A 68309-nucleotide genomic window follows, 5' to 3' on the forward strand; every position below is an offset into this window, starting at 1 on the left:
CTCATCCCATATTTGAAGCAGAAACTTGCAGAACTGGCCCAGGAGCAGGACGTGCAGTGGGGAATTGGGAAGCTCCAACCCAGACAGGTCCTTTCTGAGCTGACACTGCACCTACAAGGGCTTGCACCACGACAGGGGCACTGTCCCGGTTTTCCTTTGAGGAACACTTGTCCCGGTCCCATCATTTCCCAAAGAACTTTCCATGGAGGGTGGGAGAGCACTGGAACAGCTGCTTAGAGAGTCTTGGAGTCTCCCTGTCCTGGCTGATCGGGATGTGCCCTTTGGGATAGATCCCCGATTCCGCCTATCCCTCAGGGTGTGCCTGTTGGGATAGATCCCCAATTCCGCCTATCCCTCAGGATGTGCCCTTTGGGATGGATCCGGTCCCTCAGGATGTGCCCTTTGGGATGGATCCCGTCCCTCAGACCGTGCCCGGTGGGATTGATCCCCGATCCCGATCCCTCCCCTCAGGATGCGGGAGCTGGGATCGATCCCCGATCCCTCCTCCCCTCAGGATGCGGTGGCTGGGACCGATCCGCGATCCCTCCCCTCAGGATGCGGTTGGTGGGACCGATCCCCGATCACTCCTCCCCTCAGGATGCAGTTGTTGGGATCGATCCCGGATCCCGTCCCTCAGGATGCGGTTGGTGGGACCGATCCCTGATCCCTCCTCCCCTCAGGATGCGGTTGCTGGGATCGATCCCCGATTCCGTCCCTCAGGAAGCGGTTGCTGGGACCGATTCCGGATCCCTCCTCCCCTCAGGCCGTGCCCATTGGGCGGATCCCGCCCCGCCCCTCCCGGTCACTCCGCGGCTCCTCCCGCGCGCTCTCTCGGTGCGGCGCAGTCTCGCGAGAGCGGCGGCCGAAGATGGCGGCGCGGAGCCGAGGCCCGTGAGGCGCGGGCGGAGCTGCGGCCGCTCCGGGGGCTCCGGGCGGGACCGGCCCCGCGGGCTCCGAGCGCTGCGGGCGCTCCCGCCGGCCATGACCGGCGAGAAGCTCCGCTCGCTGCGCAGGGACCACAAGCCCAGCAAGGAGGACGGGGACCTGCTGGCGGCCGGCGAGGACGAGGCGGCCGCGGCGCCCGGGGGCGCCTTCACGGGCGGGAAGGGCGGGCGGGCCGGGGGGCACCGCGGGCCCGGCGCTCACCGGCACCGCCCGCCGGCCCGGGCCGCCCCCGCCGGGCCCGAGCGCGGCCCCTTCCCCGTGCACGAGTGCGTGTTCAAGGGGGACGTGCGGCGGCTCTCGGCGCTCATCCGCACGCAGGGCATCGCCCAGAAGGACAGTCACGGTGAGCGGGACGCACCGGGGAACCGGGGCTCGGGCCGCGTCCCGGCGGGGCGGGAGATGCGGATGCTGGACCGGGAAATAGGGAATTCGTTGGGAGTTTTGCAAGGGAGTTTCATAAGGGTGTGTGAATACCCTGTAGGAAGGGTTGTGGACAAGGGATGGAGTGGCTGGCCAAGGGGGATGGCTTCCACTGACAGGAGGCAGGGATGGATGGGATACTGGGAAGGGATTGTTCCCTGGCAGGGTGGGCAGGCCCTGGCACAGCGTGCCCAGAGCAGCTGTGGCTGCCCCTGGATCCCTGGCAGTGCCCAAGGCCAGGCTGGACAGGGCTTGGAGCATCCTGGGATGGTGGAAGATGTCTCTGGCATGGCAGGGATGAGCTTTAAGGTCCATTCCAACCCAAACCATTCCGTAATTCCATGACTTTCGTAATATGAATGAGCACTGTGAGCTCCAGTACCAGCCCTGTCCTGGCAGAGCTGCCTCTGAGCAGGTGTTGCTCTGTGTCCAAGACCCCGCTGCATTTAAAAGATTCATTCTTTTTTAGAATGTCTAAGCTGTCACCTGTTTGCTTTGGGGGATGCTGAGTTGTTCCTTTGGCTGTTGGCAGAGCAGTTTTTGATATTTCCCCAGGCTACAAAATCAATCCTTTTTTCCCTTTTCTTTTTAAATGCTGTGGCTCTGGGTTTTGAGAGAGTTGTTCTCAGCTGCTCCTCTGCAAATGCTCCGTCCACAGCAGTGTCAGTGACAGAGATGGAATCTGATCCTTGTGCTGCTCTGAAATTTGTAAATATTGAATGTCTTGCCAGGACATTTCAAAACGTTTTAATTTGGAGGATATTTTATACTGTTAACAAATAAATCAGCCTGGGGGATCCGCCTGACCTTCATGGTTGGTTCTAATCTTTATTTCAATAGCCGTTTCAAGAGTAACATGATCCATTTCTGCTGGAGAACTCCCAGTTCCACGTGTGTGGTGTCTGAGAAGTTGTGATAAAGAGCAGGCTTGTGTTGTGTTTCTGATAAGGAGATGGGCTCTGCTTCATTGTGGTGTGTAAATTCAAAGGGAGCACGAAGGTGAAGGATCTCTGGGGCTGGCACAGGGGCAGGAGGGATGGAGTTGGGAATTCCAGCTGTGTCTGTGGTGGCACTGGAAGGCAGCTGAGGGCTGCAGGGTAGCACCGGGCTCAGCTCCCAGCCAGGATGGGCAGGAGTGTTCCCTGCAGCTGGCACGGCGCTTTCCCAAGGGCAGAGCTCCAAATCCAGCTACAGATCTGTTTATCCTGCCACCTTCATTCCAGCAAATCCTGCTAGAATGAAAGCAGCAGACTTGGGGAGGAATTTTCCCACTCTCTCTATTCCTGCTGCTGCTTCTCCCTGTTCCTCCTCCAGTTCCCCTTCAAGCAGCTCAGCAGCAGCAGCTCCAAATCTTTCCTTGAAGGCACTTCCTGATCCCTCTTTGCTTGCTGTCACCCTCAGTGTGTATCTCACACATTGATTCCATCCTTTTTTGATCCGTATATAAATCTCTAATTAAGATCTCCCTGCTTTCCCAGCTCTGTGCAGAGTTGGGACACTTTGGGGATCTCTGACTCATCATCTTCCTCCAAGTTTTTACTTGAACTATTCAAAAAAAAAAATCCACAACAAACCTCTTGATGGTTTGACATTCCAGAGGCCTGAGTAACATTTCCCTGTTATTGTTTTCTTCCTGCCTGTTTCCATCTGTCACTTGTTTACACACACTGGAACTGGGAATTATTTGGGGGACACTCCAGCTGATGATTTGCTCAGAAATAAGCCAGAGGAATCCTGGGATGTGCTAAGGATTGGACAGAGGGGAGAGAGAATTTATTGTTAATAATCCAGTTCTGTTTTAGTGTTGGTTCAGTGCAGGAAAGCCAAATCCTGTGGAATGGGAGACTCCTGCTGTTCTGCTAAAAGCAATTGAGTGTTAATTGAGTGCCTCCCCAGCTTCCTAAATTAACCTCCAAATCACTGCCCAGAGGAAGGCCGGTGTCATTATTCCCAAACAATGAGTTTCCTGGGAGAAGCCTGTAGCTACACCTAGTAGATGACTTCTAGCTTTATTATAACGTGCATTTAAGAGCTTAAATCCTGAACAGACAAATCCTCTTGCTGGAAAACAGCCCTGTGGGTGGGCAGGTACCTCAGCAGAGGTGAAAGGCCACACGTGTGTGGGGACAGGTGCTGTGTTTGAGGTGTGCTTTGGGGCCAGCAGGCTTTGTTTGCCCACCTGGATGGGCACAGGCAGGATTCCAGGAGCTGCTGGCGCACTGATTTCTTGGGAAAGGGGGCTGTGGCTGTGCTGGGCACTGCTGAGGCCTCACCTCAAACCCTGGGGTCAGTTCTGTGGCCTTCATTCCAAAAAAGACCCTGAGGGGCTGGAGCATGTCCAGGGCAGGAAACAGAGCTGGGCAGGGGCTGCAGAATCCCTGAGGAGCTGGGCAGGGGCTGCAGAATCCCTGAGGAGCCGGGCAGGGGCTGCAGAATCCCTGAGGAGCTGGGCAGGGGCTGCAGAATCCCTGAGGGAGCTGGGAAGGGGCTGCAGAATCCCTGAGGAGCTGGAAGGGGCTGCAGAATCCCTGAGGGAGCTGGAAGGGGCTGCAGAATCCCTGAGGGAGCTGGAAGGGGCTGCAGAATCCCTGAGGGAGCTGGGCAGGGGCTGCAGAATCCCTGAGGAGCTGGGAAGGGGCTGCAGAATCCCTGAGGAGCTGGGCAGGGGCTGCAGAATCCCTGAGGAGCTGGGCAGGGGCTGCAGAATCCCTGAGGAGCTGGGCAGGGGCTCAGCCTGGAGCAAAGGAGGCTCAGGGGCCCTTTGGCTCTGCACAGCTCCTGCCAGGAGGGGTTTGGGATCTGCTCCCAGGAACAGGGACAGGAGCAGAGGGAATGACCCCAAGTTCTGTCATGGGAGAACTGGGCTGGACACCAGCAGGAATTCCCTATGGAAAGGGGGATCCATGGAAAGGCACTGGAAGTGCCCAGGGAGGTTTGCAGTGCCCATCCCTGGAGGTGCCCAAGGAAGGGCTGGATGTGGCACTCAGTGCTGGTGACAAGGTGGGAATTGGGCACAGCTTGATGATCCTGCAGGGCTTTTCCACCCTCACCATTCCTTTTCTCACATGATTTTGACCATGTTTCCCCTTGGGTCAGGTAATTTGCATTTCCTGGGCGCTCAGTGTGGCTCCCTCTCAGGCTGCTCCTCAGGAAGGTTATTCCCATGCCCTGGCAGAGCCTGGCAGCATCCAGCACTCCCAGTGCTGTGCTCCCAGATGTTGGAGCAGCTATTAATAGCAGCAGGAGCTGAGCTGGGTTAGTGTATAATGAGCTGGGCTGTGGCTGCCTGGGGTGCTGCCAGTGCCCTGCAAGGATGAGAGGAGATGCAGGACACCTTGAACAGCCCTGCCAGCCCTGCTGGGCAGGCAGGACAGAGCTCCCATCTCCATCCCAATTCCCCTGATGCTGCAGGGTGCTGGCATTCCCGTGGCAGCCCCTCCAGATGTGCAGCACACCCTCTGCACAGAGCAGCTTCTTCTGCTGACAAAATGGGACTTAGAGAACAGCTCTCAACCGAGTGTGTGTGTTAGAATTGCACAAAAAATTTGTTTTCCAGCATTTTTTTTCTCTTGACTGCTCTAAGAAGATGTTTAAATGTACAAAATGCAGTTAAATGGAAGAACTTTACATCCTTAAGCTGCCTAAATAAACGGTGTCATGAGCCTGGTAGCAGCATTAATCCAGGAAAAACAGCTCTGGGTGCCTCACAGTGAATATTTAACAACACAAATACCACCTGTGTCACGAGCATCGCCAGGAAAATGGGGACAGGTTTGAGAGGCTGCTGATATCTCCAAAGCTTTCTTTGGAAACAGCCAAAAGGCAGCTTTGTAGTGAAGGTGCTGTTCCTTCTCAATATGCCCAGTACTGTAGTTGTAAAAAATGAGTACTCAGTCTTTGAAATATTAATAAAACAGGCTGTTAAATTTTTAATCAGTATCATATCTGTGAGTAGCTTTTAACCCAGATATGTCAGGCTGGGAAGGGATCAGACCCTTCAGCCTGTGGGGAGCACAGGGGTTGTGTCTTTCTCAAAGACACCTCTGGACCTCTTTGCCTGGAGTGAGTTTCAAGATATCATTAAAAACCCTCTCTTGGCCCATGAAATGTGTCTCAATCTATTTATTTTGACAATCACAATCCAAGCAGATGTCACTCCTCTGGTGGGTGTTGGTGTGTTCCTGGGTTAGAGCAGGAGCTGCAGTTTCCTAAGGAAGGGGTTGCAATGCATTCTGCTGACTTTCATCTCATCTCTTTTATTTCTGTGCTTTCTTTTAGGAAACACTCCTTTACATCTTGCTGTGATGTTGGGACATAAAGGTGGGTAAAACCATTTGTTTTGTTACATTTTCAGTGATCCTGAAGATTTGGGGGCAAGAGGAAAACAGGGGTTTTTCCCTTTCCTGAGTGTGATCTTGTGTTTCAAGCTAGTGAGGTTTTCTGGGAAGAAGATGCCACATGGATTTGGAGAAGAAGAGTGGGAAAGGAAATCTGAGCTTTATTCCCAGTATCCCACCTAGCCCTGCCCTCTGGCAGTGTGAGCCATTCCCCTTTCCTGTCTCCTCTTGTCCCCAGCCCCTCTCAGCTCTCCTGGAGCCCCTTCAGGCCCTGGAAAGGCTCTGAGCTCTCTCTGGATCCTTCTCCCCTGCAGATGAGCACCCCCAGCTCTCCCAGCCTGTTTATTGAACTGGAAATGGAATCTGGCTGGAGATTCCAAGCTGGTTTGCCTGCTCCCTGCAGAGGGATGTTGTTGTCCTGGGCACAGTTTAAGGAGCCATAAAAATCCCTTGGCTGGGTTAGTCAGGGCCTTTGTTTATCCCACAGGAGACAGTTTGTTCAGCAGGGAGGGATCTCTTCCTCCCCAGCCACTCAGCCTGCCCTGACTCACAGCTGCTGCATCTGGAATGACCAGTGCAGTTTCCTGTGGCACCTGTGGTAGGAAAATAACCCAGGAAGTCCTGTGCTGCTGATGAGACAGCTGGGCCCTGCTGCATCACCTCCAGACGGCTCAGGGTGGCTTTGGTGACACGTGCTGAGGTTTCCTCGTGCTTGGAAACTGCAGAACCATTTCCAAGGAGCACATGGGGGCACTGAAACCCTCCTTGCTTCCTTCAGTTTTCCACCATCATGTCCACCTGTGGGTGGGGAATGCAGCTGTTGGTTCCACACCTGCTCTGAGGCTTTCCTGGAGCAGAGGTGCCTGTTTGCCCTCCTTAAATCCAGATTCCCCAGGATGCTGTGGCACACAGGGATGTGTTGGTGCCTCTGCCTCCCCTGTACCTGATGGGAGTTGCCCCAAATCCGTGTCCCCATGATCCATTCACCCCTTGGAGAGGGATGAAGGCCCTGAGGTCTCTCTCTGCTTTGTGTGTGCAGCAGAGAGAGCTGATGTCATGCATTAAATATAAATATCCTTGTTCCATGGTGGTGTGTGTATCTGACATGCAGAAATATTATAAAAAGCAAACTCCACGTAGCAGGAGGGACAAGTCTCTTCAGTGTTACATAATTGGTGGCTGATCACCAATTATTTTTAGTGATAATATTGAACAGGGAAGTGCTGGAAGTCCTTGCATAAATGGCTTTGTTTGTTAGAGTGAGTCAGAACCCAGATATGTGTTTTGATAATCTGTGTAATACCTCTGATATGAATTGCTTTGGTAGAGTTTTATCCTGATGCTCCTGCTGCATCCTTTACTGTAAATAACTGTGGATATTTTGTTCCAGAATGTGCCCACCTGCTTTTAGCCCATAATGCTCCAGTAAAGGTGAAAAACGCTCAGGGATGGAGCCCTCTGGCCGAAGCCATCAGCTATGGAGACAGACAGATGAGTAAGCACCTCTTCATTCATCCCAGTTTGCCAGTTAATCCCAAACTGGGGCTCATTCAGAACAGGAAAGCAGAGCTCTCAAGCTGGGTTATTTTCCCACAGCCCTCTTTCAGCTCTCTGAAGGGTTTCTCTTAATCAGCTGAACATTTTATATCTGAACACGATCAGGCACATCCATTTCCTTGATAAGAAATTGCACTGGGTTACATAAGCGAGCTGTTAACTCTGCTCAGACTGAGGGCATTGGGAGAGCTCTGCACGAGCTTATTCTGGGTTTGCAATGGCAGGGACAGGATCCAGATGGGTCTGGCCTGGGTGGGATCATCTCCTTGGCCTGCTCCCTGTGCTCACACATTTGTTTGGGTATCATTTGCCAGTGGGATGTGGCTTTTAGGCTGCATCTCAAGAGGCCAGTGGGAAAATATAGTTTATATATTATGTATTATTCAAATATTGTTTATTCACCTCAGACATGGAGTAGCAAAAGGAAATTATTCTGCTGCTACTCACTGGTGGATATTAATAGTATTTGGTATTACCATGTGTGGTGGTGCATCCTATAGCAGAAAACTCACTATATGTTACACATATAAATGTATTATTAATATATTAATGCACTGGTTTATAATCTACCAACAGCATTCTCTTGTCAGCTCCTCACTATTGATTTTCTCAGTGGAGTAGATGTTACTCAGTATATTTATATCCACATATTTACTAATACCTGTGTACAAACCCTCTTGACATGATTCTATAGTTAATTTTACAAACAATTATTGAGGCTTTCCTTCCTGGGGTGATCTGAGCAGGTTAATGTGCAGTTCCTGGAGCTGGGATTAATTCCTCGGGTCTGATGAAATGTTCCATTGCATTGTTGGGTTTAAGACCTCAAGTAAGACACTCACCTGTAATTATCAACCAACCAGAGTTCATGGATGAATTCCTGTGTAGTTTCAGCACTCCTGAGGAAGCTCAAGCAGCAGTCCAGGGAAAGTGTTGAAGAGAAGCGACCTCGGTTATTAAAAGCCCTGAAAGAGGTGAGTTGTGCTGCCAAAACCAGATGGGTGGAAAGCAGCGACTTGTGCTCTGAGTATGGACACTCTGGGAAACTGCCAGCAAGTTTTTTCCATGTTTTTACCAATCTTCTGCTCTTAAAAGCAATCTTGGCTCTGTTTTAAGGAGTCACAGAATTATATTTATTTTAAGGTAATACTTCCTTTCAACTTCTAGAAATTCAAATATAAGGTTTGTGTAAGGCAGACCTGCTCATCATCATTGCAGTCTCAGAGTTAAAGAATCTCTATTTCATTAGATTTTTAAGGCTTTCTTAAACCTTATGTCAGTGAATAATTTCCTGGTGTGTTCAGTCCCCAAACCCCCTTGCCCAGTGCTGGAGGAGATTTTTGTTTCATTCTCCATCAGCAGCCAGTTCCCCTTGGGCACAGTGAAATGTTGCTCAGTTTGGGGACAGCAGTTTGTAGAAGCCCAGTGATTTCTCAGAAGTTCAGAACTTGTCCCTGTGGAGGCTGAGCTGTGTTGGATCCCCGAGCCCCTCGTGCTGGGGTGGCTCTGGCTCACACGTGCTCTCACCTGGTGACTTCAGCACATTTCCACCAGGCCACTGGCAATTGGTCTTTGCAACACTCCTGCCTGAAACTTGACTCATTAATTATTGTATAATTAATTCTAATTCCGTGGGATTGGATGGGATCAATCAAAGCAAGCAGAGAGCTCCATAGATGCTTTTTAAATTGTTTCCAATAAATCTTTTGCAATCCAGGGCTTGATAGTTGACCTAGTATTAAGAAATGATTAAAAATGTGAGTTCAGATGAGTTCCATCATTTTGTCATTATTGATTCTGCTGCAGCTAAAGCTTCAGTGATGTTTAAGTTCAGTACAAATTCAAGTACAACATTAGAGAAAGTTTTCTTTGCCAAACACAACTTCTGCCTGTCTTCCAGCAAATTTTACAGTCATTTAGCCTGGAAAGCTTGTTAACACATTCTTCTTTTCTTCTCAGCTAGGTGACTTCTATCTAGAGCTTCACTGGGATTTTCAAAGTTGGGGTGAGTGCTCCCATGTCCCTTCCCAGGGAGATAATGCAATCAGCCTGCAGCACACTGGGTCTGTGCTCTGTGCTGGAGCAGCCACAGTGCTTGGGATCTCAGTGCTGAGGAGAGGACACACAACCTTTTCCAGATTTTGTTTTGCTTATTCACTTCTGGAGCTGAATTCTCTCCAGTGACTCACTAAGGAGGGGAAGGAGCTCTTTGCTGTAAGAACCCAGGTGGGATGGGGATGATCCTTAAGGTGCTCCCCAATCCAAACCAGTCTGGGCTTCCATGATTTTATGTGTTTTGTTAATTTAATAATTCATATTAATACCTTGGATCATTTTTATGCTTGTGACTGTTCTGCTTTAATTGGAACCAGGCATTCTTTCCCTTGGTGCATTACATAAACTGTTAAATCCCAGAATTCAAACTGTGAACAGCCACAGTTGTTAGGATTTATAAATGGTTTACCTGTGATGGAAATACAAATTCTGTCTGATATTGGAAGCAGGGTGTGCAATTACAATTACAAAAAAAATCAGTTTTATCAAATAGAAATACCCCTGATGTTGTGTTTGATTGAGATGTTGGAAAATGCTGTATTTTCATTAAAACACATCCAGAATCAGACTGATGGAATAGTTTTAATGGGAATACTTTGCAGAGGGATCTCAGTGTTCTGATTGCCTTTTCTCTCCCTCCTTTAGTGCCTTTACTTTCCCGAATTCTGCCTTCTGATGCATGTAAAATACACAAACAAGGTATAAATATCAGGTGAGTGCTGCTTTTGTACCCAAATACTTCAGTGCCAGGGAAAAGCTGGATCCCAGTGAGCCTGGGCTCATCCATGGCACAGCACTGAGCCTTGCCATTTCAGGCTCTCTGATTATCTCTTTTGAGCTGAATATTACTTAAATATAGAGCAAGAGCAGTTCAGCTGGATAAGGCTTTATCTACCAGATGTGCCAGTGAAAAACAGGGATTGGGTATTTATAACACAATTGCAAAGAAATTCCAGTATTTCATGGAGAAGTGTTGCTGCTCCAGTCTGGAGTTTAAAAATAAAACCAGCCAAAAAGTGATATAATTTCTCTTTAAGGTGTTTAATGTGACAAATTCACAAACTCAGTAGGGGATTTCAGGAGCCTCTCCAAGCTCAACTCTTTTTAGTTCAGAACCAAATGTATTTTCTGGCATTTTCTTTAGGGCCCAAAATTTAAAACAAAGAGGCAAGAATATGATCCTGGAGATTCAATCTGTAGAAATTTTTGTTGTATTAAAGGGGCAGCTTGGGTCTGTTTGTTTGAGTCCGGGACTGTTGCTTTCCTTCTCATTTCTGAATGCTGTGCCTGTATGAGGCCTGAACTGAGGGGAAATAGATAAATACAGGTTTTTCCTTGAAATCAGAGGCAAATCTATGAGGAGTTTTAATCCCTCACCACTTAGAATTGAAGTTACTCAGCTGAGGTTCTTTAACCACCTCTTTATGAGAAATAAATGCTCTGCAATAGTGGACATGAATTACTACAGCGATCCATGGCCTCAGCTCCATCTTCTTCCAGTTACTCAGGTCTGCAGGAGCATTTCCTTGCTGTTGGTGAGGGATTAAAACAGAAATAGCAATGAAAATAAATCAAATTTTAAAAAATGAGTTTGTTTCTGAGTCCTCTTCACGTTTTGGGTGATGTCCCAGTGTTGTTATTCAAGTCAGGACCCTGCTGAGGAGTTGTTTCTCAGTGTGTAGCACTGAATAGAATCTCTCCCCCTCCCCTCCTCATGCTGGCAGTGTTAAATACAATTTTCTGAAGAAAACTTTACCTTTATAGCTATTTTTTGCTGATTTCTGCATCGAGGCCTCGCTTATGAAATCCTGTGAAAACTCAGCCCTTCATGTGTTTGTTTGCCATTAAAGAAATGCACTTTCCTGCTTGGAAGCTGAATTTCCTCCTGCATTTGTGGATAATTTCTGTGACATTTGGGGTTGTTTTCACAGGCTGGACACAACTCTGATAGACTTTACTGACATGAAGTGCCAACGAGGGGATTTAAGCTTCATTTTTAACGGTGACGCCGCACCCTCCGAATCTTTTGTAGTTTTAGACAATGAGCAAAAAGTTTACCAGCGAATACACCACGAGGTAAAGCTCTGGGAAGGGGGTGGGACTCATCCCAGGCTCTTTTGGGAATGTGTCAAACAGAATTTGCCTCAGAAACACCCAAAGAGCTGCAAAGCAAAGAATTTTTACCTCAGTTCTTCCAGCTTGAGCTGTGAAGGTGAAATTGAATTTTGTGAGGGAAGCCAGCTTTGAATCCAGATTTCTGGTTGAGGAGAAGCTGGAATGGGAATGGACTGTGGTTTAAATTGTGATGTGCTGCTTTTCATCTTTCCACTGGGCTCAACTGAGGTGTCCTCAGGTGGGTTTTCAGAGCTGTTCCCACTGCTTTGCATCCTTTTAGTCACTCCATGGCCAGTTCAGCTGATAACAGCGTGAGGGTCTGACTCACCGGACCCCCTGTAATTAGTCAAGTCTTTAATTACAGCTTTATCCCCCAATCACTTAAGCAGATGGATTATTGCCTGTGGAAAGGGTGTGGCTGCTGAGCTGCTGCATAAATCCCATTGGGATGCTTTATTCACATTAATATTCAAGATTAAACTATTTGGAAACCATTTGGCCAGAGGTTTTATAAAACCGCTTGAAAATGCAGGAAATGCTGCTTCTGGGAAAAGATCCAAAGGACAGGGCTTATGCATTTGTGTTTATTGGTGTATCTTTAGAGGAAGCAATCCTTGTTTGCTGAGTGTTTTGGAATTTTTCTTCCAGGAATCTGAGATGGAGACAGAAGAGGAGGTTGACATTTTGATGAGCAGTGATATTTACTCTGCCACCTTATCCACCAAATCCATCACGTTCACACGGGCCCAGACTGGCTGGCTCTTCAGGGAGGACAAAACTGTGAGTGAGGGGGGCTCAGAGGTGCTGCTGGGCAGGAGGGAGGAGGGAAAGGCACTGCAGGAAGCACTGGGGCAGATTCCTGGAGAAATTCCAGCTGCCCTGGATCCCTGGCAGTGCCCAGGCCAGGCTGGACAGGGCTTGGAGCAGCCTGGGATGGTGGAAGCTGTCCCTGCCATGGCAGGGAGCTGGAATGGGGTGAGCTTTGAGGTCCTTTGTGGCACAGACCAATCCAGGATTCTGAAAGGACAAGGTGTGCAGGACAAAGGAAAAATCCCCATCCCTGTATCCCCAATTATCACAAGTTCATTCCATGTGGAATCTCTCTGCTGGACTGCCTTCAGCAGGAAAAACAAGGAAGAAGGATTCTGTAGCTGTTGGGCAGGGGGAGGACAGGTTGTGCTTGTGCTGGGAATGGTTTGGTTCCAGCAGGCTCTGATCTCTGCAGGTTGGCTCCAGGGAGGGCAGGAAGGGTTCTCTGTGCTCCTGCTGGACAAGGGCAGCCATGGGAGTGCTCTGCAAAGGGATTTCACTCAAACTCTTCAGCAATCTCTGTCTTAAGGCTTCCCTGCATAAGGAGTACCTGTTCCTGCTGGATTTTTGGGATTGCCCACTGCCAGCCCATGTGGGGGCTGGAGGAATTCCAGCTCAATCCCCAGGTTCCCTTACTGCCATTATTTGATACGCAAAAATCAAAATGTTTGTATTTTATCTTCTGTGAGTCATTAATGTCCAAATTCCTTTCGTGCAGGAAAGAGTAGGAAACTTCCTGGCAGATTTCTACTTGGTGAATGGACTGGTGTTGGAATCCAGGAAAAGAAGGGAACATCTCAGTGAGGAGGACATCCTTCGGAATAAAGCGATCATGGAGAGCCTGAGCAAAGGGGGAAACCTCATGGAGCAGAATTTTGAGGTACAGTTGATTAACTTTGAGGTGTAGTTGATTAACTTTGAGGTGTAGTTGATTAACTTTGCCCAGGATGTGGGAGAATAATCTTGAACACCGCTCCTCGTGGTGCAAAATACATAGATAATGTTTTTATTTTCTTTTGATTGGCATAATCTAAAAATCACAAACATGACCCACAAGTGTAATTTTGGTGATGCATTAATGAATTAGCCTGATTAGTGCACACAGGGAGGGATTTCTGTGGTTACATTGGGTATTCAGCCTTAATTTGTCTCTTAGAAGAGATGAGGGGTTTGGCTGTGGCAAATCAACTGCGGATTCTTTTAGACCCAATGCTGATTGTTGGGAATGAAAGGGAAGCCAGAAAGGCAATCGTGCTCCTTTGAGCTTCATTAAAATGGGAGGAAGCCTGTGATTAGCACCAGGAAATCAAGAGCTCTTCAGAAAGAGCCAGGCTTCAGCTGGGAGCACACACAGAGCTTTTAAAGTGATTAATTTATTTCTGTGTGAGCTGGAGCTGCTGCCTTGGCACTCAGAGCCGCGCATTAACTCGTGATGGGGGAGCAGCACGGGCCAGTCCTGCAGGAGGTGCCCGAGGGGGCTGGGGGCTGGCAGAGCAGGGGCTGGCAGAGCAGGGGCTGGCAGAGCAGGGGCTGGGAGCAGGGGCTGGCAGAGCAGGGGCTGGCAGAGCAGGGGCTGGCAGAGCAGGGGCTGGGAGCAGGGGCTGGCAGAGCAGGGGCTGGCAGAGCAGGGGCTGGCAGAGCAGGGGCTGGGAGCAGGGGCTGGGAGCAGGGGCTGGGAGCAGGGGCTGGCAGAGCAGGGGCTGGGAGAGCAGGGGCTGGCAGAGCAGGGGCTGGCAGAGCAGGGGCTGGGAGCAGGGGCTGGAGCAGGGGCTGGAGCAGGGGCTGGCAGAGCAGGGACTGGGAGCAGGGGCTGGCAGAGCAGGGGCTGGCAGAGCAGGGGCTGGCAGAGCAGGGGCTGGGAGCAGGGGCTGGGAGCAGGGGCTGGGAGAGCAGGGGCTGGGAGAGCAGGGGCTGGCAGAGCAGGGCCTGGCAGAGCAGGGGCTGGGAGCAGGGGCTGGCAGAGCAGGGGCTGGCAGAGCAGGGGCTGGCAGAGCAGGGGCTGGGCAGGGGCTGGCAGAGCAGGGACTGGGAGCAGGGGCTGGGAGCAGGGGCTGGGAGCAGGGGCTGGCAGAGCAGGGGCTGGGAGCAGGGCCTGGCAGAGCAGGGGCTGGGAGCAGGGGCTGGGAGCAGGGGCTGGCAGAGCAGGGGCTGGGAGCAGGGGCTGGGAGCAGGGGCTGGGAGCAGGGGCTGGCAGAGCAGGGGCTGGGAGCAGGGGCTGGGAGCAGGGGCTGGCAGAGCAGGGGCTGGGAGCAGGGGCTGGCAGAGCAGGGGCTGGGAGCAGGGGCTGGCAGAGCAGGGGCTGGGAGCAGGGGCTGGCAGAGCAGGGGCTGGCAGAGCAGGGGCTGGGAGCAGGGGCTGGCAGAGCAGGGGCTGGGAGCAGGGGCTGGCAGAGCAGGGGCTGGGAGCAGGGGCTGGCAGAGCAGGGGCTGGGAGCAGGGGCTGGCAGAGCAGGGGCTGGGAGCAGGGGCTGGCAGAGCAGGGGCTGGCAGAGCAGGGGCTGGGAGCAGGGGCTGGGAGCAGGGGCTGGCAGAGCAGGGGCTGGCAGAGCAGGGGCTGGCAGAGCAGGGCAGGCTGTGGCTTGCTGTGGTGTGTTCTTAAGTTCGTTAGTTTGCTCCCCCCATTTTCTGTATTACTTCCTGCTGCTACCCTGCCAGTTAGGTTGCTATGGAAATGAAACTGCTCCTCCCTTGGTTTCTCTTATAAAGTGAAAGTTGTTTCCTCCTTGGGGTCAGTCAATCACTCTTTTTCTCCTCCCAGGTTTCGAGAATTTTCTTTTCTCTGGGAGGTATGGTTGGCTGTAGCCCCGGAGCCCCTCCTATGATTTATAACAGTTGGTTACTTTGGTATATCAGTTATGCTTCGTACCTCCAAATATGTATTTCTATTGATTAGCTGGGTTTCCCTGCCTTCTTCCCCCCTTTTCCCTTAAAACCCTCTCCCACCCCCTGTTCGGGGCCATTTGCTGGGTGTTTCCCCTCCTTGTTGGTTCTTCTGTAATAAACCAACAGTTTACCCCCAGCAAGTGGTCGCCTCCTAATTCGTCTCTCACCGCGCTGCTCCGAGCTATCCCCCAGCTCAGCCCAAGGCCAGGACACCGAGGGGGGCTGGCTTTGGATGTGCAGGGGTGCTGCCCTTCGCCCCTCACCAGCCAGCCGGATCCAGGGCCGTGGGCGCCCCCGTGCAGTGGCTGTGTTTGGGGCTGGGGCAGCCCCAGGTGGGCACGGCAGCGGGCAGGGCTCTGAGCTGTGCTTGTCCCGCAGCCCGTGCGCCGGCAGTCGCTGACGCCGCCGTCCCCCAACACCATCTCCTGGGAGGAGTACATCTCTGCAGAGAGTGGCAAGTGAGTGCTGCTGGGCCTGCCAGGCCTTCAGGGACCCCCTGCGTCCCTGGCAGGGGCTGGGGGTCTCTGGGGGTTTTGGGTTCTCCACTTGGTGGGTGCTGCTTGTGGCGCTGGGTTTGGTGTCTCAGTGTTTGTTCTCCAGAGGGCTGGGGAGGGATCCTGGTGTGTGGGAGCAGTGTCAGTGCCTCAGCTACAGGCAGGGAATCCTGGGATGCTCTGGGCTGGAAGGGACCTTAAAGCCCATCCAGTTCCACCCCCTGCCATGGGCATTTCTGGGTAGTGGTTAATAAACACTTCCTGTAGGGTTTGTTAACACTGTGTTTATGAGGAATTATTTTACTGGGGTAGTTTTCCTGGTTTTGTCTTGTCTCCTTAAATCTAATTTAAGAGGATTTTTATCTTTATTCTGCACAGCTTTACAATAAAGCAAACCCTTTGGAAGTAGGGATTCCTCCCTGATGTTTTCCAACCCAAGTGTGTTTTCCTTCCTCTAAAGCCAGGATTGCCCTGGGAAGCACTGACTTTGTCTCTCCCTCACAGAGCTCCTCACCTGGGCAGGGAGCTGGTCTGCAAGGAGAGCAAGAAAACCTTCAAAGCCACGATAGCAATGAGCCAAGAATTCCCCTTAGGAATCGAATCGTGAGTGGCCACGGGAGTGACTCCTGTTGGGAATGTTTTAGTGTGCTCATGAGCTGCAGATCCCCAGGAGTGGGAGTGGGAGTGCAGTCAGGCTGTTGTCCCTTAAACTGGGAATTTGGGAGCTGCTGGGGCTGGGGAAGAGCCAAGCCCTTACCTGGCTTGATAAGAGCAGAGTTTTGGGCAGGGGTATCAGGGTTATCTGTGGTGTCTGATCCCACAGAATTCTGAAATGGTTTTCCCCATAATAAATTTTAGCACAAAGTTGTGTCCCCTAACCCAGTACAAAGCCAGGTCAGTTCCACATGTCCATGGAGAAGGGGGGTGGTACCTCATCCCTCATCTCCTGTGGGAAATGAGGATAAGGAACTGCAATCCTGGTGTTGGTTTGTTGTAATTCTGGGCGTGGGCTGACCCTGACGCCCTGGGATGGAGAAGGGGATGCTGCCATTGTCACCCTGTTGTCCCCTGGGCCCTTTGGGTGACGTTTTCCTGTCCACAGGGACAGGCTGTGTGTGGCAGGAGGATCTGTCACGGGCTCTGCTCTCCTTTGCAGGTTGTTGAATGTCTTAGAAGTCATTGCACCCTTCAAGCACTTTAACAAACTTAGAGAATTTGTTCAAATGAAGCTTCCACCAGGCTTTCCTGTCAAATTAGGTAAGAGCACACAGCAGCTCCTGGGGCTTTATTTATCCAGAATTTTAGGTTGAAAAAACCCTCTCAGTCCAACCATTCCCCAGCTCTGCCAAAGCCACCATTGCCCCATGTCCCCCAGTGCCACATCTACACAGCTTTGAGATCCCTCCAGGCGTGGGGATGCTGGAAAACCCTTTCCAAGAGAAATTTCCAGGTCTAAACATGTGCATTTATTCGTGCAATATGTTCAGAAGGTGTTTTGTGGAGTTTTGGGGAGGAGCCCTCACCTAGGGATGTGTTACTGAGAGCTCAGGAGCACAGGAGTGCTGGGGCCTTGCTCCAAGGGCAGTGGGATGTGCTGGATTATTCCTGCACTGGGGGAGGATCTCAGGTGTGGAGTATTTTGTAACATTCCTCTGTTTGCTTTTCTTCAGCGATTACTGGGGATAGATTGATTTTAAGTGAAAAATTGTAAAGATGGAAATGTCTGAGGGCAGCTTGTTCAGGGGATAGGTGATCCCAGAAGCAGCAGGCCCTTTGCTAAGGATGCAGGGCTCTGGAATTGCAGGGAGCTGTGTGGGCAGGCAGGCTGTGCTCTGCCTCTGCCGTGTTTGCACAGGGTTCCAGAGCACTTTGGGAATGAGCTCAGATTGCAGCTGGTGCTCCCATTCCCACGGCAGGGACACCTCCCCCTGTAACCCAGCCTGGCAGGGTGGGGATGGTGCCACTCTGCTGTCCCTTAAATGAGCCTTGCTTGGTCGTATCCTATGCAAGCTGTTCCAGCTCCAGAGCTCAGTCCCCAAGGGCACTGGGTGCCAGAAGCCAGCTCGCTCTCAGACCAAGGCCGCGGGTCAGCCCCCAGCAAGCAGGGAATATTCAGCTCTCAGTGATCAGGCAGCTCTTGTGATTTCAGCTTTGCTTGCTGGGTAGCTTTTCCCTTGGCCTAAGGCTCCAGCAGACGGCAGAGAGAGGAGAAGCAGAAGACGCTGGCTGTTCCACGAGTATGGCTTTATTGTAGGGTCCGTGAAGGGTCTCAGCTCTTCTTCTTCCGAGTTAGTAGGGGTACAGTGTGCTACTGTTATACCCTTGGCCTGGATCCAATCCTGACCAATGGCAAAGGTGTCAGAGTGACCATAAGTGACCAATGGTAGGGTTTAACACAATATTGCCTTCCATGGCTATAGGGATAAGGTACAAGGCGGATGTCTCTGGAGACAGGAAACTTCTTTGCTGCTGTGTCAGCATTCTATTCTCCAAGGGGCCCTGGCTAAACCTGAGGGGTTTACTACAGTCCCTGAGCGTGCCCTGTCCCCGCAGACATCCCGGTGTTCCCCACCATCACGGCCACTGTGACGTTCCAGGAGTTCCGCTACGACGAGTTCGATGACTCCATCTTCACCATTCCCGACGACTACAAGGAGGATCCCAGCCGCTTCCCGGACCTCTAGGGGGGCTGGGAGCTCCTGGGAGCGCCAGCCCGGCGTGCCAGGGCCAGGGCAGGGCCGTGGGGCACAGCAAGGGCTGAGCTGGTGGGCACGCAGCCGAGGGAAGGAGCTGGCGCTGCACTGTGGGCACGCAGCCCCTCCAGCTGCCGCCTCCCGGGGCCTCCTGCTGCCACCCCCCCTGGCACAGCCGCTCCTGGCTCGGAGCTGCCGCCCCAGCTGGGAGCAGCTGCTGCTTTTTAAATTTTTTACACTTGTGGTGACCCGCGAGGGAGGCACTGCTGGACCTTGGCACCGAGCTGGGGCTGGGGCTGGGGCTGGGTGAGGCAACCCCCCGTCCCTCCCCTGCTCCCTGAGCTCCCAGCTCAGGCACGGGATGTTGGAATGTGGGAAGGTATCCTGGAGGAATGCCTTGGCTGTAGATGAATGAACCAAATGGGCACCACTGACACTTGGATCTCCTGCGGCACCCGGGCAGAGCCAGCTGTGCTGAGCAGGGAGCGAGGCCCCTGGGCAGCGCCGGCCCAGCCTGGTGCTGTCCCTGCCCCTTCCCTCCCTTCCTTCCCTCCCTGGGCTGCCTGGCCAGCAATGCCACTCGTTGGTTATCCTGTATTTGAGGCCGAGCACCGCCAGGCCAGGGTGTGGGCACTGGGGCAGCCCAGGCACTGCCCCTCCCTGCAGGAGCAGCTCCCCCTGCCCTCGGGGCCAGCCTGGTGCTGCTCCCACACTCATTCCCTGCCTTTGGTGTTCCAATCACAGAGAATCCCAGACTGGTGTGGGGTGGGGGGGCCTTAAAGCTCACCTTGTGCAGCCCCCCCTTCATGGATGGTTCAGTACTCCAGCTCCTTGAGCTTATTCCCACTCCCAGTTGTCTCCTCATCTAACAATAATCCACCTTTTTGGGGTTTGTTAGGCAAGATTTGTGCAGAAGGCTGATGGTGCTATTTGTTTGTATGAAGAAATTTAGATTCAAGTGCTGTGGTGTCATTGTACAAAAATGTAAATATTTTCCAAATTATATTCTTTGTGCACTGTAGGTAAAACTTTTTCTGGAATTCCATAGAGTTAAGGATCAAAGTTTATAATGAAGAGGATCATTGATGCTCAGTGGAGGGAACAGCTGTGCTGAGCACAAGGGACAAGGAAGGGGCTCAGCACAGGGCAAGGTGTCAGGCACACCTGAGAGCAGGGAATTCCAAACTGCTGGAATCTCTGATCCATCCCAAAGAGGCTGCTCTGGGCAGGGACAGAGAGCAGGCCCAGGGGAGCACTGTCAGCAAAGTGCAGGAGGGTGGGCTTGGTCCTTTGCCAGCTCCTCGGTGGGCCTGGGGGACAGGGGAGCGCTGGGACAGGACAGGGGAGCACTGGGACAGGACAGGGAGCGCTGGGACAGAACAGGGGAGCGCTGGGACAGGGGAGCGCTGGGACAGGACAGGGCAGCTCTGTTGTCAATTCAACCTCAAATCCAAAATGAAACTTTAGGGAAAACAAGCAAAGGGAAAGGGCTCCTGCAGTGCCGTGTCAGGGCAGGTGTGGAGCATCCTCTGGGAATGATGGAACTTGCTCTCCCAAGTCATGATGAATTCCTGACGTGTTTCACACCTCTGGGATGAACTGACACCGTGTGTGCTGCTCCTGGGAGCCAGCTGGGATCCTCTGGGACACACTGGGGGTGTGTGTGGGGCTGAGCTGGGGCTTGGATCGGTGCCTGTGGGGCAGCACAGGGCTCTTCCCCTGCAGGGCTCCCTTTGGGGTGTTCTGTGCAGCTGCAGGACCTGTGCCAGTGCCTTACAGGGCACCCCTGCCTTGGGAATTGCAGTGTGAGAGGTTCCTCCCGAGGTGAATGTCAGAGCTCCCTTTGCTCAGTGGTACAGGGACATCCACAGCTTTGTGTCCTTTGCGTTTTTGCTCATCCCAAATCCATCCCTGGCTCCGTGGCAGTGTTGCTGGGGCTGTGGGGCCTGGGCAGTGCAGCCACTGCTGGATCCCAGGGGGGATCCTGGCCTTGGAACTGGAAAACAAAAGGGTTTGGGTGCCTCCTGTGGGACTGAGGCTGCTGTGGCTCTGTCCCCTCTGGACAGCCCTGGTGTGTGCCCAAAGCCCAGGGCAGGCCCTGCAAGAGTTTCCTGTGGTTCCTGTGGCCTCTGGCTGCAGACCTGGGGGATTTTCAGCCCCAGGACACGGCTGCTCCCTGGGACACTGCCAGGGCTGCAGGAAGGGCTGCAGGAAGCTGCTCCCAAGGCTTGTTCTGCCTTGGAGTGTGGGCACAGCTTTGGGCTGGCCTTGTGCTGGGTTATCCCAGGAACTGCAGCTGCTCCTGCTCTCCCTGTGGCGCTGAGGGATGGCAATTCCTGCATTGTCCCCAGCTCCAGGGCTGCCCCTGGGCTCCCAGAGCTGCTCTCAGTGCTTGTCCCTCCTCCTGGGCTGTGTGTCCTGGCTGAACATTCCTGGTGAGGAGTTCTCACATGCAGGGACACCTGGGCATTCCCGATGGATGCACTGCAGGAATTCTCAGTCAGAGGGACCCGAGGGGCTGCCCATGTTCAGATCCATGTTTATACCCATGTTTTCTCCACTGAAGCCTGTTTTGTCACTGGGTGGTGTTGCATGGACACAGGGAATGTTTGTGGGCCCGGATATGTGTCCAGGGTGTTCCCAGCCCCAGCCTGGGGCTCAGGGTCCCTCCCCTGTCCCGTGGCTCTGGGAAATTGCTGTTCCAAGCAGCATGGATCCAGCAGAGCCTCACCTGGGCTTTTCCCCTTTCCTGGAGGCCAGGCCAGGTGTTCAGGAGGGTTTGGTCCCTGGGAGTGAGCACAGATCCATGGATGTGTCTGTGCAGCAGCTCCAGCTCGTCCCTGTGGCCTGGCAGTGTCGGGGGCCCAGGAGCAGCCCTGGACGCCCCAGGGCAGGAGGAGACGGGAGCTGGCCCTGGTGGGAATCCCGTCCTGCTGCTCCTGCCCAGGCTGGGGCTCCCCTCCCACCACTTCTGTTTTTCCTGAGGATTTTTGTGGCTCTTAAAAGACAACCAGGAATTTTGCTCAGCCCAGTTCCGAGCTCGCTGCGGAAGGATCCCGCGGGTTGTTCCTGAACCAAACTGTTCCTCTGGTCTTCCAAGCTCCTGCTCTGTCCCGTGGCAAAGGGAACACCCTGGATTTCCTCTCCGGAGCTCCCAGCACAGCAATTCCTGTTCCTGCCTCGAGTCCGTTCGTCCCTCCCGGGTGTGTTTGTGCTGGAATCCCCCGGTTCCGTTGGTGTTCCCACAGCCCTCTGTTATTTTCTGTCTCTGCTCCTGAGTTGTAATTCCCGCCAGGAGAACTGCGTTATTTAATCCGGATTAACCAATTCCTGTAATGCTGCAGTTTCACTTTTCTGTTCCTGACAGTTTGTAACTCCCATGGAAAACGAGTCACCTCTCTTGGTTTTGCTGTCGTCCGCTCCCTGGTTTTCCCTTCCCTTCACTCATAGTCACTTTGGGTTGTATCATTGTTAGAATAAAGACCAAACGATGCTGTTGGATTTGGAAGCTGCTCCACCTGTGCAATCCAGGCTTCCCTCTCCTGTCCCGCGGGGGCGGCACCGGAGGGGAGGGAACGAGCTCCTGCTGCTGCGTTCTGCAAGGGCATTTTCTTGGTCATTTTTTAAATAAAATCCTGCATTTTCATTACAGCCTCCTCTCGGCCCTCTCTGAATGCCAGGTTTCATGGGGAAAGGATGCAGGAGCAGAGGGAGCGGGGAAAAGGAGCCTGAAATTCCCTGAACTCTGTTGGGTCCTTGCAGAGGTTTCAGCTCCTCCATCCAGGCACGGATGGATCACAGCTGGACAGTTCTGGGGGAAAGGAGAGCAAAGCCTGGATGGCCATGGAGGCTTTGGCATTGCAGGAGGGTGGGGAGTTTGAGGAGATTTTTGGTTTGGTATTTTGGCTTTGAGGGATAATAAAAGCCTCATTTGGGGTTTTGGGTTCTTCTGGGTTTTTTTTGGGAGGGAAGGGGGGGTTTGGAGGGATAGCTTTGGGGCTTGAAGGTTTTTAACTCAGCCTTGCTCTCCTGCCCCCAGCATCAGCCCCTGAGCTGGGAGGGATCAGGGCCTCCCTCTGCAGGCACAGAGCTGCTGATGGAAAATCTCCTGTGTCCAAAGGGGCAGGAAAACTCCTGAAAGTTCAAGAGTTTCCATAACTGCAGTGGCTGCAGCCTTGAGGTTGCTCCAAGTGCTCCCTGCCAGGCAGGGTCTCCCCAGAGCTTCCCTTGCTTTTCATCCCCCAGCACTCCCACAAACCTCCACATTCCCATTTTAACCCATTTGCCCCCGGAAAAGTAAAATAATTCCTTCTTCACTGTAACAGAGATGGAAAAGTCCCCCGCCGTAAGGAGCAGGTTAAGTTTGGTGCACTCAGAGGTAGAAATAAAACCCAGGAGTTTTCTAGGAAGAGGAGGTGAAGTTTCAGGGTTTTATTATCAAAGTTTTGTAAAACATTTTCCGAAACTGTACATCGACATGGCACAGACTGTCGGCTACTTTTGTCTCTTTACCTGCACAAAAGTAAAAGCTCTGGAGCTGCTGGAACTAAGGAACAGCTTTGGGTAACTACTCTGCAAATACCATGGGATCACCGAGTGCGGGAGGGAGGGAACGGCCGGGACAGGAACACAAATTTATCCGTTTGTACAACTTGAGATCAAGTAAAAAGTACATTATCAATGGACTTGCTTTAAAAACAGACCAAGGTCATTTTAAAATGCACTCCCTGCTGCAGCGGGTGAGCTCCTGAGCCCCAGCCCTGGGCGAGGCTGCTCCCCCAACCCTCCCTCACTGGGCACGGCCAGGATTCCCCTTCCCGAGGGCTGAACGGACACAGTGGAGACAGAGCCCTGGGCAAAGCCAACCAAAACCCACCGGAAAGCAAACCCAACCAAGCCCAGCACGTGGCTTAAAACCACAACTAAAGCCAAGAGCACCAAGAGCTGGTGCGATCCAAGGCCGACCCCTCGGTGGCTGCAGGACAGGAGGGCTGTGCCACTCCCAGGGCATTCCCAGGGGACAGGGGCTGTGCCACACTCCCAGGGCATTCCCAGGGGACAGGGGCTGTGCCACTCCCAGGGCATTCCCATGGGACAGGGGCTGTGCCACACTCCCAGGGCATTCCCAAAGGACAGGAGGGCTGTGCCACACTCCCAGGGCATTCCCACGGGACAGGGGCTGTGCCACACTCCCAGGGCATTCCCACAGGACAGGGGCTGTGCCACAGTCCCAGGGCATTCCCAGGGGACAGGGGCTGTGCCAGTCCCAGGGCATTCCCACAGGACAGGGGCTGTGCCACTCCCAGGGCATTCCCACGGGACAGGGGCTGTGCCACACTCCCAGGGCATTCCCAGGGGACAGGGGCTGTGCCACTCCCAGGGCATTCCCATGGGACAGGGGCTGTGCCACACTCCCAGGGCATTCCCACGGGACAGGGGCTGTGCCACACTCCCCACGCCCCTGGGATGCTGCCACACTGCTGGCTCAGCCCGGGACACTCCGGAGGGAGGGAGGGAGGGAGGGAAGCAGGGAGGGAGGCCCAGCCCCTGCTGTGGGAGGGACGTGCGGGCTGGCCCGGCCCCAGCTGGGCCCCCGAGCAGGGGATCCCTGTCTCAAGCTTTGGGTGTGAGTTAGTATCGGGATGGACAGACCATGGAGAGCTCGGAGCTGGATACATCTAGGTTGAGGATTAACAAGTACAGCATAAAGGATCACACTGAGGGGCTGTGGGCGGCTCAGTCGCTCATGTCCATGTCCTCCTCGTGGTGGTCGTCCCCGTTCACCTTGGATTCCCTGCCCGGGTCCCCGCTGCCCTTCTCGGCCGCGGGCTCCTTCCCTTTGGGGGAGGGAGCGTCCGCCACCTTCTTCTCCTCCTTCTTCTCCTTCTCGCTGTCGTAGCCCTGTTCCTCCTCGTCGTAGTCCCTTGTGACCTGCTTTGCCAGGGAAAGGGACACGTTAGCACTTCCCAGTGGGCCGGGGCAGGGGGGATGTGGGGCAGGGCTGGCAGCAGCCCCAGGGCGTTTTGGAACATACTTTCACATCCTTGTCGCTCTCGGATTTCCGGTCTCGATCCTTCTCCTTGTCTTTGCTCTTCTTTTTCTTGCTCGTTGACCGCTCCCTCTCGTCTCTGCTCCTCTCCTTGTCTTTGTCCTTCTTCTTTTCCTTTTTATGCCTATGAGGATCAGCAGGAAGAGGATCAGGCCCATCCCCATCACCCCATTCCATGGCTGGAACCGTGTCCAGAGCGTTACCCACAGCAAACCCAAAGGAAAATGGCAGAGGGCAAGGGAACAGGCTGTGCTTCCAGGAAATACCCAAATCCCAAATTCTTAGCTCTGGCTCAAGGCCAACAGCACAAAGCCAAGGCTGAGCAATGCTGTGGCAAACAGAACCATGGGATCTCTGAGCTGAAGGGCCCCACAGGGATCATGGAGTGCAAATCCTGGGCACCAAGAACAGCAGAGGAGCACCCTGAGCTCCCCATCCTGGGACAGGGTCACAGAACACCCAGGCCACCCAAAACCAGCTGATTCCTGGTGCAGAGCCAAAGGGGCTGGGAATGGTGGCACATCCACTCCTACCACCCCTGGAACCCCTGACCCTTGGGGCTCCCAGCCAAGCCCAGAGCAGCTCCGCACAAGCAGCAAAGATTCCCCCACACAGAATCCCTGGGGGTCACAATGTGGGCATTCCCACCCAGACACCATTGTTCCCAGCCAGGTGCTCCCCTGACCTTCTGGGCGACGGCGACCGGGACATTTTCCGTTTGGGAGACCGGGGCTTCTTCGGGGAGCGCGTCCCGCTCCGGCTGCGCCGGCGCCGCCGCTCCCTGCAGGGACACACAGGAGAGGAGCTTTGCAAATCTCTGCTGACTTTTTACACCTGCAAATGCATCTCTAACTTCAACCCTAGCCCTGTTCACAGGGTAGGCTGGATTAAGAACTAAAGAGTCGTTAAAGCTGCAAGCTAAATTTGGATTTTTTTTTTAAATGAAACATTTTTGCCTGGATTTATTCCCTAAATGAGGAAGAGCTTGGCAGTGACCCTGGAGCATCAAACTCTGACACAGAGCAAGGAAAACTGTTCTAAGCCCAAAGAATTTACCTCAGACACTGCAGGAAAATGCAAGTATCAACAGACACAGGTGGCAGAGGTGCTGTTGTGCCTGTACCAGACACATCCTCATTGGAAGCACGATCCAATGGGATCCAGGCACAGTTTGGAGTGGAAGGGGCCTCAAAGCCCAGCTCCTTCCATGGGCAGGGAACCTTCCACACACCAGCTGCTCTATCACAACAACACTTTTTTCTATTTAATACTGAAGTGCATCAAAATCCTGCTGGGAACAGAGAGCACAGAAAAATCCCATTTCTGTACCTGCTTGTGCTTCTGGATCTTCTGGTTGTGCTGTAGCTTTTGGGGGGAGTTTTAGAACGTTTCTTTTCTTTCTCTTCCTTCTTTTTATCCCTTTTAGTAGAAAAGAAAGTTAAGTTAAAGTCACTTTCAAACAGCACTTCCTAATGAGCTGTCCAGGGAAAGGGATGGAGGGGCAGGGGTGGCTCCCCAGGTGCTCCAGCCCCTCCCTGTCCTCTCTGAGCTGTGGGGACCCATCCCCGTGGGGACACAGCCCCGTGGGGACACAGCCCCGTGGGGACCCAGCCCCGTGGGGACACAGCCCCGTGGGGACACAGCCCTGTGGGGACCCAGCCCCGTGGGGACCCAGCCCTGTGGGGACACAGCCCCGTGGGGACACAGCCCCGTGGGGACACAGCCCCGTGGGGACCCAGCCCTGTGGGGACACAGCCCCGTGGGGACACAGCCCCGTGGGGACCCAGCCCCGTGGGGACACAGCCCCGTGGGGACACAGCCCTGTGGGGACCCAGCCCTGTGGGGACCCAGCCCTGTGGGGACACAGCCCCGTGGGGACACAGCCCCGTGGGGACACAGCCCCGTGGGGACACAGCCCCGTGGGGACACAGCAGTGGCAGCACAGGGCACGGTCCCTGCCCTGCTCAGGACTGGACTCCCTGGAGTCATCACCTGGTTTTGGATGTGCTCCGAGACCTCCTGCTCCTCTCTCTGGAATGAGATCTCCTTCTCCTCGGGCTTTTGGATCGCCTCCTGCTTCTGGATTTGGAATGGGACCTTCTCCTTGACCTGCTCCTGGAGCGTCTGCCAGGGACAAGCACCATGGAGTCACAGGGAGGAGATGCTGGGGCTGCTCCCAGCCCGGAACCCCCAAACCCAACCCAGCCCTGCCAGGAGCTGTTGGAGATTTTTCAGGGATGGCCTAGAAGGCAGCTGTGAGGAGCAGGTTCTCACAGCCTGCTTCTGTGAACAGCAGAGGTTCTCAGGTTATTTTTAATTACAGGTAAAAGTGACAAACATGAAGGCCTTGAGAGCCTTGCACATCAGAGTTCTCAGGCAGCTTTCTCATAACAAGTGGATGTTCTATCTTTGGCTGTTTTGGGAAAGCAAGAATAATTTTGAGAACCCAAATCTTGGTATTGGAAACATAAGGAGGGGTTGGTGTGTTATCTCTGACCTGTTGTGAGCTCAGATTTTGCAATGTGCATGAAGTGAATGAACACTGTTATAAAAGGTGCCTGATTGATCAATAAAGTGGAGTCGATGCTGATCAATGCAAGGTGGGTCTCTCCCTCCAACTTCAATAAGGAGCCTGCGCACTGAAATGGCCATGAAGCTCTGGAGCCCCAAATCAAACCCAAGGCTCTTCCCAAGGATGATTTCTGCAGGAATTGCTCCAGCTGTGTTGCTCAGGAATTGCTCAGTCACCTGTGTCTGGATGAGGAAGGTGTCCTCCTCCTCCTCGAGCGCGACCTCGACCTCGAATGTCTTCGCTTTTCATCTTTTTTGTCTGAAAAAGGAAAAGTACAATAAAAACCAATGTTTTATTTTAATATTCAAAAAGATTTTCTAAAGGAAAGGACCCTGAGCTTCATGTAATTGATATAAATCAACCTGATCTTGTCATTTGAAGTGAAGGCTCATCTATAATTTTCTTCACAAGACAAAAAGAACCAACAGAGGATGGGCATATGTTTGTGACACAAAATAACAGTTTTATGCAAAACTGGAGAAGCCAAAATTCAGAAAAAAATCTTAAGTCAGTGAAAAGCTGATGGCTGTAGGGCAATGGAAAATCCTGTGAAAATCCCAGAATCTGCCATTTCCTGAGGGGCTGAAGAACCTGACAAATGATTGTTTTAAATATCCCACAAAAAAGCCTCAAGCTAAGCAAGAGCAGGAGCTCTGTTCTTTCCTAGAAATCATCAGGAGGCTGCAGGACTGATGAATATTCTGTATGAATATTCTGTATTTTCAGTGGTCAAGTTTCTGCCTCTCAGATTTGGTGGCTCTGACAATTATGAGAGCTGCTTGTCCTATAATCAAACCTGCTGAAAGAAGCTCCAAAAAAGAAAATTATTTACAAACCTCCCAGATTAGGAATGAAGATTAAGGAAAGCATCCCTGAGAAACATCAGCAGGGTGCCAAGTGGTGAGGCCAGGAAATGCACATTCCCTTGGAATTTGAGGCAGCAGCAAGGGAAGCCTGGTTGTTTTACAGCCTTCAAACCAGTGAATTTTGGGAAATCAATGGATTAACTCCAAGGTGTTCCTGCAGGAAATGGAGCATCCACTGCAGGATGATTAAAAACCTCCTAAAGGAATTCCCCCAGAGCACAGGCTCGAAGGCAGAGCCCTGCAGAGCTCCAGTTTTGCTCAGAGCAGTGCCCAGGCCCGTTGCAGGCGCAGTTACCTGGCTCTATAGCAGCAGAGATTAAGGACTGTGCTTCTCGGACTCTCTTCATGGCCTCTTCTATTTCCTTACTGGAGGTATCTGATTTCAGACTGGGGGACACGAGACCTGCAGCCACGTGGTTCAGCCTGGCCAACAGAGAATTCCACAACTCAGCACTCAGCAACCCAAGGGATACAGCTCTGCAGAGCCCTGGAGTGGCTTTGGTTTGGAGGGACATCAATCTGATCCCACCCCCTGCCATGGGCACGGAACCTGCCCTAGCCCAGGCTGCTCCAAGGCCCTTCAGGCTCCAGCAGGCACTGAACCCATGGATATCCCCATGGATATCCCCATGGATATCCCCATGGAATCCCCCAGCAGTGCAGTACAAGGGTTTGGGAACACTGGTGCTTACTTTGGATCCACTGTGCTCATCAGTTTTAGGAGCTGATCTGCTGCAAGAGACTGTGAGGGAAAAACAAGGTTAGAACCAGGCTGGGAGATGGGAGAGCTCCAGAGAACTTTCCCTGGAATGTCCTCTGGAGTTCTCCCAGCTGGAAAAGCAGAGCAGAACAGCCCCAGCAAAGAGGAAAGGCTCCGCTGGGTGCTGTGCTGGGAGGGGTGAACAGCCCACGCTGGGGATTCATTTTCCACAGCAGCCAAAGCCAGCCCTGCCCGGGCAGGAGCAGGGATAAACCACAAATGGGTAAAACCACAAATGGGTAAAACCTCAAATGGATAAAAATACCAATGGATAAAAATACACTGCTGGCGTGTGCCTGTCCTTATGCACCAGTAACCTTTTGTGCACAGGGTTTTCTGTCACTGCAAGAGAACAGAGCCCTCTCTAAGCTGTCTGTCCAATGAAGACCTCAAGGCCAACTTATAAACATTTAAATAGTCCATGAAAAAAATGTATTTTACAGCTCTTAGGATAATCCAGGTATCATGATCAGTCACTGCCTGCACCAACGGGGTATTAAGAAAAAAGTTTAATTCTCACTCATTTTTTTATAATGAACCCCAACTTTCACTTTGAAATGTTTGTTACAATCTGATGGTTTAATGTACAAAAATCCTCCATCACCCCAAATTTACATTTTTCTAATTTGCCTTTAATTTTTTTTTATTTGTGATTTAATTTTCACCATCATTTACTTGTTCTTCCACATGGGAATACATAAAAAATTTAAGTGATGGCAGTAGCAATGCATTAAATTATTGCTGCTTCTTGTGGCTGTAAAAGAGTATTTTATTCTTACTTCTTCAATATTTTATCTATATAGATATGACCAACAGATTTATATTGATGTATTTTTTATTGATATAAATATCTAGTATAAATTCTAGTACTTAGTACTTAAAAGCCTGTTTTGTTCAGCTGTAACAACCTGATGAAGTTTCCTCACATTTTTGACACCTACAAAATTAAAAAACCAAACTACTTTTTACTTGAAGAACACGGCAGGTTCGTGGCCTGATGATGACACATATTTGAAATATTTCACTGCTATTCCCAAATTATTCCTTGGCCCCTTCCAGCATTTACTTTGCTATTCAAGCAGGTATTTTTCATTCCAACCCCTGGCGTTCCCAGGCAGTGGCTGTGAGGTGGCACAAATAAAAGCCACTCTCAGAGCAGGAAAGGGGGCAATAAAGGATCTCTGGAATGAGGACGTACCTGGGAGTTCAGGTTGGCTCCAGGAAGCCCAAGAGCAGCAAGGGCAGGGTCGAGAGCAGGAGCTCCTAGAGCAGCTAAAGGGACAGCACCAATCTGTGGCAGAGACAGCAGTTAGGGCACAGCAGTGACAAAACTCACTCAGGGACATCACTGGGCAGGGAAATAAAGGGGAAGGAGCAAAGCATTCCAGCAAACTGAAGGGATAGTTGAAAATGAAGTTATTTTTCAGTGCTAAAATGGAAATTCATTCCAAGTTTTTGAGGCTATTGCCCCATTTCTAATTCATTTTAGGGTTGACATGGCCATGGTTTATGTTGAAAAGCAATTGAACAAGACTGCATCCCTGCAAATGTCTCCAATTTGGTGAAAAGGCTACTGGGAGAGCAGAAGGCTCCCTAAAGCAGCTGATTTTGGGCCATTTCAAATGAGATGATTGAGACAGACACCCAAAGCCAACACATAGTGCCAAGATGGCTGCACTGTGCAGCACAGTCCCCTGAAATGATGTGCTGAACACATCCCACCAGAGGGGCTGGGGGCAGAGCCACAGCTGCAGTTCAGGTGGCTCAGCATCCATTTCCAGGATTCACATGCACACTTTTTACAGTGAATGAAATCTCTGGGTTGTATTTGGTTCTCCCAGCCCCTTCCCTGGGTTCCAAAGGTTAAATTCAGGCTCTTCCCTCCTGAGCAGCTCCGTGGCCAGGGGCTCCTTCAGCTAAGCAGGAGCTGGGGAGGGTTTGAGAGGTGCAGAATTAATGAGGCTTCATTGTGATTAATTTGCCTCCTGCACTTTGATTCTGTGCCCTGTTAAGAGCTGAGCTGTGACTCCAGCTTCTCCCACAATGTGCAATTCTCACTGTTCATCTTCCACATGAATTCCTGTGGGTTCACACAAGCAGGCTCCAATTTTCCCCTCAGCTGGAGGATTAATGAAGGGAATCTCACAGTGTGGCAGCTCCTTGGACTTGAGGAATTTACAATCTGTGAGATCTCTACTGCTTGTCACATCTGTAAAGTACAGCGGGTGAGAGGGGTGGGAGGCACAAACAGGGCCCTGAGGAACCAGGAAAGAGGAAATAAGGATATTCCATCTAACAGCTTGTCACTGTCATGCCCCAATGCAGCAGGGTCGATTGGAATGAACACATCAGCCCTGAAAGAAAGAGCAGGAGGGAAGGGGAATGCAGCAGCAGACACCCAGGGTCCCCAGCCTACCTGAGAGAGAGGGTTGGGAGTGGGCAGCAGGCCACCCCCGGGCAGCAGCCCTGCCACGGCATTAGCTGGTGCCAGGAGAGACAAAGCCTTAGTCTCATCAGGAATGACTCCTGCAGGGAAACAGCCTGGCATTAGAGGGCAGCCCAGCCCAGAGGCACCAAATACACAAATACACCCAGCAAAGTCTCCCTGATACACCACCTGAGTTTGTTGAAAGTACTTATGTTGGCTAAAATACAAAGCTTGATGGCTATTAATATTTAGCATTAACTTTTTTTGTCAGAATGCAACTTCAATGGGTGACAATTTGACTGTTCCTTTTTCTCTACAAAAGGTTAAGTTTCTAGAGCAAAAAAATAGCACAATACACACTACTTTGTTGTTAACACTGCCAAGGTTTCATCACCTGTACTCGATTTTTAAGTCATGAACCAAACGTAAGCAAGCACAGTCGGTTCTCCAGGGGTGAGAGTGCTCTCAACTTTCAAAAGCTGTTTTATGAACAACGACTCGTGTCGGCTGCTTCACTACAAAGCACACAGAAAAATCAAGATACACAAGACAAAAAAAGTTGGATTTAGGGGTTAATAATATGGTACAGTTCACTATGTTTTCTTTTTACACCTACCATACAAATTTTGGCAAACTTAAAGAGAAGGGATGGGTGTTTTTGGGTAGGGCTTTTGCTGCCGTGTCCCATGGAATGCGGTCCCTGCGGCTCTCCGGGAAGGCTGGGGCTGTGGCTGTGGCTGGGACACACACAGGGATGCTGGCACATTCCTTACCTGTGCAGTAAAAGGCTTTTGCTCCAACATGTGCCAGCCTAGAGCACCAGCAGTGCTGTGGCACAGGGGACTCCTGCAGCCAGCTAAGCCCAGGGGTTACTGCACTGCCTGCTCTGCACAGAGTGCTCAGGGCCCTACTAGCAAACACGTGTGCAGGGAGTTTTACTCTATCCAACAGCAAAAGCCCTATACAGATGGATTAATTTGTTAATGTGCCCAAGCCCCCAAAATGAGAGTTCAATAAAACAATTTTACTATATAGTTGCAAATACCAGTAGTGTTTCTGTAATACATATTAAGAAACTGCATCTCATCATAAAACATACAATATGTACAGGGCACTTAAGAGAAACTGGATAAGCTGCAGAAGAAAACTGTTGGGTGGTATTTTCAGCAGGGCCTGGTATATAGTTCAGGCTGAACCAGGGAAAAGAACTGTAAAACACAACAACAAAAAAGAAAAACCACTGTTAAATAAAGGTAATGGTTCCTCCCACCTATACTGAGAAGTGCCGATAATCTACACAAATGTACAATACACAGCACTGATATCTGGCTCGTGGCACTGAGCTGGCAGCACTTTAGATACCCAAAGTTATGGAGGGACAGGGAAAAAGGTCATGGAGGCAAAGGGCAGGAATGCATAAATATATCAACATACCTACAGAGAGATTACGGGGTCATTTGGCATGCAAAATTATGTCTCAAGAGGATATTTATCAATTACAGCTAAACATTTCAAATTAGTGCAACTACAACATTTCTGGCATCTAAATACAAATCCTCAGACTTAGCTCGAGACACCTCACAGAAGATCTGCATCCATTAAAAAAATTCATGCATCTGATCCTCTAATTGTTTCTTTAAAAAGTATTTAAATAAACTACAATTTAAAAAAAGCAATGAGGCCCCTCACCAGTTAATTTTCATGCTTCAAGAGCTTTTTTTACTGCTGCTTTGTTAGAACCATGAAATACTGCATGAATGTGTAGAAATGAAAGAAAAAGAAACAGACAAAAGAAACAAACATTAACCAAAGAACCTAAACACCCCCCCCAGCCATCTTTAACCTTAAGAGTTCCTTCCAAATCCAGGAATTAGCCCAGAGAAAATGACAAATACTAAACCTTACCGTAGCCTTTGTGTATAGCTCTATAACACAAAGCAACAGCCAACACCAAAGTGTCTGTGTGAGCTAAAACTTGGGACAGGGGGGGAATTATTGCGCTAAACAGATAATAAACATTTGCTTTAGTGACAGGCAATAATCACACAGGTTCATTAGCACAGCAGACATCAGAGAGAGCAGGGCCCCACTCAGCACAGGCCTGGCTTTAAGCACATCAGCAGTGGCACTGTGGGCTGGGGAAATGCTGCTCCTGCTTCAGCTGGGACCCTGGCAGCTCAGTTTTGGGGCAAAACTGGATTCCAGCACAAGGATGGGATTATCAAGCCAGGGCAATGCTTTATTGGCTGAACATCTCCCTTGTGATGTGCCATTCAATTCTGAACTGTCAGACACACAAGGTACAGCCCAGGAGTGACTCCTTGACAGGCCCAGGAAAATATTCTACTTTAATAATTGCATTTTCTGCAGCCCAGCTGCTGGGCAGGTGTCTCTGTGTGCCAGGTTTATCCACAGTGGACAAAGTGGGACTGACAAAGAGAAAGGTGGGTTTATCCTTGTAGGAAGAGTTAAACACTGGCATTACTGCCATGGGCCTTGGAGAATATTCCAGCAGAACCCCTCGGGCCTGGTGCTGTGTTTAACACCCACACAGGGACAAGCAGCTCTCAGCTCTGCAGCAGGAGCAGTAACTCCACTGCAGAAGGGGCTCTGAGCCCCCAGCAGCAGCAGGGCTCGGTCAGAGGCTGCACATTCCTACACTCCAGCAATTAGGCTGCACATCTGTAAAGTTTAAGTTTCGTATCTTTTAAGCTTAAAGAATACAAAGATAAGATAAGACAGCTCCCCAGGCCTCAAGAGATAGCTCCAGTATGACAGATTAAGATTACAGGTGTGACCCCAGGCCATGTACCCAACTTAGCGGTGTAGTATGACTTAATCTGCAAGATTTTATTCAATTCAACCTTTCCCAGAAGTAAATCAAGAAATGCACAAGTACAATGGAAATCAGTTACTTCTAAAGCAAGTCTAGAAGAGTTTAATAAGACTTCTGTAAGAAGAGGTGTCTTCTCAGCACTTTGCTTTTAAGGTAAGTTCCAAAAACCCTGCTCATTGCCTTTCAAATTACTGTAACACCCTAAAATGTAAAAATAAAAAGAAGAAGAGAAAATGTAGTTAACAAGTGGTTACACCAGGAAAACACTTGGGGACTTGAGTGCTTGCTGGCCTTTAGTTAATGGCTAGAATCCCCTGTAGCTGCAGAGGACCCACTGTTTTTCAGTCATCTGGAAGGGCTTTGCATTTGCCTTCTCCACTACAAAAATCACACACACAAATAACAGAGAGAAGAGTTTATTATTTAGTGAAATTCTATTAAATATATCAAGGATGAACAAGAAAACTTGGAATTAAAAACTAGGACCAGTGCCCATGTGGCACCTCTTGGAAGTTGTCACTTTTGAATTAAACCATAATTATTCAAACCCTTGGTATACTGGACTCCACAAGGAGAGTGAGGGCCTTTTTTTGGGGATGTTCCCAATTAAATGCAGTGGCAGCATAGCCCAAAGGAATGTTAATTACTCTCCCATGCACTCTCAGGGAGGGAGAAACCATTCTCATGAAGAGAGTGAAACAATTATTAAGGTAAAATTTCCTTAAAATATGGACCTGTTTGCATTACAAACTGTTTGGGAAAATGTCTCATTGAGACTGACACGGAGCAAAATTGGCATAGAATTCTGCCTAAAACGTTCTTAGACACACAAAAAAAAACCTTCAAGACACACAAAACTTTCCAGTTGGATTTGGTGTCACTCTGGAAACACAGTGACCAAATGCAGGGGCCAAGGCAATATACCAAGGGTTTCAGAATGGCAATCTCTGACGTGTTTGACACAGACTACTGTCAAATTCTGAGCACTGGACAGGAACCAACCACCACCCAAGGGTGGCCCCATAGAACACCAAACAAGTTACAAACCTTCAGCATAGGGAACGACTATGAGGGCTCTGTCAACGAACACAGTGTTTGTCAGGTGCTGGGCCACCACGGCCGAGTCGGGGTCGTGGAACTTTACAAAGCACACGCGCGACGACACCGGCAAGGGGGAGTCACTGCAAGAGACAGAGCCACGTCAGGGACAGTGCCAACAAACCCAACCCCAACCACACCAGCTGTCATACCCCCTCTGGGAGCTGCACGGGAGCTCTGTCATCCCCTGGAGCTGCACATGAGCTCTGTTATCCCCTGGAGCTGCACGTGAGCTCTGTTATCCCTTGGAGCTGCACGGGAGCTCTGTTATCCCCTGGAGCTGCACATGAGCTCTGTTATCCCCTGGAGCTGCACGGGAGCTCTGTTATCCCCTGGAGCTGCACAAGGAGCTCTGCATCCCCTGGAGCTGCACGGGAGCTCTGTCACCCCCTGGAGCTGCACCAGAGCTCTGTCATCCCCTGGAGCTGCACGGGAGCTCTGACATCCCCTGGAGCTGCACGGGAGCTCTGTCATCCCCTGGAGCTGCACATGAGCTCTGTCATCCCCTGGAGCTGCACAGGAGCTCTGTTATCCCCTGGAGCTGCACCAGAGCTCTGTCATCCCCTGGAGCTGCACATGAGCTCTGTCATCCCCTGGAGCTGCACCAGAGCTCTGTCATCCCTTGGAGCTGCACGGGAGCTCTGTTATCCCCTGGAGCTGCACCAGAGCTCTGTCATCCCTGGAGCTGCACCAGAGCTCTGTCATCCCCTGGAGCTGCATGGGAGCTCTGTTATCCCTTTGGGGCTGCACCAGAGCTCTGTCATCCCCGGAGCTGCATGGGAGCTCTGTTATCCCTTGGAGCTGCACGAGAGCTCTGTTATCCCTGGAGCTGCACCAGAGCTCTGTCATCCCTGGAGCTGCACCAGAGCTCTGTCATCCCTTGGAGCTGCACCAGAGCTCTGTCATCCCTTGGAGCTGCACGGGAGCTCTGTTATCCCTTGGAGCTGCACGAGAGCTCTGTCATCCCTTGGAGCTGCACCAGAGCTCTGTTATCCCTTGGAGCTGCACGGGAGCTCTGTCATCCCCTGGAGCTGCACGGGAGCTCTGTCATCCCCTGGAGCTGCACCAGAGCTCTGTTATCCCCTGGAGCTGCACCAGAGCTCTGTCATCCCCTGGAGCTGCACGGGAGCTCTGTCATCCCCTGGAGCTGCACGGGAGCTCTGTTATCCCCTGGAGCTGCACGGGAGCTCTGTCATCCCCTGGAGCTGCACGGGAGCTCTGTCATCCCCTGGAGCTGCACATGAGCTCTGTTATCCCTTGGAGCTGCACGGGAGCTCTGTTATCCCCTGGAGCTGCACGGGAGCTCTGTTATCCCCTGGAGCTGCACGGGAGCTCTGTCATCCCCTGGAGCTGCATGGGAGCTCTGCTCTCCAAGAGCGGCCACCTAAATGCAAATTCCACCCTGGCTGGGAGGAAAACTTGGCTGAAAAAGGAGATAAAGTGACCAATTCTGTCTCAGTTAAACTCTGAGGTTCCACACTCGCTGCTTTAGGCCCCAGATGACTGATTAAGGTAAATTGTGAAACGAAGAGGGTGATGATTAAAGGATCCTTGGGCGTGTAGGGGCAGGGTGTGGGGTGAAGGATTTGATCTGACACAGGGCAGGGAGGGGTGGGATGCTGGGAAGGAATTCCTGGCTGGGAGGGTGCTGAGACCCTGGAATGGAATTCCCAGATTTGCTGTGGCTGCCCCTGGATCCCTGGCAGTGCCCAAGGCCAGGCTGGAGCACCTGGGACAGTGGGAGGTGTCCCTGCCATGGCAGGGGTGGCACTGGATGAGCTCTAAGGTCACTCCCAACCCAAACCAGTCTGGGATTCTGTTTCATTCATCAACCCAATTCCATCCCAGCTTCACCATGCTCCCACATCCTGAGCAATGCCCAGGGCTGAGCTCCTGCCTGTCTTCAACAGGGAAGAACAAACACAAGGAAATGTAAGGAGCTCCAGCAGGAATGAAACACTGAGCACACTCCAAGGTAGGCCTGGGCTGTTCCAGCTCAGAACAAGTGACTGTCAACCCACAAACCCAAAACTGAGAAGTTCTGAGCCACTTCAAAGAAAAACCAACCCAGAAATATCTACTTCCTATGACAGGAAGGAAAGGTAGAACTGCAGCTATAACTTCCCTGATACCAAAGCAAACTGAAAAACCAGGTGCAGTCAATCCAGGCATGGGTTTTAAGAGCCCCCCTGTCCTGAAAGTGGGGCAGATTTTGCTGTAATTGGATGTACAGTGTGAAAGACAGGAAGGAAAATTCTTCTGCAGACAGAACTGTGGGACAGAGGAGTTGAAAGCTGCCTCCAGAAGCCCAGGCAGGGAGTGGAAGCAGCAGCAAATCCTAAACCCCTTGTTCCTACGCCAGGCCAGAGATCCAGACCAGCCTGGGGAGCTCTGAAAACATCCCTGATCCTGACAAAAAGCTGCTTTTCCTCCCTGGATTGCCAGCCCAACTCCAAAACATCCCACTTCAAAGGCAGCCCAGCTCCTGAGCAGTTTGATCAAACCTTTCAGCACTGGGGGCTGTCACAATTCAGGGAGCAGCTCCGACACCAGCACACAGATCCAGGCTCTATTCTGGGCACTGCAAATGCCAAAAGCTCCCTCAGCCTCAGCCCCACCGGCCCCAACGTGCACAACTGCCCCCAGTGTCTGTCACACCACACTTCAATAACCTTACATTTCACCTGGTGTGGAAAACTAAATTGGAGCCAGCACACTGCAGCTTCTGAAACATTAAAATTAGAAACAGCCACTTGCTCCCACAGCTTGCAGACTGAATAAATTGGGAAATAACTGCAGTGATAAATGAGAAAAAAAATTGAATCTGTTGGCTCATTTGTGCCCAGGAATCCACAGCAGCTTGCCAAAATGGTGCCTTTTTTAGCCTGCAAGTAATAATTAATAACAAGAAATAAAAAATAATGATTACATAGAACCAAAGAAGCCTTAGTAGAAGGCATTTAACAATATCACAGAAAAATTGTAAAGGAAAGTAAATCAAGGGTTGATGGCAGAGCTGAAGGAGTTCCTAATCCAAACTGTATAAAAATTACACAATTCATTATAGAGATGCAGCCCAGTATTTTTTAGCATTTTTAAAATGCCAGATAACAAAGGAATGTGAATCAGAGCAGATCCTGTTGACTCTTCAGCAGCTCCTGTTTACAGCCAGGAGTGCCTGTGGGAATGCTTTGGGGTAGCTGAGCTTTCTCCCAAAATAATGAACCTAAAATATCAACTGAAAATGTGTGAGGCAACGCTTCTGCAGCCTGACATTTAATTTACATCTGTGTATTGCACTTTTAAAAACGGTATTTCCACTCACTCTCAAATCCAAGCTGGGTGAAATTCAGCAAGAACTGGATGTTCTCAACAGCTCCCAAAAAAAGCCACCATCCATCATTATTCTAATTCACCCAAGGCTGAAGCATTCAGGAATTGTCTCTCAGCCATTGGAATGCTGGGACACACAAGGATTTCCTGGGGCTGCAATACAGAAAACTCAGAAATCCACTCCCTCCACTTTCCAGTCTGGATGGAGCTTTATGGAATATAATAAAGATGAGAAGCAGGCAATGGAGTCGGGGAAAAGCAGAAGGAGGAGGGGGAGGAGAACTGGAAGAAGTCCCAAAGCAGATTGTGCATTAAAGATGCAGCTGAGGTGTACAAGAAATGGGAAACAGGGGATTAAATAAACTGGGAAAAGGGGTGGATGAGGGGAGAGGAGGAAAAACAGGAATTGAGAGAAGCTCAGGAAGTTACACATGATCTGGAAGAGCAGGAGAATGAGGAAGTTCTACAGCAGAGCCAGAGTGCCACAGATCAAACAAAGAGGTGGAGCAAAGGAAATGGGATTGGTTCCTGCCATACTACAGGCAAGGGAGAATCCCAGCAGGATCCAGGAAGGAATCCAGATCATGGGGAGAATTCACTGATTATGATTTATATCCCACACCCCTCCAAAAATGCATGGGCACCACGGGAAGGGAGAAGTCAGGAGATGGAATCTGAGGGAGAAGGAGCAGAAAAAGAAGGTGGCACTACTAGAAAATGTGCCTTCCTTTGGGGGGATGTGGATGGGGCCCTGAAGAGCCAGAGCAGACTCCCATCAGCCCAGGGAAAACTCCCTGGGGGTGAGCTCCTCACACGAGGGAAACGACACCAAGGCACGGCAGCAACCTCTGAACAGGTCAGTTAATGTGTACACAAAGCTACAAAGTGTCAGAGACACAAACCACCCCAACAACCGCCCTGAAAAACGAGACAAAGCGCTCAGACACAGAGCAGGCCGGAAAGGACTGCTCTGCCACGCCAGGTATCCCAGCTGGGAACAAGGGAACTCCCTCTGGAACTGTCTTTGGTTTCTGTTAACAGGGACAGAAACCTCAGTGAGGAAAAACAAATGTTCTGCTAGAGTTTTTTTCCTCTAAAATAATAAACCCAAGTAATCTGGGGTATTACAAATAATTGATTGTTTGATCAATGTTCAACGTGGCAGAAAGCAGCCCTTTAATTTATATGATGAATATGCAAACCACCAACACATAACGACACCAGGCTTTGTAAATCAATCAAACTGAAACCATCAGCACTGCCAACACCCAGGTTTTATACTGCATCAGAAAGGATTTATGTTCATTAGAACTTAATTTATGTTCATTATTTATGTTCATTAGAACTTAACTGCAAGTGAAGATATAAAAACTGCCTTCTTTTTTTTTTGTTTGCTGCTATTTGTAAATTGCCGGGGTACTTGAAACTTTCTTTCAGTTATACACACACTTGAAATGTGCATTATTTGTTTCAATTTGCGCTGAATTCCTTGCAAAAGGTGCAACTGACAAATCCGTATTTGTCACTTTCCTTTCAGCTCAGCACAGATCTGTTTGCACGGAACACAAATACCAGAAGTGTATTTTTTGTACCTTAGTGGTAAGCTGCTCTTCTAGCAAAAAATCGTTTGTAACAAACGCATTTATGTACACTGGAAGTTTTGGCGCTGCGGGGGTGACGCAGAGAGCAGAGGCTCAGCGGGCACAAACAGCTCCCGGAGACAAACGTGGCTTTCACCGGAGCCGCACGTGCCGCTCCACGCCCGCAGTCCCGTGCCCGAGCGGGGCCGTGCGGGGCGCACCGGCAGCGAGAGCCGCCCCCGCCGCGGCCGGGCGGGATCGCGGGGAGCGGGGGCGGCCCGGGCCGGGAGCCAGGCAGGGAGCGAGGGAGGCGGCGCCGGGCCGCGGGCAGGGCGGGGGGGGAGGGACGGACGGACGGGGGGGAGGCGGCGGCGCCGGGCCGGGCCCGCACTCACTCGGGGGGGAAGAGGCGCAGCTCCTCGATCTTGCCCAGGAAGCCGAAGAGGGTCCGCATCTGCTCCGAGCTGGCGCTGGGCGAGACGTTGGTGACCTGGATCACGTCGGTGCCGCTGCTGGAGGCCATCGCGCCGCCGCCCGCTCCGCCGGTGCTGCAGCAGACACACACAGCGGGGGCGCGGGGCGGGTGAGGCGCGGGCGGGGCGCTGCGGTTCGCTCCCCCCGGCCCCGTTCGCTCGGCCCGGCCCCGCCGCCCCCGGCCCGCTTCGCTCGCCCCCGCCGGCCCCGCGCGCGCCGCCTCACCAGCCTGCCCGGGCCGCAGTATCCCACGGTGCACCGCGCCGCGCCTGCGCGCGCCGCCCCGCGCATGCGCCGCGCCGCCCGACGCGCACGGAGGAGAGGGACGCCCGCGCGCGGGGGCGGCGCGTGCGCGGAAGGGGCGCGCTCGGCCCCCCCCCCCCACCCCCTCACGGCCCCGCGCGCGGGAAAGCTGAGGGGGCTCTGAGGGGCCGCTATTGCCGCCTCGTCCGTCGTCATTGCACAGAGCAAAGTCACACAAAATACACTGTCCCACTGATGCCTTGGGATTCTGGCTTTTCTGTTTTTCTATGTTTCTGATCCTGCAGTTCTTCATTGTATAACTCTAAACTCCATATACAATTCTAGTTCACATTTTGGTCAGACACGAAAGTTTCTCTCCGGGCCTGGGAATCAAGGACTCCTCACTGTCTCAGGGTCCAGTAAATGTAAACAATAGTGAGTTAAGGGGAGCAAACTTGGGGTAAATAATTTCATCACCTGAAGATGTAATTGCAGGATTAATCCCCAATATGCAAATGGACCAAACTTAGAAAAGTGTAAAAATTCGTGACCCATCATCTATTTTTGGGTGTAGTACCTGGTGGGCTTTGTCTGCCCTAAATGTACCTGAAGGCCTTTCAATAAGTATACCTGCTTTTTACTCCCTTACTTCTGTTTCTGTTTTCAGGTAGCCCCAGAAAAGGCATCACAAGCCTTTTTTGGGGTGGGAATTTCTCATTAGAGAGGAGTTAAAAATGTATTTGCAGTTTACATAGTACAAATCATGCTATTTCCTGATGAGTTTGTTGCTTTATGTTAATGTATTTCCCATAAATGTTCCTGAATGTAAATGAAACCAGCCTTATTTATTAATCCAGCTGAAATTCTACCTCATCTGATTCATAAAGTAGGAGATGCTCACTGTCCTCCCTTAGCAGATATCACATTTCCACTTCTGAAATATTACTGATGCCGTATCTTGTACTGAATTGCCAAAAGCTTATTTAAATTCCAGATTTGAATTTGTCAGCAATGTTCCACGTGGACCTTAGCTATCCAACAGCATTGAAACTGAATGAAAGTGACACAGTGTTTATACCAGGGGCCCTGAGGCACAGAGCACTCACCCTCTGAAGTCTTTAAAACCCATTTTTAACCACCACTGTTTTTTTAAATAATCAGTTGAAATACCCAGTATTTTCTGTGTGTTTCTGCCTCCACCGAGAGAGGAGAAAAAAGAAGTGGGGGGATTAAAGAACACTGGTAAAAAAAACTAATGAGGCCAATATCCTTAATCAAGAGCAAGTGCCTGAAGTGAGTTTCCCGAATTACAAACTTGACTAATGTACTTAAACCTTCACTAATTGCTTTTCATTCCAATGGAACTGCTCTTAGAAGCATTTTTCAAAGAGGGGAGTGTTTGAAACGCACAAAGTGAAGAGAACTACAGTCCAACATGGGGCCACATTCCTTTATCAGCATTTTCCTCTCACTGCTGGTGGGATCTGCAGGCACAGGGCTGGTTCCATGGGCTGGTTTGGATGGGATACTGGGGAGAAATCCTTCCCTGGGAGGGTGGGGAAGTCCTGGCACAGAGACTGCTCCTGGATCCCTGGAAGTGTCCAACACCAGGCTGGACACTGGGGCTGGGAGCAGCCTGGGGCAGTGAAGGCATGCAATATTTTGTATGATTAATGAGAACATCACTGCACCTTCCAAGTTGTTGTGACTTTGAATATAATTTCGTTCCACCTCAGCCGCTGGATCCCTCCCAACCCAAACCATCCTGAGAATCTGCTGAGCTTGGAACAGACCCTGGAGATCATGGAGCCCAGCCACGCACAGCCCCCCAGGAGGCTGCAGTGTAGCTGCGCACAGGGCTAAGGGGGAAAGCAAACACAATAAACTGCTGTGAAAGCGCCGTTCCGTGTGCTGTTCCCCGCGTGTCCGTGTACAGCACCGCGAGCAGCCACGTTCCGGGGCTCCATTTCGGCACCGCGGGGCGGGAAATGGCGGCACCGGGGCTGGGCCGGGTCCGCCCGCGGGGCCCCGCCTGCGCGGCGGGCGGGCGGCGGCTCCGGCTGAGGGCGGCTCCAGCGCCGGCCCCGGCAGCGAGCGAGCGGCAGCAGCGCGGCCCCGGCTCCAGCCCCGGCCCTGGCCCGGTCCCGCTCGGGCTGTGTCGGAGATGGCGGCGGCTCGGCGGGCGCGGGCGGGCGGTGGCGGTGCGGGGCCGGGGTTCGGGCGGGTGGCCGAGCCGCCGCCGGTGCCGCAGGGGCTGCTGCGGCTGGCGCGGCGCAGCGGGCAGCTCAACCTGGCGGGACGCGGCCTCACCCACGGTGCGTGAGCCCAGCCGGGGCTGGGGCCGGGGCCGGGGCCGGGGCCGGGGAGCCCCGGGAGCCGCCGGGCTGCGGGCGGGGCGGGAGCGGCTCCCGGGAGCACCATCTGCTCGCTGGTGTCTGTTTCCGGCTTGTTTCCATCGGTTTCTGTTGATATCTCTGCAAAAATATCTCTGGAACACAATGGACTGGAGAGTGGCTATTGGGATGTGTGTATTATACATATGTGCGCATGTATACACGTATCTATCTCTCTATGTATATGTATCTATGTATAGATGTATGTTTTTATATATGTACACACATACATATATCCCCGTATGCATCCATATATATTTATCTGTCTCTGTATATGTCACTCCCCAAGGCAGAAGGGTTGGAACTAGATGATCATCAAGGTCCCTTCCAGCCCAACTCACTCAATAGTTTTACACCCAGAAAGCACTCTGACTGTGAAATCTTGGAGCAGACACCTGCGGGGTTCAGCTGACGCCTGTGTTTGTGCTGCAGTGCCCGAGCACGTGTGGAGGATCAACCTGGACACGCCGGAGGAGGCCCAGCAGAACCTGTCCTTCGGAGCTGCCGATCGCTGGTGGGAGCAGACGGACCTGACCAAGCTGATCCTGGCCTCCAACAAGCTGCAGAGCCTCTCGGAGGATGTGCAGCTGCTGCCTGCCCTCACCATGCTGGACGTGAGTACAGGGATCCCTTGGTGCTCTGAGGGTGCTTCCCTGTAGGACATGGGGAAATGTTATCCTGGATATTTGTTTTCCATTTCCCTGCTGTATCCATTTCACAGGGCCCTGGAGTGCCACAACAAGGGAGAATGGCTTCCCACTACCAGAGGGATGGGACAGATGGGATATTGAGGAGAAATTCTTCCCCAAAAAAACCCCCTCTGAGGTACAAATAAGTAACTGTGTCCTAAAACCTCTCTTTTCCAGGTGCATGACAATCAACTGACATCACTTCCTTCTGCTTTAGGACAACTTGAAAATCTCCAGAAACTCGATGTCAGGTAAGGCCATGTTACAGATCAGACATGAAAAATGCTGCAATAACTTTCGGGTGTGAGTGAGATTGCAGGATAGCAACCTTTCTTTCAAAAAAATTAATTCCAGATTACTCACTGTAGAGTATAATGATATATTTGTTGCATTATCCATTTTGGATCTAAACTGGTGGCCTTGGGTTTCTAGAAATTGTTTTCACTGATGTTCAAAGTCACAATTGCTTGGAAGGTGCAAGCAGTGATATTCTGAATAATGATACACAAAATATTTATTTGCATTTGTTTGCTTCAGTCTGGCAGTTCTGAGGATAAAACATTTCCAGTCATGAATAATGCACATTGTAAATAACTGTGTAGATCTTGTTTGTGCTGGAAGGTTCAGAATCTTCTGTTTAGTGGGGTAATTTTGTAAATTTGTGCGCAAGGAGAGGTTATGCTGCCACTGCGTGTGTGAAGTACATAAACAAAAAACCTGGAATGTTGTAAATTCAGAGTAGGATTAAAAGTCTTCTTGAACAAATAATTAAAGATAGTCAGTTGTTCTTTAGAGGGGGCAGTGTCCTGACCAGCAGGCTGTGGCACACAAATGTTCTGTGTGCACTTACATTCCTAAAATCTCCTGAGTATTTTCCTTTCCCTTTGTGCTCCACGTTTCCACCCCAGCCACAACAAACTGAGGAGCCTTCCCGAGGAGCTGCTGCAGCTGCCGCGTCTGAGGAGCCTCCTGGTGCAGCACAACGAGCTGAGCCAGCTGCCCGAGGGGCTGGGGCAGCTCCTCAGCCTGGAGGAGCTGGTAAAGCACGGCTTCAGGCCTGGTCCTGGCTTTGGGAAGGGTTTCTCTGCTAGTTAAAGTCCCTGCATTCTGCAGCAGCACTTGGCAAATACTCCAGTGGCTGTTGTAGTGTCAGTCACTGCATGGTGGGGTTTGTTTTTAGTGTGTTCTTGGTTTGACATATTTTGGGAAAGCTGAAATCCCCGGCGATCTGTCAGTCCTGGGGGAGTTGTTCCTTCTCTCACACTTGTGCCAGTTGTCAGCAATCTAATTTTACTGTTCTGCCACTAATTAACTTTGCAGTAGCAGCACTCCTGGGATGTTTCAGACACCTCTCATCTCTCTCTCTGTTTCCACGTGCAGGACGTGTCCAACAACCAGCTCACGGCCATCCCCACCAGTTTTGCTCTGCTGGTGAACTTGGTGAGGCTCAACCTGGCCTGCAACCAGCTCAAGGAGCTGCCTGCAGATCTCAGTGCCATGAAAAGTAAATCACTTTCCTTGGGTTATTAAATGCCAAACAGCCAGTGCTGTGCTTATGTTCAGCAATACAGTGCAGGGTTTTAAAATGGATCTTTAAATCTGAGTTATTACTTCTAGAATCTGTTTGGCAAAATGTTGTGTTTATTTTAAATTAAACCCCAGGACATTTATGCTGCTGTAGAAAGGTATTTTTATCTTCTCCTCTGTTTCTCACTGGACATTGATTTCCCCAGGCTTGAGGCAACTGGATTGTACCAAAAATTACCTGGAAACAGTCCCTCCTAAATTAGCAAGCATGGCATCCCTGGAGCAGCTTTACCTGAGGAAAAACAAACTGCGCTCCTTGCCAGAGCTTCCCTCCTGCAAGTTACTGAAGGTGAGCTCGGAATGGCTGCTCTGCTGAAAATGCCTGTGCTGTAAGCTTTGAAATAATGACAGTTACTTTAAACACCAGCTTTGGTGAGGTGCTGTGATCAAAACCAGATGACAGCTCTGTGTTTAGAACTCTGTTTAACGTGCAACTTCTCTTCCTGCCCTCATTGTTCAGCCTTTTGAGTTTGCAGGACTTTCCAGATTCGGAAAATAAAAAGTCTTCAGGAGAGGAATGACTGAAAGCTGGATCTAATATTGCCTGCAACAGTTTTTTTTTATCTCTGGGAACTTTTTCTGGAGAAATTCACTTTGTTCGTTATCATTTTTTCTTTGTAACTATGGATCATATACACTGTTTTTCCTTTTAACATAATCAGGTTATATCCAGGTATTTTGTAGGCAGATGAAAGGGAATTAAAATATCCATATTCTCCCCATCATCATACTGCTGAAGTCACAACTTAGGAGATAAGTTATAAAGTAATTTTACCACAGTTGTGGTGCTCTTTGTTCCTGTAGGAGTTACACGCTGGGGAGAATCAGATAGAAATCCTGAATGCAGAGAATCTGAAGCAGCTGAGCTCCCTGTGTGTGCTGGAGCTGAGGGACAACAAGATCAAGGCAGTGCCCGAGGAGATCACGGTGCTGCAGAAACTGGAGAGGCTCGACCTGGCCAACAATGACATCAGTAGGTAATAGTGGCACCTGGGCTGGGGCTGGGTGCTGGCAGCTCCTTCCTTCCTTCCGTGGGAAGGGCACTTGAGGAATGACTCAGTCAGGAAATGAAGGAGCCCTCTGTGTGTTGTGGGATTGCTGAGATCAAACTGGGACTTGCGAAATGTTCTGTGTTCTGCCTGTGACTTGGAGGAGCAGCTGAGGGAGCTGGGGAGGGGCTGAGGGAGCTGGGCAGGGGCTGCAGAATCCCTGAGGGAGCTGGGCAGGGGCTGCAGAATCCCTGAGGGAGCCGGGCAGGGGCTGCAGAATCCCTGAGGGAGCCGGGCAGGGGCTGCAGAATCCCTGAGGAGCTGGGCAGGGGCTGCAGAATCCCTGAGGGAGCCGGGCAGGGGCTGCAGAATCCCTGAGGAGCCGGGCAGGGGCTGCAGAATCCCTGAGGAGCCGGGCAGGGCTCACCTGAGGAGCGGGCAGGGGCACCTGGAGCAAGCAGGGTCGGGCCCTGTGGCTCTGCACAGCTCCTGCCGAGGAGCGGGGCATCTGCTCCAGGGAACAGGGACAGGAGCAGAGGGAACTGGGCCAGGGCAGGCTCAGGATGGGCACAGCAGGAATTTCCCCATGGAAAAGGGTGTCAGACACTGGAACTGCCCCGGGAGGGTTGGAGTGCCCATCCCTGGGGGCTGCTTTGGAATCAATCAGTTGTTTCCCTCTGCAGGTTGCCTTACACCCTGGGGAACCTCCCTCAGCTGAAATTCCTGGCCCTGGAGGGAAATCCTTTGAGAACCATTCGGAGAGACCTGCTGCAGGTGAGCACTGGGGTTTGGCTGTGTGTGGGGGCATCTGCACAGGAGGGACCTGGAGCTGCTGGACAGGGTCCAGAGGAGGCACCAGGATGGTGCCAGGGATGGAGCAGCTCTGCTGGGAGGAAAGGCTGGGAGAGCTGGGAATGTTCACCTGGAGAGGAGAAGCTTTGGGGTGACCTCAGTGTGGCCTGGAGGAGCTGCAGGAGAGGTGGAGAGAGACTTGAACAGGGATGGAGGGAGAGGACACAGGGAATGGCTCCCAGTGCCAGAGGGCAGGGATGGATGGGATATTGGGAATTGGGAATTGTTCCTGGCAGGGTGGGCAGGCCCTGGAATAGAATTCCCAGATTTGCTGTGGCTGCCCCTGGATCCCTGGCAGTGCCCAAGGCCAGGCTGGACACTGGGGCTGGAGCACCTGGGACAGTGGGAGGGGTCCCTGCCGTGCAAGGATGGAGTGGGATGGGCTTTGAGTCTTGTCTTAATGAAGGTTCTAGGATTCAGTGCTCTGCTCTCTTGTAGGGAGGCAGCAAGGGAAGGGTGTGAGTTGTTCCCAGGAAAAGGAGTCCTTGGGGCAGCAGGAGGCTGGAGCCTGGGCACCACTCCTGCTGCACAATTCCCTGTGGTGTTTTCCCTGGCAGGCCCCTCTCCTCAGTGGTGCTGCACATTCCTACTGCTGTGCCTTTGCCAGGGTTGTAAAATCAATGTTCCCAAGGCACTGGGCAGAGCTGACAAGTGTGTGTGGCAATGAGATGTGTAACATCTGTCAGGAGAGGGAAGCCCTGGTGTGCCTGGCTGAGGGAGCAGTGTGCCCTGAGTTACTGAGCACTTGTCCAAAGTGCTCCTGGAGAGGAGTCTGAGTCAGGAGTGCTGGAGTTGTGCTGTTCCTGGATTACTGAGGGTTTGCTGCTTCAGCTGCCATTGTCACTGCTGGGCTGTGTTTCCCACCTGGGGCAAAGGCCAGGCACGAGCAGCCCCTCAGGCCACGCTCTGTTTGTGCTGCCTGCATCCATCACCAACGCTGTAAATTCATGTGGCTCAATTTTCTCTGCCTGGCTGGGTTTTTTCCACTTGGTTTAGAGGAGCAATTGGTGGAGGAGGTTAAGGGCTCCCCAGGCACAGCTTGGAGCAGGTGGATACTGAGATGAAGGACTGGGGTGAGTGTAGAGGAGCAGCAGATCCTTCTCTTCCCTTCTCCAGCCCTGCCCAGCTCACCTTCTCTTCCTCAGGCCTCTCATTCCAGTCCCAACCCCATTCCTGGTTCTTGATGAATTTCCAGTTCATTTCTGTTCTGTTTTTGTTAACTCCCATGCTGTTACTTGGCTCTGGAGCTTTACCCTGCTCTCTGCTTTCCTTCCCACACATCTGTTACTGAGATTTCAGCTTGACCTTCACCTTTCCCTCACAACTTCCCAGCTTGTTCCCTGTTGGCTTCCCTTGCCATGCTCAGCACAGTCCTCTTTTTCCTGCCTGTCTCCTTGTGGCGATTCCCTCCTTTCCATCACCCACATTCCCTTTATCCTTCTGTGTTCACCCACTCTCCTAGGCTGTGTCAGCTGGAATGAGAAATGTTCATTCACATCCAGCACTTTAGGTCAGTCCCTGGTTCTGAAACCTGTAAAATCACACCCCAAACCTGCCTTTCCCCTAAAACAAACAGTGCAGAGGAGATTGGGCTTCACTACCCACAGGTTTGTGCAGGTGGCAGCTGTGTCTGACCACTGGGAGCTGCTGTGAGAGGACTGAGGGAAATCTTTGGAGCTGTTAAAAATCCCTGCAAATGATGCAAACTGCCACGATTTTCCCAGAGTTGATGATTTGGGCCATAAAAAGGTAGCAGAACAGTGAGCAGTCAGCTTTACTGGCCCTGTAAATGTGCTCTCTGCAGCAAATTGTGCTGGAGCTTTTTAAAGGGAAAATTAAGCTCCTTGGAACTTTGTTACTTGCTCTTGGAAGTGGCAAAAATCTTCACGTAAGGAGCTACAGAAGTGCAGCCTGAGGCTGTGATTCAGGATCAGAAATTTTCAGCTGGAATAAATGAAATGATAACTAAGCAAGTTCCCAAGCTGCTGTGGGATTTTCAGTGGGATTTTTAGTCAGGAGTGCTGTGGGCTCCACCTGTGTGCTGGCATTGTCCCTCTGCACTGTCCCCCCAGCTGCACAAATACTGCTGGGTGACTTGGGGTTTGTTTCTTTTTTAAAGAAAGGCACCCAGGAACTGCTGAAATATCTGAGAAGCAAAATCCAAGGTATGTTGCTTTTCCTCCCTTCACTTTAAAGAGAATTGTTACCTGGCTTGCAAGGGTTTTTCAGGGTGAAGGGAGAGACGAGAATGTTGACCTCATGCTCAGAAGGCTTGATTTATCATTCTGTGATATACATTACACTACAACCATACCAAAAAGAAATAGAGAGAAAAGCTCTCAGAATGCTAGCAAGCTAAGAATAGAAAAGGAATCTAAATAACAAAGTTCTGTGTCCAGGCAGAAAGCAAGAACAGCTCTGCCATGAGTGGTCAGTAAGTCTAAATATTCACAGAAAACCAATCACAGATGCACCTGTTGCATTCCACAGCAGCAGATAATCATTGGTTACATTTGTTGCTGAGGCCACAGCTTCTCAGAAAGGGGAAAAATCCTAAAGAAAGGATTTTTCACAAAAGATGTCTGTGACAGAGAATATTCTAAGAAATCAAAGTAAATTAGAGTTTAGGGACAATGGTTGTTTAAATCCGGGTTCTTCCCAGTTATCCTGCAGTAGTAATTTCTTTTACTCAACAGTTTGCTGTGATAGTTCAGTTCCTTATCCTGTTAATAAACATTCTGAATTGAGGATTATCCTTTACAAACCCAGACTCACCCTGCTCAGCTGGATGGGAATTCCCATTTCAGGCATGCAGGAGCTTTTTCATGTGGATTGTGGGGAGTGACCAGAAGGAAATTCATAGAGGGGGGTTTGTAAACATTAATGCTAGAACTGAAATTGTGGTCAGATGTGCCAGTGTGGGTAAAGCTGCTCTAGGCCATCATTTCCAGTTGGAATTCCCTGGTTTTTGTAGTTTCCAGCCTCCTACCCCACAGAGCAGAGCCTCACAGAATCACATCTCCAGTGCTCCCTCCCCTGCTTGGCAAACTCCAGGTCAGCCCTGCTCCCTCCTTCACCCTGAAAGAACCCCCAAATCTAAGATGGTAAAAACCCTTTATTAGGAAATGGTTGAAATAATCTGAATCTGATGGTCTTGAGCCAGAGTAGAGCAGGGTTGGAGGGAGGTGGTGGCAGCTGCCTGGGGCCACTCAGAGCAGCTCAGCTGTGTCCCTGCACCCCTCTGGTGTCCCCAGATGATGGACCTGGCCCCAATGAAGAGCCGCCTGTGACAGCCATGACTCTTCCCAGCCAGTCCAAGGTCAACATCCACGCCATAACCACACTGAAATTATTGGACTACAGGTATTTGGGAATATTGCTCATTCCTGAAGCTGTGAGAACACTGTCCTGTTTTATGTTTGTGGGTTTTTTCCCCACCTTCATTGCACACCAAGCTGTCCACAAACCCTGCTGCATGTGGGCATTTTCCCCTTCAATTCCTGTGCTTGGGAATGGGCAGATTTAGATGGTGGGGTTTGAATAATTTTTTTGTTTTATCAGATATTCTGCAGTAACTCGTTGAAGAGCTGAATCCCAGCAGGTGCTTTTAGTACCTTTGAAGCTCTTTATGATTTTCACTAAGTCCCAGATCATCTTATGGCAGGGGAGTTCCTGCTCAGTTATTCCTTTAAAGGACCTGGAAGGGTTGGGAAATGGAAAAAAATCCTGTTTGGTGACACTGTGGGCATGGGGCAGCGCTGGGGGTTTCCTGCAGCTGCTGCCTGTGTTCTGCTCTTCTCTAGAAGAGGGTGGAAGTGCCGTGTTGATTAGCAGCAGGGGTTAATTGGGGTCTCTCCTGTCCCAGTGACAAGCAGGCTGCCGAGATCCCCGAGGCCGTGTTCGATGCCGTGGGCGCCAACGCCGTGGCCACCGTGAACTTCAGCAAGAACCAGCTCAGGGAGATCCCCCCAAGGTACTGCTGGGAGCCCATTCCCTCTGGGGTTTGCCCTCCTGCCTTGGTTTCCAGGCTGCTGTTGTCCCCTGAGCTATTTGTGCACACAGATCCCAGTGCGGATTCCCAGCAAGGAAGGGCTTTCCCTGGCACTGCTGGGAACCAGTGATCCCTCTGTGTCAGGGGGAAGGCTGCTGTGTCTCTGGGAGCCCCCAGAAACCATCCCCGCTGGATTTTGAGGGCAGTTTATTCCCAGGTGTGCTGAGCACAACCTCTGGCACAGACAGCTTGGGCAGGTGCAATCCCAGAGGGACAAAAAGGCTTCAGTTTTGGGAGCTGCTGCTTGTGCATGCCATGCTGTGTCACTGTGTGAGGGGCTGCTGAATTCCCTGGGATGGGTGTGGGGGATTCCATTCCATGCCAATCCAGACAGGAGACAGGAGAGTTTCTCATTTAATTGCCTTTTGTTTCAGGGCTAAGCCAGAGATTCTGTTTGAGGAGTTTAACAAGGAACTTTTTGAGCTGTGAAAACCTTTACACCAAAATGTGTTAGTACAATAAATAACCTTCTGCAAGCAGCAGCGGGTGCTCCCAGAGCTTGTAACAGCACAGCAAGGGAGCAGAAACAAAAGATGGGAAAAAAATAGGAATATTTGATCAGGTTTTTTGGCTGCAGAAGAAGGTGGGTAAAGTCTGTGTTAAAACATGTCAGGGGCAGGAGGTGGCAGTGATGTCACCTGGGCCATGGTCTCTGAAACAGCTCCTGACTGCATTTACTGAGGAGGCTTTGGTAGCAATGTTTGTGAGAGAAAATGCAATCTGATAATTGTAGATAAATTATTTGGGCTTTGCCTTACCCCACATGTAAGGTTGGAGGAGCAGCAGCTCTCACAGGTGACATTGCATGATCTCCCCAAAATCCCTTCAGAAAAACCCACAACTTGTCCTTGATTTGTAGAATAAACCAGGTTTTTTAATAACTTACAAAACAACCACGAGCTTCCACAGTGAGAGCATCTTCTTTTGTGCTTCAGGCTTGTGGAGCTGAAGGACTCAGTTTGTGATGTCAGCCTGGGCTTCAACAAAATCTCCTGCATTTCCTCGGGGCTGTGCCTGCTCCAGAAGCTGACACATTTGGATCTCAGGTTGGTGATGTGTGTTGTTGCACCTCCTTGCCTGGGAGCCTCTTTCCCCAGAGCAGCCATCTGTTCCAGTGGGATGGCAGCACTGAAATCATCGTCACTCCCAAAATCTCTCCCTGCCAGAGCCAGAGTAGGACGTGGCCTGAATTTGGGCTTTGCTTAAAGAAGACACAAAAAGAAATGGACCAGTTCTGGGATGTGCTGGAGGAGAGATCCTGCCTCACCCAGAGAAGGGTTCTGAGATGTTGCTATTTCAGAACACTCCCACAGCTCCCCAGAAGAAAAGCACACCAAAAAATCCTGGGAATTAGGACAGGGAAGGTGCAGATTGTGTTGCACTGCCAGAAAGAGAGGCAGGAGATGTCTCCTCGTTGTCACCTTGCCTCCTCTGATTCCTGAGAAATGCTCCTGGCCTTGTTTATGTCAGGATTAGCTCAATCCATTGATTTTGGGGAGCTTTGGAGTGACCTTTGGAGTGATTCACTTTGGCTCCAGGGTCTGGGCACTTTGGTAAGCTTTCCTCTGGAAACAAGGAGCTGAATTTCCAGGCAGCTGTGTGCAGTTGGTGGCTGCTTGGGAATCCTTGGGAATCTTTAGAGGACAGGCTTTGAGTGTCCTCCTGGCAGAAATGGGAGTCCCTGGCATGCTCTGGTCCCTGCTGTGAGGCAGTGCACTGGCCCCAGACTGTGTAGCTGATCTGGGAATTCTCAGCCAAACCCCTGACTAAGTTTACTGCTTGTTGTTTGTCTTTCTTTGATAACAGAAACAATTTTCTGACAGCCTTGCCTGAGGAAATGGAGGCACTGAAAAGACTGCACACAATAAATCTTGCTTATAATAGGTGAGAAACTCTTCAGACTTTTTTTAATGCAATAAAGAAATGATCTGGGCTGAGTTTGACACAGTTTTCCTGTGGTGTGAGAACAAGGAGCCGCTTCAATGAGCTGGAGCTCCCATGAAGTGCTCCTCTTTGAATGCCCTGTTTCTGACTATCCCTCCTTTCTCCTCCTGAAGATTTAAGGTGTTCCCCAGTGTCCTGTACCACCTGCCAGCCCTGGAGAACATCCTGCTCAGCAACAACCAGGTGGGATCCATCGACCCCGTGCAGCTGAAGGGGCTGGACAAGCTGGGAACGCTGGACCTGCAGAACAACGACCTCCTCCAGGTGCCCCCAGAGCTGGGCAACTGTGAGAGCCTCAGGTGTGTGGGGCCGGGGGGCTGCCTGTGAGCACATGTGCTGAATTCTTCAGGGAGTGTTTGCCAGAGGAAAAAGCACCCAGTGAAAGGGTGTTGGGTTTGCCCAATAAGGGTCTCTCTGGCCATCTGTAGAACAGGGCAGTTTCTTCAATAATCTCTTCCCTAATTTCTCAATATTGCAGAGAATTGTGGGAGTTGTTTCGTCATTTAGAACTGATGTTGAGGGTCTGGGGGTTGTGTGAAGCTCGTGGTGGAGCCTTGGGGGTGACATTTCCTGGGCTCCCAGTGACACTGCTGGTGCAGCACCCACTGAGCAGGGAGGTGGGACCAGCTGGCCCCACTGCTCCCTTCCTGCCTGAGCCACTCTGGAATTCTGTCTCTGTGTTCCAGAAGTTCTCTTCTCGCTCCTGCTGGCAGAGGCTGAAGGAGTGGGGTGTGTTCTACACCCCCACTGATTTATCAGCATAAATTAAAACTCAGCTGTCTCAAAGCTCAGCAGAAACCCAAACTCCTGTAGCAGCACCGAAGGGGGACTCCCCAGGAATTTCACAGGCCTCAGAAATGTGCCTGCAGTGGCTGAGTGTGTGGGTACAAGGAGATTGATCCCAGTAACTCAGCCCTGTTTGCAGGAGCCTGCTGCTGGAAGGGAACCCGTTCCGCACGCCCCGCGCCGCCGTGCTGGCCAAGGGCACGGCTGCCGTGCTGGAGTACCTGAGGAGCCGCATCCCCTGCTGAGCCTGGGCACTGCCCTGAGCCTGGGCACTGCGCTGAGCCCGGGCACTGCCCTGAGCCTGGGCACTGCTCCTGAGCCTGGGCACTGCCCTGAGCCCTGGGCACTGCCCTGAGCCCTGGGCACTGCTCTGAGCCCGGGCACTGCCCTGAGCCTGGGCACTGCCCTGGGCACTGCGCTGAGCCTGGGCACTGCCCTGAGCCCTGCCTGGGCACTGCCCTGAGCCCTGGGAACTGCCCTGAGCTGTGGGCACTGCTCCTGAGCCCGGGCACTGCTCCTGAGCCCTGCCTGGGCACTGCTCCTGAGCACTGCCTGGGCACTGCCCTGAGCCCTGGCACTGCTCCTGAGCCCGGGCACTGCCCTGAGCCCTGGGCACTGCCCTGAGCCTGGGCACTGCTCCTGAGCCCTGGGCACTGCCCTGGGCACTGCCCTGAGCCCGGGCACTGCCCTGAGCCCTGCCTGGGCACTGCCCTGAGCCTGGGCACTGCCCTGAGCCTGGCCTGGGCACTGCCCTGAGCCTGGGCACTGCTCCTGAGCCTGGGCACTGCCCTGAGCCTGGGCACTGCCCTGGGCACTGCCCTGAGCCCTGAGCACTGCCCTGAGCCCTGGGCACTGCTCCTGAGCCCTGGGCACTGCCCTGAGCCCTACCTGGGCACTGCCCTGAGCCCTGGGCACTGCCCTGAGCCCTGCCTGAGCACTGCCCTGAGCCTGGCCTGGGCACAGCCCTGGGCACTGCCCTGAGCCCTGGGCACTGCTCTGAGCCTGGCCTGGCCAAGGGCATGGCTGCCGTACTGAAATAACTTTGGAGCTGCATTCCCACTTGACCCTGACCATTCCCACTGAGCCCTGGCCATTCCCACTGAGCCCTGGCCATTCCCACTGAGCCTGGCCTGGCCAAGGGCACGGCTGCACTGCTCTAATACCTGCAGAGTTTCACATTCCAGCAGCACAGGAGCAGCCAGGTCCCCCCTGTCCCACCAGCACCCCTGGGCTCCACTGCTTCCATCCTTCTGCTCCTGGCTGGGAGTCTGCCCAGTGTTAAGGACCCAGCTGCAAAACATTCCCTGCCCTCTGCATGTTCCAGCAGGGATTTCAGGATCCCTTCCTCTCTGTTTACACTGTTTGTAATGAAGGACAGCAAGGAAAGCTGCCTTCAGCCAGGCACAATCCTCCCTGCAGCTGAGCTGGGCTCTGAGGGAGCTGTCACCGTGGGTCAAAGGCAGAAGGGAACACTGTGGGGTTTGTATTCCTGTTTTCTGTTGTTTCACTGCTGTCCCCTGAGCTGCCCCCTGGTGTGGGTGAGGTGCTGAGAGGTGCCCCAGGTTGTGTGCAGGGCTCACCTGAGTGAAGATGGGGCTGGTGCTGTGCTGAGACAATAAATGTTCCCCTTGGATGTCTGCCTTGGGTCTTTCAAGCTGTAACTGAGCTCTGTAGACGGGAACATTGAGAACTTCTCTTGTTCAGACACACTTCCAAAGGTCCTGCAGGTGGTACCTTTAATGTAGCAGTGCTGTGGGTGGGCTCCACCACCCTCCAAGGCCTGAGCCCCCTTTCCATGGGGAAATTCCTGCTGGTGTCCACCCTGAGGCCATTCCCTCCCTGGACACTCTCCAGCCCCTCAGGGTCTCATGCACACAGCCCTGGAGGTTCTGTAGCACAGCAGGATTTTTTACTGTTCCTCACTAAAATTCCCAGGCTTTGAACGTGTCCAAATGAACATAAAACACCCTCAGCTGCCCAGGTGTGGGAATTGCCTTCCAGCTGGAGCAGGGATGGCTCAGGGGGCTCAGGCCCAGCTGCACCTCCCTGTGTCCCCAAGGAGGGGAGCAGAACCTGGTCCTGGCTGCAGGGAAATGGGGAAGGGAATGGGCTGGGAGTGGGCATGGGAAGGGCAGGATCTGTCCTGTGGGCAGCAGATGGCAGGGCCTGTGTGCAGTGACAGCAGGGGACACCTGGAGCTCCAGGGCCACTCTGCAGCTCCTTGGGTGATGGAGCTGCTGCTGCCCTCACCCCTGCCCCCTTTTGTTTCCATTCATTTTGTTCTTTGTGCATTTGTCCTTTCATCCGTTTCTTCATGCATTCATTCTCCATGCATTTGTCCTTCCACACGTTTTGTCCTTTCATCCATTCCTTCATGCATTCATTCTCCATGCATTTGTCCTTCCATACATTTTGTCCTTTCATCCATTCCTTCCATGCATTTATCCTTCCACACATTTGCCCCCACAGCTGCCAAACCTGAGTTTTCTCCCCCATTCCCATCGCTCCCTTTCCATATTTGATGTCTCCCCTGGCTGTAGCCAGGGAGTTTGGGAGTTGCCCAATTTTCCAGGCTCATTCCACCCTTCCCCACCCTCTGAAAGGTCCTTTCTGCCAGGAAAAAAACAAAAACCACCCGAAAGCCTTACAATAAGGTGACGTTTTTATTATTTATACAATAAAGAGACTTTTTAATGTTATTCAAAACACTTTTTTTTTTTGGAAATACTGAAAAAGGTGGGTACAGCAAAGCCGAAAATGGCTCTGCTGCACTGCACAGCATCGGTTCAGTCCCTGGGCTCCCTCTTTGCAGAGCAGCTGCCAAATGCAGCAGCCCCACAGCACGGGGAGGGGACAACCTGCATGTGCCAGGGGACAGGAGCTGATTGCACTCAATCAATAGATTTAAAATAGAATTTTTGAAGTACCTTTTTGCACATAAAATGAAGCAGCTTTCAAGTTCAGTAAGTCTTTATACTGCAAAAAACATGAAGTACATTCACAATCTATGTTAATAAAGTAGTAAATATTTCCTCATTCAGCTTTATTTACATGGATACTGGAATTCAACTGAAAAGTACAGTCATCTGGAATATAGCAATCTTTGAACACATACAAAAATGACCATTTCTGTATATAATTTAAGCTCAAAATCACAATTATCTCAAAATATTAATTACAATACAGCCATCTCCATCATAATTAAACATGTCTTTTATAAAATGGTAAAATCTTTACTAAAGGAAGCTGTTGGTTCTGAACTGGATACAGTACTCACAGGTAGAAAACCGAAGTGATGAGAGTGCCCTGCCCGGGGAGGAGGAGGAGGAGGAGGAGGAGGAGGGAGGGGACACAGCCACCGCCACCCAAGGGACACAGGGCAGTGCCAGGAGTGCCCGGACTGGTGCCAGTCAGTCACTTCCACTACATCAGCTGGAATCAGCCAGGGAGAGGATTGGCTAAAAGCTTTTTTGTGTGTGTGTGTGTGTGGGGGGGGGGTTCATTTCTTTTTGGTTTGAAATTCCGGGATTTGCAAACGGTGCCGTTTGGGGTTGGGTGGGGGAACTGCCAGGGCCTGGCCCCGGTGGCACCACAGCTGTGCCCACCCGTGGCTCCAGGGCCAGGCCAGCTCCCCGTGGGTCCCTGGGTCCGTGTGGTGCCCCAGCTGCTGCCCAGGAAGCTGTGTGGGCACGGGGGCCTGCCCTGGAGCCGGGCACTTCCAGAGGGATGGCGAGGGACGGGCACGGGCAGGGAGCTCCAGCTGGCACAGCATCCCCAGTTTCCTTTGGGAGTTCTAACTGTGAATGCCACCAGTTCACAGAATCACAGCAGGGACCTCTGGGCACCATCCAGCCCAGCCTGGGGCAGGGGACACGGGGACGTGTCCGGGTGGGGTTGGGATGTCCCCAGAGAGGGAAACCCCAGACCCTGCTCAGGGCCCTGCCACCCCAGGGAAAGAAATTCTTCCTCGAGCTGAGGTGGGGCTTGCTGTGTTTGTTTATGGCCAAACCCTGCCAGGGTGGGTGCTGACCCCGCAGCTCTGTCACCCCCTGAGCCATCTGGGGACCTGTCCCCATCCCCGCTGCTGTGGGACAGGCTCTGCCTGGCCAGGGGTGCCAGCAGGACATCCCTCACCCATTCCCAGGGCAGCTCCTGGGAATAAACGGAATAAACACCCTGATCCCCTGGGAGCGGGGCCTCCCCTGAGCCCTGCCCTCGGCTGATCCCATTGGGGGGTTCATTTCCCTGGGTTTGCATTCCCTGCCCTTGCATCCCCCAGAGCTCTGTGCAGAGGCATCTGTGATTGCATCAGGTAATCAGGGCTGAACTCCAGCAGAGAGGGGTCCCAGCCTCCCAAAGGGGTCCCAATCTCCCAAAGGGGTCCCAGCCTCCCAAAGGGGTCCCAGCCTCCCAAAGGGGTCCCAGCACTCCCAAAGGGGTCCCAGCATCCCAGGATGGGCTGGAGGGGAAGGGACCTCAGAGCCACCCAGTGCCACCCCTGCCATGGCAGGGACCCCTCCCACTGTCCCAGGCTGCTCCAGCCTGGCCTGGGCACTGCCAGGGATCCAGGGGCAGCCACAGCTGCTCTGGGAATTCTATTCCAGGGCTTGCCCACTCTCCCAAGGAACAATTCCCAATTCCCAATCTCCCATCCATCCCTGCCCTCTGGCAGTGGGAGCCATTCCCTGTGTCCTGTCTCTCCATCCCTTGTCCCCAGTCCCTGTCCTGCAGCTCTCCTGGAGCCTCTTTAGGAAGGGCTTTAACATCCTTACACTCCAAGTGCTCACTACCAACAGCAAACCAACTTCCTGGACATTTCCTGCTCAGATTTTTCCTGGATTTCCTTGGCTCTGCTCTCAGCTGCCCCATCACCCTCAGCCTTGTCCTGCCTGCTCCCTGTGTGGAGCCCCCTGTCCCCTCCCAGGGCTGGCACTGCCACCAAACACAGATGCAGACGTGGATGTGTTAAAAAATACCTTGGAAAACATGAGACCGGATTTGAGGATGTTAAATGGTCGCTGTTGGGAACAACTGGCTGAGAACTTTCCTGGTTTGCCATCGCCTGGGTAGGAACTGTGAGCTGGCACTGGGAAAATGGGAAATTATCAGGGGTGGGGGCTTCCCTGGGCCTGCAGCTGCCCAGGTCCCACAGCCAGAGAGAGAGAAGGTTTGGGAATTCTTGGAGAAGGGAACATCCCCGTGGGCTGTGGGATTTTGGGTGGGAATGGTGCAGGTGATCCCAGAGCCAGCTGTCCCTCAGCCCCTGGCCATTGCTCCAGGGCACTGGGATCCCCTGAAAACCCCTGCAGGGCTTTCCCTGTGTTTTCCCATTTTGCTGTCAGGGATAACCAGGCTGGACCCTGGCACCCCTGAGCAGCAGCAGCAGCTGGGCCCGGTCTGGGCTTTGGGATTCTCCCTTGGGAACAGCCCCAGGAGCTGGACAGGAGGGGCTGTCCCTGGCCCTGTGCTGGGAATGCTCCTGCCGGGCTGGTCTGGGGTCACCTGCAGCTCCTGGGCTGTGTCTGTGCCCATCCCTTGCCAGCACCCAGCCCAGGGGCCCAGAAAGCCTCACCCATGGGAATGTCCCGAGCAGGGCCTGGAGCAGGGGGGGAAATACACAACAATGTCAATGGGGAGTCTGAAATGAAAAATTAACGAGTTAAATTAGCAGCAACAAAAGGAGATTTACTGCCACCATCACAGCCTTCCTCCATCCGTGAGCCAAACCTGCCTGTCCTCGGTGTTCTCCTGTAGTGTGTGCACATGGAATCGAGGGAAGAGCCAAAGCAAAGGGAGTTAACCTGTCCTGAAGGGAGTCACCCCCTTGCAGAGGGAGTCACCCCGTTCCAGAGGGAATTACCCCATTCCAGAGGGAGTTACCCCATTCCAGAGGGAGTTGTTCACCCATTCCAGAAGGAGCTATCCCATCCCAGAATGAGTTCACCCATTCCAGAAGGAGCCATCCCATTCCAGAACAAGCTATCCCATTCCAGGGGGATTTATCCCATTCCAGAATGAGCTATCCCATTCCAGAGGGATCTACCCCATTCCAGAAGGAGCTATCCCATCCCAGAATGAATTCACCTATTCCAGAAGGAGCTGTCCCATTCCAGAATGAATTCACGTATTCCAGAGGGTTATCCCATTCCAGAGGGAGTTATTCACCCATTCCAGAAGGAGCTATCCCATTCCAGAACAAGCTATCCCATTCCAGAGGGATTTATCCCATTCCAGAGGGAGCTATCCCATTCCACAATGAGTTCGCCCATTCCAGAAGGAGCTATCCCATTCCAGAGGGATTTATCCCATTCCAGAATGAGCAATCCCATTCCACAATGAGTTCACCCAATCCAGAGGGAGCTCCCCCATTCCAGAGGGAGTTGTTCACCCATTCCAGAGAGAGCTATCCCATTCCAGAAGGAGCTATCCCATTCCAGAGGGAGTTGTTCACCCATTCCAGAGAGAGCTATCCATTCCAGAAGGAGCTATCCCATTCCAGAGGGAGTTGTTCACCCATTCCAGAGGGAGCTATCCCATTCCACAATGAGTTTGCCCATTCCAGAGGGAGCTCCCCCATTCCAGAGAGAGCTATCCCATTCCAGAGGGAGCTATCCCATTCCAGAAGGAGCTATCCCATTCCAGAACAAGCTATCCCAATCCAGAGGGAGTTGTTCACCCATTCCAGAGGGAGCTGTCCCATTCCCACGTGGGCTCCTTGTCCCGAGGTCCCAGAGTTACAGCTGGAGAAGTCTCTCACCCTGTGTAGTGAATTGTTCCTGATCCCTACGGAGCCAGCTATACACACGGCATATGTACAGGTATTTTCATAAGGCATAGAATATCTTTGCATTGAAAATAAATGAACATTATTAAATTTAATTTAATATATACTTTCTTTGAGGTGTTTATGAAAATATTTTCTTCTCTATACTTTCGTATGCGACATGATAGAAATATTTCATGGGAAGTACAGGTTAATATATTTCATCTTTATAAAGGCATATACAACTTTGAGGCAGTGTTTCTGATGGACAGCAGAATTCCTAAAGGATTTGTATGTGCTTCTGTGTTTTGAAATCATATGAAATTGACTTTTAAGAAGGAACTTGGTTAAAAAAACGCACCAATGCACAGCCAGAGGCTGACAAGTAAAACTAATACGGAGCCACATGAACAATATATTTATAGAGTTAATTCTTATATTTTCTCCCGATGATTGGTACTAACATAGAGTATTATACATTTGGCACTACCGTTTGCCATTGGTCCAGCAATTGGCAAAAAATTGGTTTCCTATGTATAAATCCTTTTGAACATTAGATCTGGCTAGACATATTTACTATTTATAAAAAAATATTTAGACAGTAAGCTCACGTTGGATAACTAAGTCTACTGTGTTCTGGAAACTCTTCAGTAGGAGCACAGCCTTCTCGTGTTCCAGGTGTACAAAGCTGTGTCCGTTGGCCTGCAGCAGAGAAAACACACGGGGAGAGGCTTCAGTGCCTTGTTTTGGGGGAAAAAAGGGCTATTTGGCAATTAAAAGCAAGGCTGAAATAAACAATGAACACGTGAGGGTTTCTCATGAGCACAGAGCACACGGTGCTCTTGTCCTGTGTGGGATGGCTTTGGGGCTGGGCTGGGGGCTCCAGGGAGTGATTTCATCCCCACTGAAATCAGGCTGTGACTCTGGGACAGCTCTGGGCTCTGACCATGCTGAAAGCCTCAACACAATAAAATACCTTTCCTCTGGGAAAGAGGAATCCAAATTCCAGGCAGGGAGGATTCCAAATGCACCGACAGCTGTGCCAAAACGAGGCATTAATGGAATCCCAGAGTTCTGCACTGTGGGATGGGAGGGCCAAGGCTGGGGGAGATGGATCCGAGCCCCAGCTGGTGGCACAGGCAGGGACAGGCTCCAGAGGGAGGATCTGCCTGGAGAATCTGGAATGAGGGGGACAAAGGGGAATGGCTGGGGCTGATCAGGGTCCTGGCACAGCCTCAAGCTGCACCAAGGAGAATTTAGGCTGGATATCAGGAAAAATTTTTTGCAGAAAGGTGATAAAGTTCTGGAATGGCTGCCCAGGGAAGTGTGGCCACCAGGGCCAGCAGTGCTTTGGGCACCAGCTGTAAATCAACACTGAAGCCCCCAAAATGCCACAGCAGCTCAGCCCTGCTGCAAACACCGCGCTCGGGGCTCCCAGGCCGAGCTCAGCCCAGCACCCCCAGATCCCTACCTGCAGGATTTTGTCTCCGGGCTGGAGCAGGCTGGAGGCGGGGCCGTCAGGCTGAACCCTAGTAACAAAGATACCCTATAAGTCAGAAGTAACACAGGTTAGGATGCTTTCTCCAAGAACTACATCCCAAAAAACACGGGGCTCCCTCCCTGGCTGGGGCCTGGGGGCTCTGCACGCCCTGGAGAGGGGCTGACACCAAACTGGTTCATTTGTTTGCTATCAAACTCCAGTCCGGGGGTGGAGCAGCTCCCTGGGACCTTCAGCACTTATCAATAATTGTGGGTCATCTTATGTCACAGACATATTTTCTGAAAAATCCCTTGCTAGGATTTTTTCTCCTGAGAAGGCTCAGAGGAAAAGAAAAACAATGGTTATCTGCTGCTGTGGAATGCAACAGGTGCATCTGGGATTGGTTCATGTGAGTTGTTTCTACTTGATGACCAATCACAGGTCCAGCTGTGTTGGGACTCTGAGCAGTCACAAGATTTTATTATCATTCCTTTCTATTCTTTTCAAGCCTTCTGATGAAATCCTTTCTTCTATTCTTTTAGTATAGTTTTAATATATAATTTTCTTTTAATATAATACATATAATAAAATAATAAATCAGCCTTCTGAAACATGGAGTTTTCATCTCTTCCCTCATCCTGGGACGCCTGTGAACACCACCACAATCTTACACTAAAATCCCACATCACAAAGGAAGTCCAGTGTGAACAGGGCAGGAGTGGCAGCTTGTCAGGAGGGAAATTAAAATGGAGCAAGTGTTAATTACTGGAACAATGTGTATCATAATCAATACAGCAATCTTTGCTTCCTCTAGGAAGCACAGCTTCAATTTCATTATCTGAAATACTTATGGAAGTTGCCACTGTCCCTGCAACGTGAATCCAGTATTATCCAAGAACATCAGCTCCAGGAATGTGTTCAAGGCTTCCTTTTCCAACAAACTCCAGTCAGTTCCACGGCACCAAACACAAACCCACAGGGGCAAGAGTCCAATTCCCACTCCTACAGCCCTGGCAGCTGGGACTCAGCACACCTTGGAGTTTTTGTGGCCTCCTTCTATTGCAAATCGATTTATTGAAATGTGCAATTCCCAAAATGAACCCTGAGTGTCCCTGGCCACCACCAGGTGTCAGTTTTAACTCCCAGCACAGGAGACATCTGCTGCCATGGGGCCTGTAAGGATCCAGGGACTTCCAGGCTGCTTTTATTTGACACAGCAGCTGCAAACCCTGGAATTTCAGCCTCAAGGGATGATACTGTACTTTAGTATAGTAAATATAATATAATATAATATAATATAATATAATATAATATAATATAATATAATATAATATAATATAATATAATATTATATTATATTATATTATATTATATTATATTATAATATAATATAATAATAGAATAGAATAGAATAGAATAGTATAAATAATATATTAAATATATAATTTATATATATAAAATATAATATACTCTAATTAAGTGAAAGAGACAATTCTTCAGAAATCAGCCCAAAATATTATCTTATCCAGGGAATTTGGGCCAGACACTCATGGAATTGATGCTTGATTCCCTCAACTTCTTTAACTGGGAAAACAAGCAAACAACACTCTGCCAAAATAAACAAACAACAAAAAATCCACCCAAGAACAAAGCTAAAAATGGGGGAAAACTCTTTCAATGACACCAACAGAGAGGCACAAACATCCCCTCCTGTTCTCTGCCTCCACTCTGTGACCTCTCAGACCAGGAGCAGGGAGAGAGGAATTTCACACTCACCTTATCAGAAGGTTTGAATGGATTTCCTTGTCCGCTTATTCCACCACTGATACTAAAGCCAAGGCCAGGATTCTTCTCTATCCTCACACAAAACTAGGCAGGAAAAACAGGGATGTCAGCACTGGATCCTGCCCCAGGCAGGCACCTCCTGCCCTCACACCCCATTTCCCTGGGGGAGCTGAGCCCCTGCACTCCCCAGAATGGGAAAAGCCACTGGAATATTGCTAAAATAGAAAAATATTATAAAATATATAAGCTGGAAGAGCTGGCAGCATTTTCCCACACTGCATTGATACCACAACATCCCTGTAGTTCACAGATTTTTGCATGGATTTTAATGTTCTCTTTTCAGAGAGGAAAAAACCTTTTAGATTAATGAAAGAGTTTACCCTGGCCAAGTTTTTCACTTAAACGTTGGGATAAACCCATCAGTGAGGCTTTGCCTGGTGCAATTTTATTTTCCCAGGAGGAGCCAGATGTGCAGCACCCCTGGGACAAGTGCCTGTGCCAGGCTGGGGCACTGGGGCAGCAGCTGGGCCGTGCTGGGCAGAGCAGGGCAGAGCAGGGTGCCCCCAGAGCCCTGGGGTCCCTGGGCAAAGGGCAGAGCCTGAAAATGAACCCAGTCTGACCCAGGAATGCCAGCTCTGCCCAGCAACCTCAGTTCCAAACGGGGGCACTGGGTCAGTCTGGGAGAAAATGGGTACTGGGGGCTGCTGCTGGGCAAGGGATGGACCCAGCCTGTCCCCAGCCCAGCCAGGGCCTCCCTAGACACACCAGAGCTTCTCCAGTCCAACCAGAGCTCCCCAAGTTCAGCCAGAGCTCCTCCAGTCCAACCAGAGCTCTCCCAGCACAACCAGAGCTCCTCCAGTCCAACCAGAGCTCCCCAAGTTCAGCCAGAGCTCCTCCAGTCCAACCAGAGCTCTCCCAGCACAACCAGAGCTCTCCCAGCCCAACCAGAGCTCTCCCAGCCCAACCAGAGCTCCCCCAGTCCAACCAGAGCTCTCCCAGCCCAACCAGAGCTCCCCCAGCCCAGCCAGAGCTCTCCCAGCCCAGCCAGGGCTCTCCCAGTCCAACCAGAGCTCTCCCAGTCCAACCAGGGCTCTCCCAGTCCAACCAGAGCTCTCCCAGCACAACCAGAGCTCTCCCAGTCCAACCAGAGCTCTCCCAGCACAACCAGAGCTCCCCCAGTCCAACCAGAGCTCCTCCAGCACAACCAGGGCTCCCTCAGTCCAACCAGAGCTCCTCCAGCCCAACCAGGGCTCCCCCAGTCCAACCAGAGCTCTCCCAGTCCAACCAGAGCTCCCCAAGTTCAGCCAGAGCTCCTCCAGCCCAGCCAGGGCTCTCCCAGCACAACCAGAGCTCTCCCAGTCCAACCAGAGCTCCCTCAGTCACACCAGAGCTCTCCCAGCCCAACCAGGGCTCTCCCAGTCCAACCAGAGCTCTCCCAGCACAACCAGAGCTCCTCCAGTCCAACCAGAGCTCTCCCAGTCCAACCAGAGCTCTCCCAGCACAACCAGAGCTCCCTCAGTCACACCAGAGCTCTCCCAGCCCAACCAGAGCTCTCCCAACACAACCAGAGCTCCCTCAGTCACACCAGAGCTCTCCCAGTCCAACCAGAGCTCTCCCAGTCCAACCAGGGCTCCCTCAGTCACACCAGAGCTCTCCCAGCCCAACCAGGGCTCTCCCAGTCCAACCAGAGCTCTCCCAGCACAACCAGAGCTCCCTCAGTCACACCAGGGCTCTCCCAGTCCAACCAGAGCTCTCCCAGTCACACCAGAGCTCTCCCAGCCCAACCAGAGCTCTCCCAGTCACACCAGAGCTCTCCCAGTCCCAGCTCCCCTGGCCTGCCCGGCTCAGATCCCCCAGTCCTGCCCAGGGTTCTCTCTCCCGTGGGCACTTTGGAGGAGCCCCTTTGGGATTGTTGGTGCTCGGGAGCCGCCCCGTGCCCCCCAGTGTCACCGTGACATTTTATAAAAAATCCCTTCACCAGGATTTCTTCTCCTGGGAAGCTTCAGCTTCTCCCTGTCTTGCTGCTCTGGAATGCGATTTGGAGAATTGTTTATCCAGCATGTGAATTGTTTTAATTTAATGACCAATCCCAGCCCAGCTGTGTTGGGACCCTGGTGAGTCACGGGATTTTATTCTTCATTCTTTTCTAGCCTTCTGTCTGTATCCTTTCTCTTTCTTTGGTACAGTTTTAGTATATAATTCCTTATAATAAATATATAATATTTATAAAGATTAATATTATAATATTAATAATATTATAACATCAAATAGAATATTATCAATGAATATATTAATTATTAATACATTGTATTTACTATATATTATATATTGCATATTAAGAAATATATTTACTATTATATTATTATTATATATATATATCATATTATATTATATTATATTATATTATATTATATTATTAATAAATATAATGTAATATAACAAATATCATATAATATGATATATAATGTATAATATAGTATAATATAATATAAATATTATAAATATACAATATATAAAATTATATATATTTTTACATATAATAAATTATATATTTATTATATATTCATATTCATTATACATTTTATATTATAATATATAATTATATATTATAATATAAAATATATAAGAAATATTAATATATATAATAATATAATATAATATAATATAATATAATATAATATAATATAATATAATATAATATAATATAATATAATATAATATAATATAATATAATATAATATAATATCAGCCCTCTGAGAACCTGGAGCCAATTTCTCCTCTCTCACCTCGTCCTGGTACCCCACCACAGCCCGGGCTGTGCCCCGTGGCCCCGAGGCTCACCTGCTCCTGGTAGGCGTCGGTGCTGCGCTGGCCCTTGGTCTGGATGAGGCACCGCTGGGGCTGCGGGGCCCGGGAGCCCTGCGAGACGGATCTGAGGCACTGCTGTGTGGCAGTCGGGTGCGCTGGCTCTGCTGGCTGGTTGCACCTGCTTGCGAGCCGCTCGCGCTCCCGTGCCGCACCTGCGGCTGCCGGCTCCGGCCGCCCTGCCTCCCGGCTCCGAGCCCGCTCCGCTCTGCCGGCTCCGGAGCCCGCTCCCCCTGCCGGCGGACCGATCCCGGCCTGCCGGCTCCCGAGCCCCGTCCCTGCCCTGCCGCTGGCTCCGAGCCCCGCTCCCTGCCCTGCCCTGCCCCGGCTCCCGAGCCCCGCTCCCTGCCCTGCCCCGGCTCCCGAGCCCCGCTCCCCGCCCTGCCCCGGCCTCCGAGCCCCGCACCCTGCCCCGCTCTGCCCCGGTTCCGGAGCCTGCTCCTACCCTGCTCCGGCCTCCGAGCCCCGCTCTCCCGGCTCCGCAGCCCCGCTCCGCTCTGACCCGGCTCCGGAGCCCCGCACCCTGCCCTGCCCTGCCCCGGCTCCGGAGCCCCGCTCCCCGCTCTGACCCGGCTCCGGAGCCCCGCTCCCCGCTCTGCCCCGGCTCCGGAGCCCCGCTCCCCGCTCTGCCCCGGCTCCGGAGCCCCGCTCCCTGCCCTGCCCCGGCTCCGGAGCCCCGCTCCCTGCCCTGACCCGGCCTCCCGAGCCCCGCTCCCTGCCCTGCCCTGCCCCGGCTCCGGAGCACTGCACCTCCCTGCTCCGGCCTCCGCAGCCCGCCCGCTCTGCCCCGGCTCCGAGCCCCGCTCCCTGCCTGCCTGCCCCGGCTCCGGAGCCCCGCACTGCCCGCGTTCCGGAGCCCCGCTCCCTGCTCTGACCCGGCCTCCCGAGCCCCGCTCCCTGCCCTGCCCGGCTCCGGAGCCCCGCTCCCCGCTCTGACCCGGCTCCGGAGCCCCGCTCCCTGCCCTGCCCCGGCTCCGGAGCCCCGCTCTGCCCCGGCTCCGGAGCCCCGCTCCCGCTCTGACCCGGCTCCCGAGCCCCGCTCCCCGCTCTGCCCCGGCATTTCCCCCTGCAGCCGGGAAATGCGGGGTTCTGGCTCTGCTCATGCCCATTTCCCGCAGATCAGGGCACCAGCAACTCGGCTGTTGGGCCAGCTCCATCCCACACCATCAGTTTCCCTCCTCCTCCTGTGCCTGGAGGCATCTCTGGGAGCAATGGCTTTTGTTTCCACCCCCAGGAACCCTCCTGCGCTCAGGGATCCCTGGCTGCATCTCCAAGGACAAGGCTTGGAGCAGCAGGAGCTCCTTGGGATGCCCCTCTGTGCATGGTGGTGGCACTCACTGCTGGCACTTCAGGGCGGCAGGAGGGATCTCCTGACAGCGATCCCTGTGATTATCCTGGCCCATCCCTGCAGCTCCTCCTCCAACAGGGCCGTGAGGATTCTGCAGTCTCCAGTTTATGGTCAGAGCACTGCTGAGCAGGGCTGGGGCTGGCAGGGGCAGCCAGGAGCTCCAAGCACTGGAATTCAGTGTCCACCACCACAGAAGCACCAGAAAGTGCTTAGAAGAGCCCTTTTCCAGG

The 68309-nt window shown here is 51.8% G+C and overlaps 3 protein-coding genes and 1 long non-coding RNA gene across 5 annotated transcripts; 2 read left to right on the forward strand and 2 right to left on the reverse strand.

The window, feature by feature from the left end:
• The first annotated feature begins 868 nt into the window (after nt 1-868).
• On the forward strand, nt 869-19667 carry ANKRD13C (ankyrin repeat domain 13C). The gene is made up of 13 exons (XM_064719995.1): nt 869-1288; nt 5644-5685; nt 7093-7197; nt 8148-8233; nt 9219-9264; nt 9960-10026; nt 11246-11390; nt 12078-12209; nt 12958-13119; nt 15500-15579; nt 16120-16218; nt 16772-16872; nt 18169-19667. Exons 1-13 carry the CDS (start codon nt 982-984, stop codon nt 18297-18299), a joined length of 1503 nt encoding a protein of 500 aa, XP_064576065.1. The 5' UTR covers nt 869-981; the 3' UTR covers nt 18300-19667.
• A 3057-nt stretch (nt 19668-22724) lies between these two features.
• On the reverse strand, nt 22725-40582 carry SRSF11 (serine and arginine rich splicing factor 11). The gene is made up of 14 exons (XM_064719996.1): nt 40530-40582; nt 40226-40378; nt 34867-35000; nt 30972-31081; nt 29754-29846; nt 28488-28537; nt 28091-28218; nt 27106-27187; nt 26350-26481; nt 25687-25776; nt 25043-25138; nt 24343-24481; nt 23499-24239; nt 22725-23345 (listed from the first exon to the last, which is right to left on the reverse strand). The coding sequence occupies exons 2-13, from the start codon at nt 40351-40353 to the stop codon at nt 24045-24047; spliced, it is 1377 nt and encodes a 458-aa protein (XP_064576066.1). The 5' UTR covers nt 40354-40378; nt 40530-40582; the 3' UTR covers nt 22725-23345; nt 23499-24044.
• A 2068-nt stretch (nt 40583-42650) lies between these two features.
• LRRC40 (leucine rich repeat containing 40) lies at nt 42651-55471 on the forward strand. 2 transcript variants are annotated; one of them, XM_064719271.1, is made up of 16 exons: nt 42651-42862; nt 43373-43554; nt 43807-43880; nt 44538-44667; nt 45010-45133; nt 45363-45505; nt 46021-46193; nt 46889-46979; nt 49177-49222; nt 50312-50420; nt 50923-51030; nt 52044-52154; nt 52915-52992; nt 53166-53351; nt 53978-54085; nt 54215-55471. In XM_064719271.1, the coding sequence occupies exons 1-15, from the start codon at nt 42712-42714 to the stop codon at nt 54081-54083; spliced, it is 1812 nt and encodes a 603-aa protein (XP_064575341.1). In that variant the 5' UTR covers nt 42651-42711; the 3' UTR covers nt 54084-54085; nt 54215-55471. The 2 variants fall into 2 exon arrangements, with proteins under 2 accessions (XP_064575341.1, XP_064575340.1); XM_064719270.1 differs by having other exon boundaries at nt 53978-55471.
• Nucleotides 55472-56478: 1007 nt separating this feature from the next.
• LOC135450793 (uncharacterized) lies at nt 56479-60275 on the reverse strand. The gene is made up of 2 exons (XR_010441161.1): nt 59963-60275; nt 56479-59922 (listed from the first exon to the last, which is right to left on the reverse strand). It is a non-coding gene; the product is annotated as an uncharacterized LOC135450793 (long non-coding RNA).
• Between the last annotated feature and the right edge of the window lie 8034 nt (nt 60276-68309).

This window comes from Zonotrichia leucophrys, chromosome 8 (assembly GCF_028769735.1).
Source record: "Zonotrichia leucophrys gambelii isolate GWCS_2022_RI chromosome 8, RI_Zleu_2.0, whole genome shotgun sequence".
In the NCBI taxonomy this organism is placed as follows: domain Eukaryota; kingdom Metazoa; phylum Chordata; class Aves; order Passeriformes; family Passerellidae; genus Zonotrichia; species Zonotrichia leucophrys.

Bases quoted from the DNA above. Each gene is read 5' to 3' on its own strand.
- ANKRD13C (XM_064719995.1), top strand. From the start codon at position 982: ATGACCGGCGAGAAGCTCCGCTCGCTGCGCAGGGACCACAAGCCCAGC. The intron at 7,198-8,147 runs GTAAGCACCTCT...ATTCCTGTGTAG, and splicing joins CTATGGAGACAGACAGATGA to TTTCAGCACTCCTGAGGAAG. The intron at 13,120-15,499 runs GTACAGTTGATT...CTTGTCCCGCAG, and splicing joins TCATGGAGCAGAATTTTGAG to CCCGTGCGCCGGCAGTCGCT.
- SRSF11 (XM_064719996.1), bottom strand. From the start codon at position 40,353: ATGGCCTCCAGCAGCGGCACCGACGTGATCCAGGTCACCAACGTCTCG. The intron at 28,538-29,753 runs GTACGTCCTCAT...TTTCCCTCACAG, and splicing joins GAGCCAACCTGAACTCCCAG to TCTCTTGCAGCAGATCAGCT. The intron at 24,482-25,042 runs GTCAGGGGAGCA...TGATCCTCATAG, and splicing joins CGGTCGCCGTCGCCCAGAAG to GCATAAAAAGGAAAAGAAGA.
- LRRC40 (XM_064719270.1), top strand. From the start codon at position 42,712: ATGGCGGCGGCTCGGCGGGCGCGGGCGGGCGGTGGCGGTGCGGGGCCG. The intron at 46,980-49,176 runs GTGAGCACTGGG...TCTTTTTTAAAG, and splicing joins TTCGGAGAGACCTGCTGCAG to AAAGGCACCCAGGAACTGCT. The intron at 53,352-53,977 runs GTGTGTGGGGCC...CCCTGTTTGCAG, and splicing joins GGCAACTGTGAGAGCCTCAG to GAGCCTGCTGCTGGAAGGGA.